The 72089-nt window shown below is 35.0% G+C and overlaps 1 protein-coding gene across 1 annotated transcript; it reads right to left on the minus strand.

Annotated features, from left to right (window-relative positions):
• Positions 1–20563: 20563 nt before the first annotated feature.
• LOC127073707 (MADS-box protein EJ2) lies at positions 20564–30732 on the minus strand. Its single transcript, XM_051014896.1, has 8 exons — positions 30301–30732; positions 29211–29289; positions 28877–28935; positions 28638–28737; positions 22001–22042; positions 21882–21923; positions 21639–21739; positions 20564–20922 (listed from the first exon to the last, which is right to left on the minus strand). Exons 1-8 carry the CDS (start codon positions 30483–30485, stop codon positions 20835–20837), a joined length of 696 nt encoding a protein of 231 aa, XP_050870853.1. The 5' UTR covers positions 30486–30732; the 3' UTR covers positions 20564–20834.
• Positions 30733–72089: the final 41357 nt, after the last annotated feature.

A 72089-nucleotide genomic window follows, 5' to 3' on the forward strand; every position in this document is an offset into this window, starting at 1 on the left:
CATCCAAGTCATCAACATATTAAGGGCTAGCCCTACTATGAAGATACGTTTGGGGGGTTTATTCTGAGTGTAGCTTCCATGTATCATTGAGATGTGGAACCTCATAGAAAACATTTCAGTTCTACGTCTTAACTTAGGTTTTTCTCAAGGCGGGGTTTTAGCTTCTCACATAGTAACATCCCCATCCAATGACATGACAATATATATAATAATAATAATGAAGGCATAAAAAATCAAATAAATAATAGAGAAGAAAGTAAATAAATATATAAAGAAAATAGAGAAAGTAAACACATAAACCTTATAACTAGAGGTTAGGATAGACTCTTTTTCGGGAAGAACGTCCCCAGCAAAGTCGCCAGCTGTCGCGGCTGGAAAAATCACAGTGTCGCCACCATATTTTATTTTTTCTTAATGAACAGGGAAATAATGATAAAAATTATAGATAAAGGGAGAGACTAGGTTCATGAGTCGGTTAAGCAAGGAGAATGTATTAGGAATCTCTCACTTCCATTGTACTCAATGGGATCCTCCTAAGGTTAGTGTGTTTCTAAGGAAATATTTGCCTATATTTATCATATATTTATTTATTAAGAATGTGCTATTATTTATAAGAAATGAATTAATTAATGGAGTTAAACATAGAAAAGGTTTTTTGATTATCGTACTCGCTAGAGTGTTAAGACTATATGCATATGTACCTCCATATTAGGTGAATGATCAGAGCACCGTGGTTCTTCTAAAAAATGTTTGTTTGTTTTGTGTTTTTTTATATTTTTGAAATTTCTCAACGCATCGGGGGTAGAGAGACGTTTGATTTGGAAAATGCCTCAACGCACAAGGACAGGTGGATTATAATTTGATTGTGTGGCATTGTTTTGGATTAATTGATTAGTTTGCAAAATATTATAATTAATTTATTTAGAAATTAAATCAAATGATATAATTATATACATAATTGAATTTTTATTTGAAATTTTAAACATAATTAGATAAGTTATAGGAAAACTTACTACGATCTCGATTAAACGCAAATTATCCTCAGTAATATCCCAAAAGTTAGCCCTAAAACATATTTTTGGTAATTTAAAATTAAATTAAATTAACCCTTCATTAAGAAAATTAATTATTTTAATTAAATTAACTAATTATCAATTAGATTCTAAAAATAAAATATTAATTATAAAAATTTTAATTAGGAAAATAAGTTAATTAATTAAAATTAAAGAGGGGGTGTGTATTAAGTTGGATTAGCAATTGGGCTTATGAAAGGGGTGTGAAGAGTAGCTGGAGAGAGGCCCATTGGTGTCTAAACCCAAGGCGCCACTAAGACCCACCCAGAAGACTCCAGGGTTGACTCTCAACTGGGAGCGTCGGATCTATCGACTAGGGAGTTAACATGATTGAATGATATGTGTTGGATGAGAGGGCCTGGAAAGGTATGCAAAATAGAGGGATAAGATCCAGAGTCAACTAAGGGACCATGGTATGCCTAACCTTGTTAGATGAGTCAAGGTCAACTCATTTAAAGGGCATACATAAGGCCACGTGTGGCAGACTGAGGGGGGTTGCGGGGAAGTACTTAAACGTCCCCTCCTTCAGAAGCCACTTATTTCACGCTCTCCTTTCTCTATCTAACCTCTCTTGTTATCTAACTCTTCATCATTCTCCCCCTTCTCTCTAAAATGACCATCAGATGGAACTCACTTCTGACGGTGCCTCCACCCCCATCTCGTCCATAGAACCCAAGCTCTGATGAATGTTCTTAATGAATATTCATCATACTCTTAGAACCCTAATAATCCCTACCCAAATCTTATGAACCCTAACCCCTAACCCTGAACCCAAGAACCCTAACTTGGGCGATAAACCCTAAATGGGTTCATGTGAACCCTAACTTACAATTGAAGAACCCTAACCCTAATTTTTTCCTTCCAAAAACCCTCTAAACCTACCCAAATCGACACCCTATTAACCCTAAATCACCGATCTAACCCTAATAACATTAACCCAAACGCAGACAATCAAACAACATCCACCAAATATCCAAAATACAAAGTATGAAAGTTATTCAAGTATGCTCAACCAATGAAAAATGTAGGAAACAACCTATGGGGATGAGAGATTCTCCGGTCAAAAGGTAAAACTTTCTTTGAATCTTCTCCTGCTGATCTACTTCTTTCTGATTCTTCCTAACTCCCTCTAACTTCTTCCTTATTTTTTGTGTGAGGTACTCGTCAATCTATGATGTGAGGCTTAGCTCGAGTAGATTAAGGTTTTGATGTGAAACCCCAAAACACTTGTTCTTAGGAGCTTTGAGTATGAGATTCAGATTTAGAGCAACAAACATTAGAGTTTTATTATTGTTTTCCGTCCTCAAGTCAAAATTAGCATTAGGTTTATATAGATTAGGAGTTAGGGTTTAGGATTTAATTTTGATTGTATTTTTGGAAAACTTGTAATTTTATTATGATTGTAATTGATTTGATTTGATTTCTAGGAATTGAATTGGGGAATGAACCTGAGTCATAGACTTGACCTGATGAGGTGGTGGATTTTGGTCAATACTGACCCAATTAACTTAGACTTGGGTGGTCCACTTGACCAACCGATGTGAGCTTGGGCTAGCTCGGTCATCCCCTTGACCAACCCTCAATCATAATAATAAAACAAAAAGAAATCAGCAACAAAAAACTTATTAATTAATCTAATTAAATTAACCAATCCTAATTAACTTAATTAATCTTAATTGAGAATGATTTAATTAACCAAAAACTCAATTCAATTAATTCTATTAATAAAATATAATTAATCTAAATTAATCAAAAACCTAATTAACACACTACTAATGGACTATAATTAATTAAAAAACTAAGTCTTAGAAGTTTTAATGATTAATGACTAACAACTAGTTATGTTAAACTAAAACCCGGACTTAAATAGTAGTTAATCAAGATGGATCAGAGACTTAAAAAGTTAAAATGGTTTCCCGTTTAGTTTTTAGGTCATTGGGTTTGATCAGATGCCTTACATGAACTCTGGACATGTTAGTGACCTAGACCTTAGGTTAGAAGAAAGATGGTCAAAATTTGGGGTACGACACATATCATAGGATTTTGGCTATTAAGTACTTTTATAAGGAAGGAATATAAACTGGTAACATTTGAATTCTTATAATATATGGTTACCCCTGTCTGTTTTGGGGCGATTGAGACTCAATTAAGAGAACTAGTCGGGTTTTGGATCTACTCAATAAAGTGAAAAACACAGAAAATCGTAGGCAGCCATTGAAATGGGTTGACCAACTTATTTCATGCATAACTTGAATTTCGTAAGTCGGTTTGAGATGTTATCAGTTGTGTTGAAAAACGCAATAATCTTTCTTTTGAAGTAGATAATTTGGGTTTAGGGACGCTACAATAGTGTTAGTTCACTGGTTTTTATATCAGAGGTGACCTTTCGTTACCTTTTTGATGAGTTTAAGGGTCCTATTTTATTAGGTTAGAGTTATTATAAAGTTGTTAGAGTTACTTTTGAGTTGTTCATAGTTGGAGATCAGAATATAGGATACACTTGAGTTGAGATTGTAGCACTGTTGACATTATAAGGTTACCTTTCAAGTAATTTTGAGGAAAATTGCTTGCTATGTACTTAGTAAAGTTATCACTCGTGAATCTTCCCCTTAGAGTAATTGGATGCTTTAGAGTATCCTTTCTATACTCGAAGGTTATTTTGAGCATTATGAGTTTTGAGACATTTTGAGTTCCCTGAGTATTTTGAGGAGTGAGAACTTTAGGTAATAAGATAACTTTACCCTTTGATGCGTAAATGATTAAAGTTATTTTAATTTTTTTTATTATGGTAATCCAAAGGGATTATACTGACGACCTTTATTGGCGATATATGGTTCATACTCGGGACCCATTTTTTGTGGATAATTATTTAAATAACTTTGGGTGATTTATACTTGTTTGGGTGAATTGTATTATTTGACTAGTAGCATTCTCATGCATACATATATATTGGAGTTAGGTGTGACTTTGGTCTATTCGGTGCCCTCAGATCTATTTTATGGAATCGTTGATCTAGTTGAGAGACCAGAGGCGGGTCTCAGATCCATTTGGTGGGGATCATTAGTTCAGGTGAAGGATCAGAGACTGTGGAAGAAATTAGTAACATACCTCTGATATCCATAAAAATATGGTATCACATGCATATAGGTGAAGGAGTTGGTGCATAATAACATTACATGTGTTAAGAATGATATATGTGCTTGCATCTGTGTATGTGTTTGTGTACTAGTATTATTGTTATATTAGTTTATCATCTTGTTGCTAAATTTCACCGTTATTACTAGTAAGTGTATTCTCACTCATGCTTGTTGTTGTGGTGTCTGTACTCTTCGGGAGTACAGACAATCAGGTACAGGAGTAACCGCTTGAGTTAGAGGATGGTGTCAATTCCTCTTTAGCTTTTATTATTGGGTCTTAGAGGAATCACACTATTATGTAGCACTGGGGATGAGATGTCATTCGTTATTTGTGTTATGCTTTATTTATGTTGGAGTTTTGGTTGTTAAGACTTTTATGTCACACTTGTTTATTTTCACTGCTTACTTTACATGACTATTTAGTATTTGATGTTTTTATGTTATGGTGAAGCATGTGTTACACTCTAATTGTGGATTTTTATTTGGATTATTTTATTAAATGTCAATCCGGGGATTAAGGTGTTACAATCTTCAAATGGACATCTATATTCACCACCATTATTAGCTTTGACACATTCTAGCATTTTTCTTTCTCTTTTAATACATGCATGAAAGTGCTTGAAAACATCGAGTATGATATTTAGATTTCAAAATAAAATACCACAATATTCTAGAGTGGTCATCAATAAAAGTAAAAAAATATGATGCACCACCTAAAGATTTACCATCCATCATTCAAACATCTGTGTGGACTAAATATAAAATATTTGGCCTCCTACGAGGATCTTTACTATTAAAGGAAACTCTATGTTGCTTACCAAAAAAATAATAAGGGCATGTTTTTAGAGGATTAACTTTCATGTGAAAAAAGTTTTATTGTAAGAATTTTGATTCCTTTCTCACGCAAAGTGACCAAGGTGTGTATGCCATAAATCATTAGACGTGTCTTCAAATTCATTCACTTCATCATTGTGTAGCTTTACAGACACTCTGTAAAACGTTATGGGACTTTGCTCATTTGTTACTGTCATACACCAATTTTGTCCATGCATTTTAAATTTCCAAACAACCAGCTGTATTTTATTGTCCAGAATAAAGTTTCAGTTTTACACATAGACTGATTAAATCAATACCTTAACCGTGTGTAAAGTTAGTGAACAATGTTTTTCAGGTTTGGGCCTACAACTATCTTGTTAATTGATCTATATTTCTTGTAGTTTAATCTGATTTGCTCATTTTATTTTTTTTGATTATGTGCACGTTTGCATTTTGATCATTGTGAGCCTTTTCATCCAGATATTTTTAATTGCAAGTTTTGATTCACGACTGTCTATTTTACTGAACTATATTTCACATAGAATATTTTAGTGCATCCATTTGTTTTTTTCACATGTTCGCACGTCATCTTTTTATTCATTTTAATTCCTTTTATTTTGTTTTTTATTCAAAATGATTGAGAAAAATAAATAAGAATAAATTAATTAATTGAGTTTGATTGATTTTTTTTATTAAAAAACTATGTGAATTTTATTTCATTAGTTTTGAACTCATTTTATCACACAAAAATATCTAGGGATAGTTTTTAAATTAAATTAAATTTGTAACTCTAAATCAAGTATATTAAATTAAAATTAATCTTAACAATCTAATCATATTCCAGAGTTGATTAGAGTTAAAATTAATCTTAACAGTCTAATTTGCAACACAAAAGTTTTGATTTTAAATTTGCAACTCTAAATCAAGTATATTAAATTAAATATCTAGGGGTAGTTTTTAAATTAAATTAAATTTGCAACTCTAAATCAAGTATATTAAATTTAAATTAATCTTAACAATCTAATCATATTCTAAATTTAATGTCAAGAGTTATGATTTGAATGAAGAACACATTTATGTACAAGAAAAACCTACAAAAATTATCAGACATGAATTGAGGCTACAAGAGTAAGATTTCAACTACGCGTATTTGTTTATTCATATATCATATATAAATCAAGTATATTAAATTAAAATTAATCTTAACATTCTAATCATAATTTATTCATAGGAATAAAAAATTTAAGGTCACGTTATGGAAAAATATTACTATTGAATTTGAAAATTTGATGACAACTCAACAAAAAAAACCACTATTGTTGCAACCACAATTACAACGGTGAAGATGTTTAGAGGTAACTATATATTTAACTGTTATAGATATTTTTTTCATTCAAATGATCGCCATTTTCACAGATAAATTATCATTTGTATTCCACAAATGAATACTCGATCAATTCAACTTCAGCTACCCGGATTTACATCAATCTAGAAAATCCATAATTCCACCGCCTAGAAAAATAATGTACCCATCGAATATACTTTATCCGTTAAATGCTAACATTTTTTAATTATCATTTTAAATAACTAAAATTTAAAGTTAGTCCTTCACTATCTCTTTTTATTTTGTATAAATTATACATTCCATCAAATGACCAACTAGAAATAAAGGAGATTTTAATCACTTAGTTTTCAAATATGTCACCTCAAATGAGGATGACCCAAAATAGAACTACACTATAAAATATAATGGCAATGACATGGGAGTCAGATACACAAGTACACTATAAATTTTATTTAAATACTCTTTTGTAAATAAAATTCTAAAGTTGTTTTACTTATCAATTTTTCTAAACTTTTAAATATAGGAGGTTTTCTTCATAGTTTGAGCAACTATAAATGAAATTGACGATACATTTGGATGTCATTACACTGAATGTGAAAAATATATGAAGAAACTTAAACAAGAAGGCCATGAATTGAAATGTCCTTCGTGTGAAACACCTTCAAAGTGTCCAAAACCAAGGTTAGACATTTTCAATCATAAATCATCTTATCAAAAATATTATTAGTAATATAATATAAAAACATGTAATCACAGGTTCAAGATAATGTTAAAAGTGTTCAATGAAACCACTAAAGTGACTTTAACATTGTTTGATCAAGAGGCATAAAAGCTACTCAATACAACGATTCAAATGCTCTTGCAACAACAAGCTAACATGTCTACACCATCAATACTACAGAATCTCTGTCATCGTACTCTTATTTTTGAAATAAAGTTGTCTGTAAAAAACTTAAAAGAAGTCGCAAATCTACACAGTATCACGAACTTTTGTACCAACTGATATTCTACGAGAACCAATTCTAAAAATACCTATTAAACATGTAATTAAATTTGTACTATAATCATACAAATATATTCTAACTTTATGAATACTAACAATATACTTATTACATATAGGAGTCTATATCACCACCAATGATTCAAATTAAATAAGATCATCAAGAAGATGAAAAAGAAGAAAAATAAGAAGAAGAAGAATGTGGAAGAGGAAATGATGGTGATAATATCAATGGTAAACCATACAAGAAAAGAAAAATAAAAACTCACAGTGCTAAACGAAGACTAATCATAACATCATCAGATGATGAAACACAATCAAAGGGAATTCAAAAAATAATAGTAGCAACAATAAACTTCAGATATTATTCTCTGACGACGAGTCACTTCTCATATACAGATTAAAGACTCAAAAATCCATTAAAATAAAACAAAGGAACAACAAAAGCTCATCTAAGAAAAAAATAACCAAAAACCATAAAAATTGATTCTAATTTTGAAGTCTTCTTTCATGTTTTAACATTTATTTTGATGTCTCACTTTCATTTCCATATTTATAAATATATTACTTTTTAATTAAAATTAGACTATTTTCTTGTGTTATGCTAATCTTATTATCCATATTAGAATTTTTATAGTAAATAATATCTACCATAAATAAAAATTTATTTTATTTCAACAACCTCTATTTACTATCTGTACGATCTTCTTTACCACCCGCGCGACGTGGGTCCTAATATAATTATTTTTTTAATAAAAATAAAATACCTTTAAACTAGATTTGATGATACAAAGAGATGGAAATCAAATGAGACCCGTGTAGTGTATACATAAATTGGAAAAGAGGAAACAATCAGAAAAGCTCAAACGCCCTCTTGAAAATCCAAAAGATATATTACATTTTGAATAAGGATGCTCATTATTATTCTAATGATATGAATCTAAGGCGCAATGTTTTATTTTTTAAAATATAAAAACCACATATTACATCGGTTTGTTCATATAACCGAGGGAAAAAAACATATATTACCAACAATTCAGGAACCTTTCTTTTTATTATATTTTTTATTTATAAATATTCTTTGTAATCAATGAAATGTAAAAAAAAACAAAGGTTATTTACCTGGGTTTTCTATTAAGACGGGGGTTAAAGTATTTTACCTAAACATAAAAAAAAATATTAGTGATTCTGTTGATCAAATATTTGTCGTTCATTCTGTGACTATAAACGCTCAAGAAACTACCATTAGTGATCCGCGTGAAACATAAAAAACTTCCATTGTAAAAGCATATTTTTGAATCAAGTGAAACATCATGAAGCGCTTGAAACTATCTGCATCCACCTCTTTAAGGTTTACAAGATTATTTTTCATGAAAATATCACTAAGATAGATGCAAGAGCAGAAAATTATTTGGGCTTAAGGTTTGCGTTCTTAAATATTTATTTGAGAAAAAATCATTTATTTATCTAACCATTTTTTATCAACCCTTTTTTTATTTTATATCAAAAACAAATCCATGCGACGTAAAGTCATCGAGAATATAATTGAACTCAACATTTGATCTTGCCCAAATATTAAGGATTCAAAGATCTAACATATGATCTTCAAGGACTAATTAATTTTTATTTTAATATTTTGTGTAAATAATGTAATATTATGGGTAAACATTGTAGTTTGTAAACAAATTATTTTATTAATATTATGTGTAAACAATGTAACAAGTTTTAATTAAAAAAATAATCTATCTTACCCCTAGGTTTTATGGATAAATCGAGAGGTATGAAGCGTTGTTTTTGTAAATAATAAAAATGCAGATGTTGGGGTTCAAACCCATTATCAGATAATCTTACCCTTGGCTTTTCATTAACCGGGGTCTTAAGTAGCATCTTTTCATGTCACCCTTCGGTAACCGATGTTACATCTTTTTCACGTAAGACGTTAAAAGCGTTATTTGTAGAAGTGTTTAGTATTAATTAACATGGCGTGAAAGGAAGCTCCGACTGCTTGTGCTCTCCTGGCTAGCTTATTTTCTTTGCTTTGCAAGATGGAGTCAGCAAGGTGCCTTATTTTTCCCTGTCTTTTGTCTGTCTTCGGAAGGGAGAGCTTCTGGCCTCGCTCAGCAAGTCTTCTACTATCAATGCATAATTTTGTGTTTTCCTTGTGTATTTTAATCTGTACTCATGAATTTCACAGTTAAAATATTCACACATGTGTTTTATCTTACTTTTATGATAGATTGGGGAGTTTTCATGTGATTTCTTGTGTTTTAAGTTAATAAGTGATGATGATAATTAAGTAAATTTAACACTTATCATCCTTATCTATATTGGTCCATTATAAGGGCCCTTCAATATGTCACGCTAACAAGACCAAATTTAACTTTCTATGTCAACAAAGCTTGCTAACTTATGGCTACTTCTCTTGAAATCCATTGGTTAGTTGTTAAGCTTATCTTGAGGTTTTTGAGTGTCATTGCTTCACATGTTCGTCTACTCATACCAACTCTTGTTGATAACTTTCACACTGCATGCCTATAATGACTAAGATTGTGCAAGTTATCCGAGTGACAGACTTTCTACTTCAGACTCATCACTACAAGAAAAAATAGCTTCGATGATACAATATTACAATGGTCATTTCTCCAACGTCGTTATATAACAATTTTGTACGCGTCTGTTTCTTTTATTTTATTAAGAAACTTTTCATTATGGTTCCTTTAAAAAAATCATGGTCATAGAGTTTGAATGAAAAGCTTTGAGTCCCAGCGTAAACATTTTTCCTTTTTTTCAATAAAAATTAGCGGGTGTCCATTTTCATTTATTATTATTTAAAAATTGAAAGTATAACAACCATGGTTGTTTAGTTCAACTGTGGTTATATGTTCCATATTTCACAACGGTTGAAGCTTGCAACCATTGTGAAAAAGTTTCCCACAAAATTAAAACATTACAGGTACTTCATTTCGTTCATAACACACATGGGTGCCCTAGCGAACGAGAAGACAATGATAGCAAAACCTACACCATCTTCATTCATTTCTGGAAACGAATATCATTTCTAGAAAGAAAATCATCATCCTCTTTGAATTACGGTACGTTACAAATCTGTCTCTCTGACGCTTTTGAATGTTTATGTTCTTTGTAAGGGTTATTTACCATTGTCTTTCTATAAAGCTTCTGAATGTTAATATTCTTCATTAGGATGTTGTGTGTATTGACATTGTCGTGTGTATTGTTCATATTGCCAAGTTCATGTTTTATTCAGATTTTATGAATATGCTTTAGGTTTTGTGTTGGATATGTTGATGTTTTGTTGAGACATTATGACGCTTCTGAATATGTTTATGTTCTGGTGTTTCCATGTTCATGTTTTATTTAGACAATTTCATATGCATATAATCATATTAGGTTCGGTGTTTTGGTTTTTGATGTTGTGTGTGTAGTATTAGGTTGTCATTCACATTTTTATTTTTATATAAATTTCAGAATTTATTATGGATCGTAGTTGGATGAAAGTTGATAGATTAGGTCCGTTGTATGAGAAAGGAGTTCTTGAATTCCTTGAATTTGCCAAAAAAAAAGTTCCCGACAATAATTGTATCTTTTATTGTCCTTGTGTTGTTTGCGGGAATATTAGAAAATGGTCAAAGAAAGAAATGTTGTATCACCTATGTTGTTATGGTATATGTCAAAATTATATAACATGGACGTGGCATGGAGAAGTGGATAATAATCAAAATGCGATGTCAAAAATGGATGGAGATGGTGCTGATATGGATGATCGACTAGAAGACATGATTCATGATGTTGGAGAATCGTCTTATATGAAAGCACATATTTATGATATGTTATGTATCGACAAAGATGTGCCTTTATATAAGGGGTGAACCAATTTTACACGATTGTTTGTGTTGTTAAAATTGTTTAATCTGAAAGTAAAAGGTGAGTGGTCGGATAAAAGTTTCACACATTTGCTTAATTTGTTGAAACAAATGCTACCAAAAGATAATAATTTGTCGGATCGATGTTATGAGGCCAAGAAGATGTTGTGCTCAATGGGTTTGGAGTATGTCAAAATACATGCATGCCCTAATAATTGCATATTATACAAGAAAGAGTATAAAAATTTGGATCGATGTCCACAATATGGTAAGTCTACAAGTTGATGAACAATAATGGTGATGACAATGACAATGTTAGTAAGAAGCCTCCTCCTGCAAAAGTGTTATGATACTTGCCAATAATTTCAAGGTTAAAGAGAATTTTCGCCAATGTGAATGACGCAAAGAATATTAGATGGCATGCAGATGAAAGAAAATACGATGAAAACATTCTCCATGTAGTTGATTCTTTACAATGGAAGAAAATTGATTCATTGTTTTCGGATTTTGGCCTTGATCCAAGCAACCTTACGCTTGGGCTTGTCACTGATGGAATTGACCCCTTTGGTAATATGAGCACTAACCATTCTTCGTGGCCTGTTCTTCTCACGATTTACAACTTATCTCCTTGGTTGTGCATGAAGCGCAAGTATGTGATGTTAAGTATGATGATTTATGGATCAAGATAACCTGAAAATGACATAGATGTTTATCTAAGTCCATTAATTGAGGATTTAAAACTTTTGTGGGATAAAGGTGTTGACGTTGATGATGCATATTCCAGTGAAAAGTTTAAGATGTGTGCAATGTTATTTTTCACAATTAACGACTTTCCTACATATCGTAATTTGGCTAGATATAGTGTCAAAGAACATAAAGTGTGTCCTATATGTGAATATGATACCTGTTTTCACTAGCTTGAGTTTGGAAAAATATTGTTTACCTTGGGCATCGGAAATTTCTAAAACTTAATCATCCTTATCGTAGATCGCGAAAGGCTTTTAACGGGGAGAAGGAGTTTGAAAGCGCTCTTAAACCTTTAATTGGCGATTAAATTTATCAACGAAAAAAACACCTTAATGTTATCTTTGGAAATAAAAAGAACGATCCCGTTGAGAGAAGTATTGGGAAAAAGAGATCGGTGTTCTTTGATCTTCCATATTGGTCTAGAATAGATGTAAGACATTGTCTTGATGTGATGCATGTGGAGAAAAATGTATATGACAGTTTAATAGGAACATTTTTAAACATTCCAGGAAAGATTAAAGATAATAAGAATTCTCGTTTAGATATGGTAGAGATGGGTATACGACAACATTTGGCTCCAGAAGATAGAAGGAAAAGATCTTATTTGCCTCCGGCATGTCACACTCTATCTAAAAAGGAAAAGAAAAGTTTTTTCGAGTGTTTGCATGATAACAAAGTTCCCCAAGGTTACTCTTCAAACATCAAGAAACTTGTATCAATGAAAGATCTCAAGTTATTTGGCTTTAAATCTCATAATTGTCATGTCTTAATGCAACACTTTCTACCAGTGGCTATCTGTGGCATCCTTCCAAATAATGTAAGAGTAATTATAACCAGATTATGCTTAGTTTTGAATACTATATGTAATAAATTTCTTGATTTTAAAAAATTAGATGAATTAGAAGATGAGGCTGTAATAATATTGTGTTAATTGGAGATGAATTTTCCTTCATCATTTTTTGACATTATGGTTCACTTATTTGTTCATCTAGTCAAAGAAATCAGATACTATGGTCTAGTTTATTTAAGGTGGATGTATTCTATAAAGCGATACATGAAGATATTTAAAGGATATACGAACAATCATCACCGATCGGAAGCTTCTATCATTGAAAAGTACATCACAGAAGAAGCTCTTAAGTTTTGTTCAAACTATTTGTCGGAAACATAGTCTATTTGAATTCCAAAGTCTCGTCCTACTGAAATATTTGAAAGTATAGGTACTCAAGATTTAAATGTTAAGTAAATAGGTCGGGTTGTAGTACTTCAAGGACATTTTTATATTTTGAATAATCTTAGTGTAGTTAAACCTTACATAGTTGCTCACAAAAAAATTATAAAGAAAAAATATCCTGAATGAATGACAAGGTTGTTGTTGACCCGACATAACAAGGAATTTATAAGTTCGTTAAATATGAAGATTTCTAATGATGATTGTATATCCCAGACAATTAAATGGTTATAGTACATACCAAAATTTATTGTGATAATTTGGATGACATATGACATTTCTAATTATTCGTTTTATACAAAAGCAAAAGATTATCATAGTACAATGCAAAATAGTGGGGTTATGGTTGAGGCTAAATCCATGTATTTCTCTAGTTCGAAATATAAGAATCCAATTTTGGCAACTTTCGCATTCTATGGTTTCATTGAGGAGATTTTGGAGATTGATTATGTTACTTTCAAAGTGCCTTTATTTAAATACAAATGGGTTCCCAATAAAAATGGTGTACAAATTGATGGGTTAAGATTCACACGGGTTGACCTTGGTAAGACAACTTATAACATTGAACCATACATCTGAAGGAGAATTGCGACCCAAAGCGCAGCGGAAATTAAAATTTTCTCCTTTAGAGATCCTTACGAATGGTCATGATCAGTGATAGAGTATTTACCTCTTGTGACGGTTGAAACCTTTGGTGCAGATCTCTTGTGACGATCAAAACCCTTTGATGTAGATCCACAAAACGATCACGAACGTTGAACGATGACAACGTCTCTACTCAGTCCACACGAACGGCTTCCTTCAATCTCAGTGCTAGCTGGTACGAATGAAGGCTTTGAGTGAGAGAGAGAGTGATAGAAAACGAAAATAATGCAACCGCAAAATTTTTGCTTCTGCACAAGGGTTCTATTTATAGAACCACTTGTGTGGGCTTCAAGCTAAAAGCCCACTTAAGTGTATTTTGGCCCATATCTTATAATATGCCCAAAATCACTTAAGCCCATGGTACCTTACCATATTTCGTATTCTACTCAAGTACACCATACCTTACGATGTTCTATAATTCACTTAAGGGCACCGTACCTTACGGTATTCCTTAGTTACTCTATCTCTCATCAATCCGTCCTTTGTGTGTGACCCTGTAGGTTTTCGTGACGTTGGCAATTATATTAAATCACGCATTTAATATAATAAACAGTGAGCGGTATCTAGCAACACATCACTGCTACCCAAGACACGAAAATGTCATGTGATCTGACAAAACCATCTGTGATAATAATTATGTGTATAATTACCCTTTTGCCCTTATGTCTATATTGAACACAAGGCATAGACCGTGTCATCCTTGTCCAGTTCAATATTTGGGCCCATAGACATTTATCCTGTTATGCAGGATGGGCAAATTCCATCTAGGTCACTCATGTCCCTCAGCATGCTTTGTGGAGTACCCATCAACTGCCTTTATGGTTATCCAGTTACGGACAACGTTGGATCAGCAATAAAGCACTCGACTCTACATCTAGGATCCATAGTGGTTTCAGGTCGAAGAGTGGAATACACTATTATCACCATGAGAATAACTTATGAAACTTTGCATAACTTTCTATATAGTATTCTCATAGCGGGTCAATCCGGTATAAATATTACTCCTAATATTCATACCTATGTTTAAGACTTGATAACTCTTTATCCATGATCCATGAGATGTGATCATCAGTCTACAAACATAATAGTCTTAATGCTTTAATGTTATCCCACTTTACACTAAAGCTCGACTACGGATACTTTAGGAATAGTGTCCTTATGTTTAATGTGTTCTCATGATTAAGTCACACTTAATACATTAAACGGACTATCTATTCCAGGGACTTTATTAATCAACCATAATAAAGAGAATGCCTTTTATTATTCGATACAAGTACCAAAATGTATTGGCCTCTAGGGCTTACACCAACAACATCATAGTTACTCAAGAAAAACAAGTTTTTTATGTGACAGACTCTACTGACTTTTCAAGGAGATGGTCAATTATTCTCAAAGGAAAACACATTCCTCCTAGTGATGATGAAAATTTTGATATTCCTTCAACTCATTCTTATGTAACACAATTGTCCAATTCATATGAAAAAGTTGATAGAGATGATGTACATGCTATTTTTAACGATCATCAAGAAGGCATATTGGAAAATTAAAAATGTAAGTATTTTATATTCCTCATTCATAATTTATTGTATGTTATAATTACTAATGATGTTATTTTCTAACAACTATTATTATTTAAAATTATAAGTGCTTAAAGTCAAGAAAGCAATAGACAATACACCAAGACAATAAGATAGTATTATTTGTTGTAATGATGTATAAAGTGTAGGTTATTTTGTGTCATTTTGATTTTGATGTAATATACAATTTTTGGTTCCTAATGGAAGTGTGTTATTGATGTAATACAATTTTTGGTCTAATCCAATTCAAAAATGGTTGTATTGTTGTTTCTAGTCATATATGATTCCGAAATATTCATGTTCAAAATTTAGGAATACTGTAAAATTAAAATATATATATTATATATATATATTATATATATTATATAATATATATAATATATATTATATATATATATATATATATATATATATATATAAACAATTTATATCACAACGATTTTTAGCTTAACCGTTGTTATAAGTATAGCGCGTTATCCAAAATAATAAAAGGCATGAATGACGTTGTTGAGATTTGAATCCAAGACCTATAAATTATTTCACAATGGTTGATTGAATAAATTGTTGCTATAGGTAGCACGCTACCTAACTTATAACCACTGTCTATCGCATATTGTGGAAACCACCATACATACAACCACACGCTACCTAATAACGGACGTGCAACCGTTATTATGTGTTTCACAATCGTCATTATATGTGTCTTTTGTAGTAGTGCATCTGTCTATTTTGACTCAAATTTGGTTGCTTTAAAGAATATGTATCGACAAAGATGTGCCTTTATATAATGCGTGCACCAATTTTACACGATTGTCTATGTTGTTAAAATTGTTTAATCTGAAGGCAAAAGGTGGATGGTCGGATAAAAATTTCACAAATTTGCTTGATTTGTTGAAACAAATGCTACCAAAAGATAATAATTTATCGGATCGATGTTATGAGGTCGAGAAGTTATGCTCAATGGGTTTGGAGTATGTCAAAATACATGCATGTCCTAATGATTGCGTATTATACAGGAAAGAGTATGAAAATTTGGATCAATGTCCACAATATGATGAGTCTACAAGTTGATGAACAATAATGGTGATGACAATAACAATGTTAGTAAGAAGCGTCCTCCTGTAAAAGTGTTATGGTACTTGCCAATAATTTTGAGGTTAAAGAGAATTTTTGCCAATGTGAATGACGCAAAAAATATTAGATGGCATACAGATGAAAGAAAATATGATGGAAACATTCTCCATGTAGCTGATTCTTTGCAATGGAAGAAAATTGATTCATTATTTTCGGATTTCGTCCTTGATCCAAGAAACCTTACGCTTGGGCTTTCCACATATGGAATTGACCCCTTTGGTAATATGAGCACTAACCATTCTTCGTAGCCTAATCTTCTCACGATTTACAACTATGTGATGTTAAGTATGATGATTTATGGATCAAGACAACCTGGAAATAACATAGATGTTTATCTAAGTCCATTAATTGAGGATTTAAAACTTTTTTGGGATAAAGGTGTTGACGTTGATGATGCATATTCTAGTGAAAAGTCTAAGATGCGAGCAATGTTATTTTGCACAATTAACGATTTTCCTACATATCGTAATTAAGCTAGATATAGTGTCAAAGGACATAAAGTGTGTCCTATATGTGAATATGATACCTGTTTTCACCAGCTTGAGTTTGGAAAAAGATTGTTTACCTTGGGCATCAAAAATTTCTAAAACCTAATCATCCTTATTGTAGATCGCGGAAGGCTTTTAACGGAGAGAAGGAGTTTGAAAGCGCTCTTAAACCTTTAATTGGCGATGAAATTTATCAATGACAATAACACCTTAATATTGTCTTTAGAAAGGAAAAGAACGATCTCGTTGAGAGAAGTATTGGGAAAAAGAGATTGGTGTTCTTTGATCTTCCATGTTAGTCTAGACTTGATGTAAGACATTGTCTTGATGTGATGCATGTGGGGAAAAATGTGTGTGACAGTTTAATAGGAACATTTTTAAACATTCCAGGAAAGACTAAAGATAATAAGAATTCCCGTTTAGATATGGTAGAGATGGATATACAACAACAGTTGGCTCCAAAAGATAGAGGAAAAAAATCTTATTTTCCTCTGGCATGTCACACTCTATCTAAAGAGGAAAAGAAAAAAAAATTCGAGTGTTTGCATGATATCAAAGTACCCCAAGGTTACTCTTCAAACATCAAGAAACTTGTATCAATGAAAGATCTCAAGTTATTCGGCTTAAAATCTCATGATTGTCATGTCTTAATGCAACAACTTCTACCAATGGCTATCAGTGGCATCCTTCCAAAAAAATGTAAGAGTAATTATAAACAGATTGTGCTTATTTTTCAATACTATATATAATAAAGTTCATGATTTCAAAAAATTATATGAATTAGAAGACGGGGCTATAATAATATTGTGTTAATTGGAGATGAATCTTCCTCCATCATTTTTTGACATTATGGTTCACTTACTTGTTGATCTAGTAGGAGAAATCAGATATTATGATCCAGTTTATTTAAGGTGGATGTATTCTATATAGCGATACATGAAGATATTTAAAGGATATACGAAGAATCATCACCGACTGGAAGCTTCTATCATTGAAAAGTACATCACATAAGAAGCTCTTGAGTTTTGTTCAAACTATATGTCGGAAACATAGTCTATTTGAATTCCAAAGTCTCGTCATGCTGAAATATTTGAAAGTATAGGTACTCAAAATTTAAATGTTAAGTCAATAGGTTTGGTTGTAGTATTTCAAGCACATTTTTATATTTTGAATAATCTTAGTGTAGTTAAACCTTACATAGTTGCTCACAAAAAAGTTATAAAGAAAAAGCACCCTGAATGAATGACAAGTTGTTGTTGACTCGGCATAACAAGGAATTCATAAGTTGGTTAAATATGAAGATTTCTAATGATGATTGTGCATCCCAAACAATTAAATGGTTATAGTACATACCAAAATTTATTGTGATAACTTGGACGACATACGACATTTCTAATTATTCTTTTTATACAAAAGCAAAAGATTATCGTAGTACAATGCAAAATAGTGGGGTTATGGTTGAGGCTAAATCCATGTATTTCTCTAGTTCGAAATATAGGAATCCAATTTTGGCAACTTTCACATTTTATGGTTTTATTGAGGAGATTTTGGAGATTGATATGTTACTTTCAAAGTGCATTTATTTAAATACAAATGGGTTCCCAATAATAATGGTGTACAAATTGATGAGTTAAGATTCATACGGATTGACCTTGGTAAGACAACTTATAACATTGAACCATACATCATGGCTACTCAAGAAAAATAAGTTTTTTATGTGACAGACCCTATAGACTTTTCGAGGAGATGATCAATTGTTCTCAAAGGAAAACACATTCCTCCTAGTGATGATGAAAATTTTGACATTCCTTCCACTTCTTCTTATGCAACACAAAATGCCCAATTCATATAAAAAAGTTGATAGAGATGATGTACATGTTATTTGTAACGTTCATCAAGAAGGCATATGGGAAAATTAAAAAAGTAAGTATTTTATATTCCTCATTCATAATTTATTGTATGTTATAATTACTAATGATGTTATTTTCTAACAACTATTATTATTTAAAATTATAGGTGCTTAAAGTCAAGAAAGCAAGAGACAATACACCAAGACAACAAGATATTTGTTGTAATGATGTATAAATTGTAGGTTGTTTTGTGTCATTTTAGTTTTGATGTAATCTATAATTTTTGGTTTCTAATGGAATTGTGTCATTGATGTAATACAATTTTTGGTCTAATTCACTTTAAAAATGGTTGTATTGTTGTTTCTAGTCTGATATGATTCAGAAATATTCATGTTTAAATTTTAGGAATACCGTAAAATTAAAAAATTTATATAAAAAAACAAATTATATCATAATGGTTTTTAATTTAACCGTTGTTATAAGTAGAACGCGCTATCTAGAATAAAGGCATGAATGACGTTGCTGAGATTTGAACACATGACCTATAAATTATTTCACAACGGTTGATTGAATAAACTATTGTTATAGGTAGCAGCACTCTATCTAACTTATAATCACGGTCTATCACATGTTGTGGAAACCACCATACATACAACCATACGCTACCTAACAACGGACGTGCAGCCGTTATTATGTATTTCACAACCATCATTATATGTGTTTTCCGTAGTAGTACGTGTGTCTATTTTGACTCAAATTTGATTGCTTAAAGCTCAAAGAAATAACCTCCAATGGCACAGTCAAGTGCTAAGACAAAATATTGTGGCCTGACACACACTACCTCTAAACTATCTCTATCTTGGATGGAGTCTCAACTCGCTGAACTCCGTGTTCCCTTTCTTTCTCCCACTATTATCACATAATTCTGTTATTCATATATGAACAAAAACATGTTTATTTAGATATCCACTTTATTAGAAAACAAGTATTTTCCAATAAAATGCTTGTCAAACTGTTCCTGCTCTCGCACAAGTTGCATACACACTTACAAAGCCACTAAGCACATTTGCGTTTAAAAATCTGCGTACCAAGCTTAAATCTACCTTGTGGGTGAATAAGAAAAATATAAAATAAGTAGGTTATTATAAGTTTCTGATGTAGTTACAACTGTAGTATGATCTATAACTAACTCAATAGTGTAACCACTCACTCTATAATACAATACGTGAGTTAGCACTTGTACAATTGATAAAGAAAATGAAATGATACACACTCAATTTTTTTGTTTGTCTAAAAGATGTTTTAAGAACAAGAGATAAAAGACACTTTTTCAAGATTCTTAGTCCTAAGTTTGTTCACATAATAAGAAACCAAAACCGGTTCGTCCAACCCAGAATATATATGTCACACCAAATAGAGGTGAATTTTGGAGACGGTATCTTTATTAAAAAGAAAAAATAATTATACACATTTATTCATTTGATCACAAAAATAATTTGGAAAAATAAAGTAGGTAGATAACAATATGGAAAAAGGTGAACATAATAAACTTTATTGTTAGTTGATAAAAGGTGAATATAGCATTTGAACCTTATATATTAGCATATATTCTTATCTCATGAATAAAAAAGCTTACAAGTTTGGAATCATTGAATCAATATAAATATCAATATGCAACGTTGTTGGTTCACAAATTTTCACGACAATACTAGTCGCCATTTTTTATTTACATAAGCATCGATTAATAATGATTAAACAAAGCATTTTTCTTTTTGTTTTTTCTTCTGTTGTTGACATAATCAATCATTTTCTTTCTCTTTATGTAAACACTGATGAATAATGCTAGAAATATTCGTTACCATATCCTTTTAATTAATCTTTACTTTATGGTACGATAATTCAATGTGTCATCAAAGCATCCAGCCAGTGGAGAATCCATTCATACTTAAGGATGAAGCTCCAACGTTTACATCAGAAGAAGAACCCATCATATTGTATCTGCATATTAAATCAATAAAACATTTACTATAAACCATATTACTAAAATAAATAAATATAAGAAAAATTATATATTATGAAAAATAACATGGTAAAATATATTTTTATATTCTTTACAAAATTTTCATATTTTAACTTTATGTAGCCAGCACTTTTAGTGTTACAGAATTATTTTATACAACTTTTCGGTCACTATTAGAAGAAAAAGAAATAGATTCATCAAATATATAATATATTTTATTTTTGTTATATATCAAATATATTAATTATTAAATGAATCTAAAATAAATTGTTAATTATAATAATAATCAGAGAGTGTAATTAATATTTATTATTAAATTAATGTATATTTTAAAATAATTATGTATATATTCATTTAAAATATTAAAAAACATTATTCATGGAAAAAAGTTTTAAATTCAATTTCTATTTCAATATTTTTGTTACTTTTACCATAAACTTTTGAGATTTAAAATAATTTATATTTAATTTATTTTGTGTAATAAAATCAATATTAATTTAAAAATTATTTATAATTTTCTAAATATATCTACAAATAAATAAAAATAATTCCAAAATATATGTTAATTTAAAAGCTGAAATTAAAACTGCTTACAAAATAATTTAGTAAGAAATAAAAACTGAAATTTTTATAAGAAATTAAAACATAGCTCATAATTATATTATTAGGTACATTTATGAATATTTGAGCTTACCCAATTTGCAAGTTGGAATTCACTCCCACAGGGTGAAAAAATCCCTCTGATTGAGGATGAAAGCGTGTGTGATGGATACTAGATTCATTATTTTCTTCCAACTGTTTCAAAATAGAATTTTCATTATAAACAACTTCACAGCCTAATATTTAAGCATATAGCTTTGATTTTTTTAGAATTTGTTGATTGTCAATTTAAAGATAAAAACAAAAGATCTGAATTTGGTTTGGAAATAACTGTTACCTTACTTCTTAATGCATGATTTGTTTCAACAAGCACTGTTTCCTGCATTGAATAAGCCAATGTTACATTAAAAAACAACGGTTGTAAAGATCAGAATTAAAAATAAATAAAAAACATACCCGGTTGTGAAGATCAGCTAGTTGATCAAGCATGAATTGAGTCTGAAAATTTTCAACATTCAAGAATTTATCAAATAATTGAAGAAAAAAAAGTTATAGAAGCTCATGTAAAAGGAATTTCTAATTAAGATCCAACTCTCAACCAATCATTTTCTTACTATCTTCAATAGAATGATTGGTTAAACAAATAATGCAATTGTTGATGGTTCTATTGAAGAACATTGCCACTATTCTACATTCAAGAAGATCAAAAGATTTCAACTTTAAAATCACAAGCTAAACTCACCAACAATTTGTACATTCTTGATCTTATAATTATATTATGGATTTTAGTAAGTTTGTTCATAAAATTCCTTGTAGTTCGGTTGTTTCCATTAATTTTACACTTGGACACCATAGATTAGGTCACTTTCTAATTATATATGAAATATTTTGTTTAGTATATATTTGTCTAGTATATTCGCTTATGTAATAAATCATTTAGTGTCACTTTTAAACTACCTTTTTAAAGCTCAGTTCTATTAAAACAACTTGTGCATTTAATCTATCACACATGATCATTTGAGGCCAATTATAACTTCATTTGTACATAGCGATATTTATTTTGTAATTATTATAGAGGATTAGATTAAGCACATTTATATTAATCTAACACATTTATATTTTTTAAATATGTTGAAAATTCACCAAAATCTATGGACAATTCTGTTGTAATCTTGATGAACAAGATTCAATCACACCGATCGAATTCCTCTTATTCTTCACTCTTCACTCGAGTGAATCAACCAATCTTGGTTGTAAGATTATTCTCGCTGCACAATTATTAATGAAAGAAGAAAGAAAATATGAAATTGGAGAAGAAATTTGGGTTTAGGCAAAATAAAAAAAGAAGAAAAACTTAAGATATTCTTCAGAGTTTCTCTCTGCTCTCAAACTGAGATTTATTCTTTGCAACTGCAAGTTATTCAAAATATGTTTGTAATCTTGCATCTCAAATCTCTTGAGTATTTTGTCTGCATATCTTTTTTGGTGCATCATTGATCCTCTACTACTCTTGTAGAATTCGATACCAAGGAAGTATGAGATGTTTCCCAAGTCTGACATTTCAAACTCCTCACTTAGGTCATGTTTGATGTCTTGCAACTTCCTGTTATCAACAGGTCATCGACATAGAGACATAGTATAAGCAACTCACTATTGCTTCTTCTTACATATACTTCATGCTCAGTTGTGCACTTCACAAATTCCTTCTCCCTTAGGAAGCTATCTATCTTCTTACTCCAAGCTCTTAGTGCTTGCTTAAGTTCATACAGGGTTTTATGCAGCCTGTATACCTTGCTTTCTTCGCCATGTTTCACAAATCCAGCTGATTGTGCAACATAAACTTCTTCATCTAAGTGACCATTCAGGAATGCACATTTCACATCCATTTGACATACGTGACCGTTGTTCATGTTTGCTAGAGTAACAATCAACCTGGTTGTTTTTATTCTAGCAACAGGTGCAAAAACTTCGTCGAAGTCGATTCCTTCTTTCTAAAGAAATCATTTCGCCACAAGTCTTGCCTTGCGTCGAGTTACTTCACCTTTGGGATTCAACTTCACCTTGTATACTCATTTCACATCGATTGCCTTCTTGCCTTGACGCAATTCAACAAGTGACCAAGGGTTGTTGACTTCGATGGACGTCAGCTCCTCATTTATTGCTTTCACCCACTTCGAATCCTTCAATGCTTCAGTTGCATTGATTGGTTGGACATCTGCATAGAAATCATAGTGTATCAACTCACCTTCATCATCGACCATATCATCTGATGTAATCACACATTTCTGCAACGTTGCAGGCATGTGTCTTGTCCTTTGAGGTCTGCTTGTGCTTGCTTGACCTCTGACTTCTTCTTGTCGAACTTCTCTTTCGACTTCACTGGCTGGTTCTTCACATAAGATTCTCACCGAATCTTTATTTAAATTTTTAGTCCAATCTCATTCCTTAAACTCATCTATGATCACGTCCCTGCTGATCACTACTTACTTATTCACTGGGTCGAACATCTTGGAACCTTCAGTTGAATGATATCCTATTAGGATCATGTGACTCGACTTATCATGAAGTTTTCTTCTCAACTGATCAGGCACATGTCTATGTGCTATAGATCCAAATACTTTCAGATGACTCAAGCTAGGATTTACACCAGATCAACATTCCTTTGGCGTGATTCCTTTTAGCCTTTTCATCGAACATCTGTTCAAAATATATGTTATTATCGACACAACTTCTCCCTATAATTCTTTGGATAGATACTTGTCTTTCAACATACTTATCATCATATTCATGATGGTTATATTCTTCATTTCTGCAATTTCATTTTGCTGTGAAGTGTAGGGTGGCACCACCTCATGTACAATTCCTTCTTTCTCACATAACATGTCGAAGTCTTTCGACACATATTCTCCACCACCATCAGTCCTCAAAATCTTGAGTTTTCGACCACTTTGTCTTTCGACCATAGATTTAAACTTGGAAAATACCTCGATAGCTTCACTTTTCTTCTTGATCAGGTAAGTCCACAATTTTCGACTGAAATCCTCTATGAATGTGACAAAGTATATGTTACCTCCAATTGAATCCATCTGGATACGACCACATACATCAGAGTATATGACTTCAAGAATTGTCTTCGACTTGCTTTCTGCATCCTTGCTAAAGTTATTCTTGTGTTGCTTCGCCTTCACACATTCCTCACACACTTCATTTGGAATGTCGATTTCTGGTAACCCTAAAACCATATTTCTTCTTTTCAGATCTCTAAATGTATTTAAAATTGAGATGGCCAAGTCTATAATGCCATATACATTCATCCCTGTTAGTTATAGTTTCAAGACACTTGGCTCCATCACATTAAGTTCAATCCTGAAGGTTATATTCTGAGACATAGGTGCCTTCAAGATTAACCTTCCTCCTGAGTCAAGAACTCTCATCATCTTGTCTTTGATTGAAACTTTATAGTTCTTTTCAACCAACTACCTTATGTTGAGCAAATTACTTTGCAGGCTTGGTGTGTACAATACATTGGAAATTACTGACCTTTTTCCATCTTTTCTTATAATCAGAATATCACCAATACCTTCAGCTGCTAGAGTATTGTCATTTGCAAATTTTACCATGTTCTTCATTGAGGGTTTTATGAAAACAAACCAATATTTCCTACCAGTCATGTGTGATGAGCATCCTGAGTCCAAGTACCATTGGGCATAGAATCTTTCTTCATCTCTTGTTGTGACCATCAACAACATCTCTTTTTCTTCATGCTTTGTAAACTCTGCATCATTTTCTTGATTCTTTTGTTTTTCATGACAATCACTAGAGTAGTAACCATACTTGTGATAATTGAAACATTTAATGTGACTTTTGTCAGATTTTCGACCACCACCTCTTTCTCTACCTACAACACCACCTCTTTGGTTACTTTGGTACGAGGGCTTTCTTTGAGTCTTTAGCTTCCTTCTTGCTGATTTCGACCATTCAAATGTTGTAGCCTCCTCTACCTTTGTTGTCGAGCCACTTCCCTTTACATTCATTTTCTCTTGTTGATTGCGCCTACAAAGCCACGTGACTTTTTGACTTGTCTGCGACTTTTTCAATCATTCTTTGTTCATGAGATTCAAGTGTCTCTTGAAGCTCTTCCTTTGTCAATGTTGACAAATCTTTCGACTTCGAATCTTCTATGACTACTACCACATGATCTAACTTTGGAGCCAATGACCTCAAGATCTTTGTGACAGCCGATCTTGATGTCAACGCCTCTCTACATACTTTTATTTGATTCATTAGTTTAGTAACCCTAGTGAAAAAATCAGTTACGCTTTCATTGTCTTCCATCTAAAGAAATTCATACGTCCTTCTATAAGTTTGTAACCTCACTTCTTTGACCTTTTATGCACCTCCAAATGATTTTTCAAGAATTTCTCATGCTTCTTTCGTTGATTAAACATCACTAACCTTTTCAAAATTGTTTGCATCAACGCATTGATGGATCATAAAGAGAGCTTTATAAACTTTCTTCTTCAATTCTTTGTGTGCAGCCTTTTCTTCATATGTCACGTTCGCTGCAAGCGGCGTCACTCCCTCCTTCATAAGATCCCAAAGATCTTGATAGAAAAATACAACATTTATCTGCTTGCACCGATTCTCGTAATTTTGATTCTTCAGAATTGGGAGACTCACCGAAAATGCCTGTTCGGATGATTCCTCACCATCATGTTTTGTTTCCCACAAATCGCTCAACCAGTGCTTTAGATACCAGATGTTGGAAATTACCCCATAAGGATTTTGGCAAATTCTTATGCTTCAGCATGCATCTCGCCGTGTCCAATATAGTTGTGTTTCTTCTTTATGCTATTCCATTATGTTGAGGAGTGTAAGAAGCAGTTACCTCATGATCAATACCATGTTCTGCACATAATTCTTCAAACATCTTTGATGTATATTCGCCACCTCCATATATTCGCAGAATCTTTATCTTCTTTTCACTCTGGTTTTCAACAAGTATTTTGAATCTCTTAAAGATTTTGAATACTTCGTCCTTTCGCTTGATCATATAGATCCACAGCTTTCGACTAAACTCATCGACAAACGAAACAAAATATATGTTTCCACCAATGGTTTGCTCCTCAAAAGGGTCACATACATCTGAATGTACAAGTTCGAGTATGCAGGAGGATCTCATTGGCATAGTCGAAACGAAAGACTTTCTGGATTGCTTTCCGACTAAGCAACCTTCATTGAGTTTGTCGGGCATCTCAAGACTTGGTATACCAATTACCGTATCTTGAGTAATCAGTTGATTGAGTGATCGAAAGTTTAAATTTCCAAACCTCAAATGCCACAACCAACTATGCTTGCGGTCAACAACAATTTTTAGACATTGTACTTCACTCGAACTGTTCATGGTCTTGAATGTCCTATTCTTCGACAAAGGGGATTTCAAGACCAAATTATTCTAAGCGTGGAATAGTTCAAAGGCTCCATCTTTTATAATCACTGAGAAACCTTTTTTCGACCAATTGTCCAACACTTAGAAGATTGCACTTCATTCCAGGTACATAGAGTGCATCTTTGATCATAGTTTTTTCTCCATTGCTCATTTGAATAAATATGTCGTCAGTGCCTTCTACTTGCAATGAGTTATTATTAGCAAGTTTGACCTTGCTCTTTTTCGATGAGTTGAAATCTTCCAACCACACTTTTCGACCAATCGTGTGATCGAGCAGCCAGAATCGAGGAACCAGATCTTGGAGTCGACATGGTCATCTGCAACTGCATCCATAACCACCATAGCTTCAGGATCATCTTAATCTTGGTGTGCAAGGTTCACTCCATTGTCTTTATTGTACCAACAATTTTTGGCTAAGTGACCCCAATTTTCACAGTTGTAACACTACACACCTTTTTTCTCTTTGTCTTTCTGATAGGAGTTTCCTTATCCTCCTTTCGAGGATTCAGAAACCCTATCATCGACCTTATGCTTTTGAGAGTTCGACAAATACTTCTTGCTCTGAGTCTTGTCTCCTTTGACTTTGAACTTATCGGAACCACCATGCTTCTTCGAAGCCTGAGCCTGCAGTGCTTGTATCAAAACTTGAACCCCTTTCCTTTCGAAAATCCTAATTTCACGTGTCTCCAACTAACCAACCAAATCTTCTAATTTCAGGGTTTCAAGATTGTTGAATTCTTGAATAGCTACCATAACGTGATCAAAGTGAGAGGTCAACGTATGCATTACCTTCTCAACTATCATCTTATCAATTAGGACTTCATCACAACCCTTCATGAAATGGATGGGATTATGCACCTTCGACACATAGACTACAATCTTTTCATCTTCTCTCATCTACAACAATTCATACTACCGTCGCAAATACTACAATTTGACGACTTTGACTTCCTCGCCTCCTTCATAGTACTTGACAAGAATATCACATGCCTCCTTCGTCAATTCAATATGAGAGATTTAGTCAAAAATTATTGAATTTACCGTTGATTGAATGCAACACGCGGCCTTGCATTCTTTCCTCTTCACGAAAAATTTACTATACACGTTGCAGCAAATATAGTTATTCACGGATATACCAAGCACATAGAAATATGTTATCATATTGTTTGGGAGAAATTTCCAAGTTGAATTGTTTCATCTCTTGCTTGTCCATTCCTCAGTTATATGACTTGCTCACAATGGCCTTGGACCCTACACCATTATAGATAGTTTCCATGCTTGACATTCAAGCAATTCACACTCCACCTCAAAGGATGGTATTAGAGTTCGTTAACAAGTCATAGTGTTGACTTTGTCTAAATATTATAGTTGTTTATAGTTAATTATAACTAACTTTCAATTATTTCATTTTCATTTATTCTAACCCTTATATATTTATATTTTTTATTAATTTATTTATAAGACAGACTTTCTTTTCATTCAACAATTACAAATCTCTTAAAATGTCTGAATAAATAAACTCAAAAAGTTGAAATTACTTGTACACCATATATACCATATATAAACATGTCACATTTGTGGAAATTAGCAATGACAAATTAAATCAGAAAATTGATAGTTGAAATTGAAGTTGAGCAATGTTACCTTTGTAGATCTTATATTCTTAAGTGCTGCCTCTAATTGATTCTCAATCTGCTGGAGTTCACTTGTATTCATTTGTGCAATATCTTCTCCAAGAAGGTTCCTACACCATTTAGAAACATTAACTCACTCAAAATATTTATCAAAACACTCAACATATATGTATAAGCTCAAAATAATAAAGTATACTATAGGTAGAATATTCAAGTGCAGTTTATATTGAGTCTAATTAATTTAATTACCTTTGTGAACGTTGTAAGATTTCTACATTTGCTTTTAATCTCACATATTCCTGGTAATTCTGCAAGTGACATATTTGTTATTACATTATCCATATAGTATTAATAAATAATAATATTATATGTAGAAAAGTGAAAAGTTTCTATGAAAAACAAAAAATAAATTATATATATATATATATATATATATATATATATATATATATATATATATATATATATATATATATTATATATATATATATATATATATATATATATATATATATATATATATATATATATAATATATATATATTATATATATATATATAACTGTAACTAAAGATATACATACCTGAGCATCATTGACTGGTTGATTGGTCTCTAGTGCATTGTAGCTGTACTTGTGGTATTTCTCCAATGTTTTCATCATGCTATAACACAAGAAAATAAAACTCCAATAATGCTATATTATAATATTTTGGTCCAATAATTTTTTATTTAAAATTTATTAACCTATAGTTATTTCAGTTTCAATAAAAGATTAAAAAAAAATCACCACGATCCAATCTACTAATTGAACTAATATTAGTTCTGATATCAAATGATTCAAATCTCATAACAAAAAAAGTATCTGCTGCAGATAGAATTTAATGTTTTATTTTTTGGGTATATGTTATAGATCAAACAGTTATTCCCCAACGGTTTTAAGGATAGAAGCTGATTTACTTATTTACAGCTTTTAGAAGCAAAAGATACCATTTTTCACTTTCTCTCTCTGAACAATCCTTAAACTGCAATGCAAATCCAAAGTAAAAAAATAACAGGTTTGCTTTGCAAATCAAACATCCCATCATCACTGACACCATATCACAACAGTGTAAGAAAATCTTAACAATAAGTATATTCTTAATCACACCAAATATTTAATTAGCAAATAATAAATACAGAATTACTAATATATCTGATGATTATTAGGGCTAGCTCATGGTTTAATCCTCATCAACATTAAAAAAAAAAAATTAATTAATAACTCTTACACTCTTTTACATTCTAGAAATATGAAGTTGCCCTAGTTAATAACCTATCTAGAAATAAAACCATCAAAGCTTTTTCAAAATAAATATCTAAAAGATTCCTTTCCTCTTTTGCACTGCTTCAGATCTTCACATGATCATAAGGGTTGAAACTTTGATACAGGAAATAGAGAGAAAATTAAAGATCTGAAAAATAATTTTTTTATATATATAGATATTTGGAGAGAAAATAGATCCTAATTTTTGTTCTCTTTCTTCGGAACTATTTTATGTTAAACTTTTGAAAACTCATGCTTAGAATATAATTATAAATATGTACTTTGCACCAATCAAGAAATAGTTGTTTATGAAAATAAGCTCTTAAATCACAGATCTTGCACATGAAAAAGTGATTAAGGGAGAAGTTACCAGGAGGTGCTGCTGAATTCATAGAGTTTGCCACGGTTGGAGAAGATGATGAGAGCAACTTCAGCATCACAAAGGATTGAAAGCTCATAAGCTTTTTTGAGTACACCATTTCTTCTCTTTGCAAAAGTGACTTGTCTGTTAATTTTGTTCTCTATCCTCTTTAGTTCAACTCTCCCTCTTCCCATTTTTGTTCTCTCTTGCTCTCTTTCCTGTATTGGTTAAGAGATGAGAATGCTTTCTTAAATGGTTTATTTGTTTAGGTTACAAAAAGGATAAAACAATAGTGCAAATGGAAGAAGAAATAAGAGTAGAAAGTTATATGGAAAAAAAGTTGACTTATGTGTTTGTTGTGTAGTCACAGATATAATTGCTTAATCAGCATAATGAAAGATATCTAGGTCTATAACACCTGAAACTAAGCCAACTATAACACCTGAATTTGTAATATAAGTGCTTGAGTTTTTTTACTTTTTCATTGAATTTCAGTTAGGCTTGAATAGGAAATAATGTAGAGTTACTAGCTAGGTTATGTCCTTTGTTGTCAGCATCAACTTTAATATTGGTCCACATCAACAAGACAAAAGAGATATTAGCTGGCCATTCTTTACAATTAGAGAAGTGGAGATCTAACTATTGAAGCTTTCTATTATTTTATTGGTTGAATGAAAGATGATTTTTATAATATTTTTTTAAATCCGTTAGTCGATAGATATGCAAAGATATTAAATATAAAGGTGTGGATTTGAATTCGGTATATTTTAGTTGTTCAAGAGTAAATTTTAACTTTTAGACTATTTGATAAAAAAAAGTTGATTTAGATAATTAATATTAAAAAAATAAAATATCTATCTCAAAAATATTTTTTAAAATTTTTTATTTATAAATATCAACTATTTATTTACAATAATATATTATAAAAAATATAAAAATTTATATCCATTTAATTCAAGCTAGTTGAGATACTTTTATCCATTTAATTCAAATGAGTTGAGCTACTTCTCTCATTTTATATTTTTTAATTAAAAAATATTAAATAAAAAATAAATAGGATGGACATAAAACCTAATTCATCAAAATGTTAACAAATGATAGATGGACATGCTTAACTTATATCTTTAAAAACTTTCTAAAACACAAATAGGAACTAAATTTCACCAAATGTCATAATCAACAAAATTTTGACATTGGCTAATTTATCTGCATATGCATTTCTCTCTCTGAAAATGTGAGATATCTTAAATCTAAATGAATATATAGTACGTAAAGTATTCTTCCATTTAATTAAAAGATGGAAAGAGGAAATATTCAGATTATAAAATATATGAATGACCAACATTGAGTCAATTTCAAGGCAAAATTTTCTCTAATTCTTCCTGTTAGTAACTTCGATAACAAGCATGCTCTAAAAATGTTCCTGAAGTATTCCTAAATCTGTCACCACAAGTTGATATTTCAGGATTTTCTCTTGAAGCTCCATATATGTTGCACGTCATCCAATTATTACTAGGAAAATACCAATTAACTTGTTTAATTCTATGTGTGGAAGGAAGTTGATATTTAATGTCAAAACACTTAATAATTGTAAACTCGTGAACTAAAGAGAACATGTACCTCTTGAAAGAAGTATATTCCATATAGGTCAATTGCTTAACATGAAAAATGCATCTATCAAAGCCAATTCTATCATTTTAAAACATGATATCACTTCTTGTATGTCAAGTTTTCCAAAGAATTATAATGAAGAGAGTCATTATCAAATTCTAAATTTGAGAGCTCCAACTTCTATCGAAAAATTTGAATAAATTTTCATAACTAATTCTATTAATGTTTTGGCCAGACAATCGCTTAATCCAATACTAGAAAAGTAAAGTGTACTTGCATCTAAGAAATAAGTGGTTTGTATTTTCCACATCATGATTGCAGAGAGAGCAACTCAAAACCATGGGCATTCATTTTCGAATCAGGTTATATTTTGTTACAATTAGATTATGCATTAGCCTCCAATTTACTAATGACTTGGCATGTAGTTTGTAGGGATCAAGAAGGCTCAATATGATCCCTCATTATACAATCGTAGGCATTTTTAAAAGATAGATCAACATTTGCAGAACTTCTCTAAATGAGTTTATCAACAATAGTATTACCAAATGACAAGTTAAAATTCAAAATATCTTTAGCAATTTGAGGAGTCAAAATGGATAAGCCATGAGGAATGTTCCAATTGATGTTTTGGATAATTGAGCTGACCTTAGCAATTTGTATAAATTGAATACCCATTGAAAATATTAGGTGTAAATCTTTAATTTTGTATCCCAATCAATTGTCAATCTATAAATCAATGTTGTTTCCATTACCAACTTGCAATATACTATGTTCATGCAGAAAGGAAAAGGAATGCTTAATTCCAGGCCATATATTGAAGACGAAATATGATCCATGGTTGGTTTTTCTTGCCTGAAGTATGTACTAATTGTGGACCTGCGCGATTGCATGTAATGCAACTGATGATGTGATTCATTGATGGAACATGATGGTTTTGTTGATGACTCTGATGTTCAGTGGAATCATGTTGTTTGATCATCTGCTTGATCATCGTGGTCCTAGATGTTATCTTTCCAGCTTCCCTTGATGATGTTGCTCATCATGAATTTATCTTAAGTTTCATAAGGGAGAAGATTCAAGATTCCAATGAAGTGTTAATGTCAAATATAATGTTAGCACAGAATTTAAAGTTTCAAAATTGTGAAAGAGAGGAAGTGTAAAAATTCGTTTGGCCGGTCATGTGCTTAGTGTATGTCTGAGTGACCAAAGTATTGTAAAATGGTGAAGTAACTCATCCGCTGCTAAAGCAATTCTCACACACTCACAAAATATTTTTAAGGACTCATTCTTTTTTATAAATCACCTAAAAATGTTATTCGCATATAGCTAATTGATTACAAACTCAAAAGATCCCTTATGAGTGAAAAGTACACTAAATAATCTATTATATATTAGATCTAGTTGATTATCTCAATCGTAACGCCTCATGTTCGATTATTAGGATCGATAGCCTTTAGTAACTGTGTAATTTGAAAACAGTCCATTTTATACTAAATAATTGATTATACCCCTAACTAAATCGATTATAAGTATTAAAAAACTCATAAATCATTTTTATTTTTTAAAAAATGGAATAAAATATGGTGTGTGTTTTTCTTCAATAAATTCGTTTATTTATAATATATTAAAAAAATATAAAGAAATGCTGCCAAATGATTGAACACTGGCATTGGCTAATGACAAAGCTAATGTAAATGAGTTTCAGTCCAGCTAGTGCGAGGTATTTAATCCAGCAAAAAGCTTTTGATTAAAGAAAATGTGACTATTAGCAAAAAGCTCTCGAATCGTATTTTTCTTTTCATAGTCCACTATAAAACTTTAGAAAACAAATTACTGTAAAAATTATCATTATTTACAGTAATTGACATAATTTATGTTTTAAAACTTATTTTATAATACCTCACACACTTTGGTATACATATACTTTTATGAAAAACTTAAGTAATTGTTTTTGTACACTTCATTTGTATATTTTTTACTTATACTTCTTTTATAAAAAATGATTTATTTTATTTATTAGAGAAATATATACTAATCAAACTCAAAATTGTGCATAGATTATAAATTGTCCCCATCACTGATTATTGATACTATTCCACCAATTAATATATAAAACATAATATTTATAAATATAACTTTAAAAACAAATAAAATAATTGATTAATGAAAGCATGCATAGGATGCAATATTTTTCTTTTTTTACGCATGGAGTGTTTATAATAAATTAACTATAATTTCTTTACTCTTCAAAAAATTGTTGAAATATATAATTCATATATAAGACAAATATTAGTCACTGGTTAATTAACAAATTACTGTTTTTTAATATCGGTTAATTATAATTTTCACATTTTTGTTCATGTTATATTTTTTTATCGTTGAAATATACATTTCACACGTAAGATTATTTATTTGTCATTAATTAATGAATTAAATTTATGCATAATTTGATATTTTATTTTATTTTATGTTAATCAAAATCAGACATGAAACATTGGAATATTTTATAAAATATGTTATATTTTCTACTTAAAAATTTGTTGAAATATACTTTCATAATAAAATAATTTATTTTCTATTAATTAATTAATCTAATTTATGTTTTTTTTATACTTTTAAATAAATATAAGCATAGCATATAATTTAATTTTAATCAAAATCACAGATAACATTCGTATATTTTCTTAAGAATAGTTGTAATTATATAATATAAAAAATGAGACAAATATTTGTTTTAATACAAAATATAGGACAAATACACATAATATTGATACATAAAAAATTGTTGGATAAATATCCATAATTGATTAATATAAAAAATAAATAAATAGTTATCATGCATACATATAAAAAAAAATACGAGTAAAATATTTGAATAAAAAAGTTAAACCCGCTTAAAATTTCTAAAAACTAATCATAACAATTTGATGCATTTAATAAAAATCAAATGTTGTCGATCTTAATCATTTGATTCAATTATTTTAAAAATATCTAAATAATCATTGAAAAAGACATCTTTATGAAAGACACACCACATACTTATCCAAAATGTTAAGGTAATAGGTGTGTGGATCTCCTACTTATACATGCTCAAGTCTCTGTTGGGGGTCCGGGAGAGTCGGGAGCATCAATGAGACTAATGCTCCATGACCACAAGAGAGGGAGTTATCACATCTCAACCCAAAACTTTAAGGTGTTAGGTAAATGGATTATCTAATCCCCCACATCCTATAATAGGATCCAACATCGGATCCAACTTCCGCTACCCCACAAAGTCGAACCAGACTCTGATACCACTGTTAGGAAATCCGTAAACACCAATGAGATTAATGCTTCATGACCACAAGAGAGGGAGACACCACATCTCAACCCAAAACCTTAAGGTGTTAGGTAAATGGGATTTTAACCACTCACACTTGCACCTAACATATGTTAAGGCTAATTCAGAGGGTCAACGTGAGAGATCATTTTTACTTTGGGACTTTTCTTTAAGAGAAACACACATTTGTGAGAGACGCACCACATACTCACTCAAAACATTAATGTAATAGGTGTGTGGATTCTCTCACTTATAAATGCTTAAGTCTCCACATACCTAACCAATATGAGACTTCCCCACACTACTGACACTTTTCAACGGGTCACCTCCTACCCAATAGGGAATTTCAATAAAGTAAGTTGGTCCCTTTACTCGAATCAAAGGCTCATGATATCACTATTGAGGATAATTCGGGGGGATCAACACGAGGGTCGATTTTTACTTTGGGGATTTTCTTTAAGAGCAACACATCATTGTGAGAGACACACCACATACTCACCCAAAACCTTAAGGTAATAGGTGTGTGGATGTAACAAGTTAGTTATATATAAATATACATATTTTATAATTCAATTTCTACAATCATAATTCAATAATATCAATCCTTATTCTTCATTCTCTCTCTCTCTCTCTCTCTCTCTCTCTCTCTCTCTCTCTATATATATAATATATATAATATATAATATATATATATATATATATATATATATATATATATATATATATATATCCCTTTTTCTCCTCACTAAAAGTGCCTCACGCACTAACAAATTGGTATCTAGAGCTTTTGTTATATTCTTGATCGTGTTTTTAAGAATCATGTCAGTGATCGCGTTTCCGGGATCGTGAGTTGTTAATCAATCACTACAAAGATGAATGGTACTAATGGCATTCTGAACTTTCTTCCAATTCTTGATGGCAAATATTGAAACTGATGGAGAAAGTTGATGAAGTCCTTGTTCGGCTTTTATGAAACCCTAGAAGTGGTTACTAATGGTGTTCCTGAGCTAGGTGAGAATGAAATCAATGCTCAGAGAGTCACAAACAAGGAGGAGAAGAAGAAAGACTGCAAAGTCACGTATTGCATTCAATCGGCGGTACACTCGGAGAATTTCGATAAGATCTCTAATTCTAAATAGGCAAAGGAGGCATAGAATATTCTTATCAAGTACTATGAAGGAGGTGAGAAAGTCAAAGTCTTCAAATTGCAGACTTTACGACAGCAGTATGAATTATTTCAGATGGGAGAAGATGAAAACATTACAGACTATGTGTCGAAGATGCAGAATCTCGTCCATATCATGAATGGTTGTGGTGAAACCCTAACTGATAAGATGATAGTTGATAAGGTAATGTGTACGTTGACCTTTCACTTTGATCACGTTATTGTAGCTATTCAAGAATCTAACAATCTTGAAACCCTGAAACTGGAATATTTGGTTGGTTCGTTGGAGGCACGTAGATTAGGATTGTCGAAAGGAAAGGGGTTCAAGATTCAATACAAGCACTGCAGGATCAGGCTTGGAAGAAGCATGGTGGTTCTGACTAGTTAAAAGGAAAAGGAGACAAGACTCTGAGCAAGAAGTCTTGGTCGAACCCTCAAAAGTATAAGGTCGATGATAGGGCTTCTGAATCTTCGAAAAAAGGAGAAGGAAACTCATATCAGAAAGACAAAGGTAAAAGAAGGTATGCAGTGCTATAACTGTGAAAAATGGGGTCACGTGGCCAAGATTTGTTGGTATAATAAAGACAAGGGAGCGACAAAAAGCAATGAGGAAGGAGTGAACCTTGCATGCCAATATTCGGATGATTCCGATTTGGGAGTTATGGCTGCATTTGCATATGACCATGTCAACTCCAAGATCTGGTTCCTCGACTCGGGCCACTTGAATCACATGACTGGTCGAAAAGTGTGGCTAGCATATTTTGACTCGTTAAAGAAGATTAAGATTAAACTTGTTGATAATAGCTTGTTGTAAGCAGAAGGTTCTTGTGACATGGTTATTCAAAGGAGCAATGTAGGAAAAGTTATGATTAAAGATGTATTATATGTACCTGGAATGAAGTGTAATCTTCTAAGTGTTGGACAATTGGTCAAAAAAGGTTTCTCATTGATTATGAAAGAAAGAGCCTTGGAACTGTTTGACACTAAGAATAATTTGGTCTTGAAATCTCCTTTGTCGAAGAACAGGACATTCTAGACCATGATCAGTTCGACTGAAGTGCAATGTCTAAAAATTGTTGTGAACACAAGCATAGTTGGATGTGGCATTTGAGGTTTGGAAATTTGAACTTCCGATCACTCAATGAACTTATTACTCAAGATATGGTAATTAGTACACCAAGTCTTGAGATGCCCGACAAACTTTGTGAAAGTTGGTTAGTCGGAAAATAATCCAGAAAGTCTTTTGTTTCAACTATGCCAATGAGATCCTCTTGCATACTAGAAGTAGTACATTCAAATGTATGTGGCCCGTTTGAGGATCATACCATTGGTGGAAACAAGTATTTTGTCTCATTTGTCGATGATTAAAGTCAAAAAATTGATCTATGCGATCAAGCGAAAGGATGAAGTATTTGTAATCTTTAAGAGATTTAAAATACATGTCGAAAACCAAAGTGAAAAGAAGATCAAGGTTCTGCAAACAGATGAAGGTGGCAAATATACATCAAAGATGTTTGAAGAATTCTATGCAGAACATGGTATTAATCATGAGGTAACTTCTCATTACACGCCTCAATATTATGGAATAGCAGAAAGAAGAAATAAGACCATATCGGACATGGAGAGATGAATGCTAAAGTAGAAGAATTTTCCAAAATCCTTATGGGGTGAAGTTGTTTCCACTGTTGTTTATATTCTGAACAGGTTCCCTACCAATAAGTTGAAGAACAAGGTTCCTAAAAAAGTTTGGAGTGGAAAACGACCATTAGTGAGTCATCTGAAGGTGTTTGGCTCTATTTTCTACAAGTATGTTTGTGATGCAAGAATAAGGAAGTTTGATGATAAAATTGAACTTATGATTTTGGTAGGATATCATAAGACTAGAGCATACATGATATTCAATCCAATGAACAATAATATCGTGATGAGTCGAGACATTATGATTGATGAGAACTCTGCTTGGGATTGGAATTCAAGTGATACAACTCACAAGTCATTAAAGAATTCTAAAATTATAATAGAGTCGAAGTCGAAGCAAATAATTTAGAGGGTGTGGCTAGCACAAGCCATAGACCTCAAAGAACCAGAGTTCTCACAGCAAGGCTTCAAGATTATGAAATAGTTGGTGATGATGAAGTCACGCCAGATGGAGATTTGGTCATTTCTCTTTACTTGTATGTGTTGAACCAATCAATTATATTAAGTCTTTAAAGAATAAACAATGGAAGTCAGCTATGTTTGAAGAGTTACACACGATCGACATAAATAATACATGGGAGCTAGTCAAATTGCCAACACACATAAAATCTATCAAAGTGGAATGGGTGTTCAAGCTGAAGCATAATCCTGATGGGTCGGTTGCAAGACACAAGGAAAGATTAGTAACTCGAGGATTTATTCAGAGAGCAGGACTCAACTACTCTGAAGTATATGCATCAGTACCAATATTGGAGACAGGGGTGTTCGCGGTGCGGTTTGGGCGGTTTTGACGATAAAAATCATCCGAACCGCAAGAGAAAAAAGCATGTGGTTCGGTTCGGTTCGATTGATTTTTAGAAATAAAACCAAACCAAACCAATGCGGTTTAGATTGGTTCGGTTGGTTCGGTTTTTTACAATATTTTTATTGAGTCATACATACACCGATAGAGAACAACGTAACTTTGTATTTAGTCATTCATACATTACTAAATAACATAAAAACTTATCATATTTAGACAAAAACTTCGCATTCAATATACACAAAATTATATTAGACAAAAATGGAATAAAACACACACACACACACACACACACACACACACACACACACACAATATATATATATATATATATATAATATATATATTATATATATATATATATATATATATATATATATATATAATAGTAGAATAAAATAATATCAAAGACATTATACTAAAACATAAAAAACATATGAGATGAGAGATTAGAGAAGATGAAAAAAAGAACATATGAGATGCGGGATTGAGAAGAAATGTCCGATAAAAATGTAATTGGAAGAGAAAATAGTAACATAAAAGATAAAAAAGAAAGAACATAAGAGATGAAATGTTAGAGTAGAAAAAGTGAAACGTACATGGTAAAGAAGATGAGAAGAATGTGCGATACTACTGGGAGAGATTTAAGAAGGTTGAAATTGATATCCTAAGTGTGAGTAAGAGAAAATCGTTTTTAATTGTAAGGTTAAGGCATACTAAGTTTGAGTTTCGGATTGGATGTGGGATAATTGAAGTTTGAGTTGTAACATAATGCGGTTTGGTTTGGTTTAGTTCGGTTTGAAAAATACAAACCGCAAACCAAACCAAACCGTGCGGTTTTGTTAGAGAATGACCCAAACGGATCCGAACCAAATGCGGTTTTTTGCGGTTTTGGTTTGGTTTGGTTTGGTTTGCAGTTTTCTATTGGGTTGGTTTGGTTTTGAACACCCCTAGGAGACTGTTCGATAGGTGGTAGCCTTAGCATGTAAGCAAGGTTGGTCGACATTTTAGTTAGATGTGAAATCAACATTTTTGAATGGTCCCTTAGATGAAGAAGTCTATTTCACACAACCTCATGGGTTTGTGATACAGGGGTGTAAGACCCCAATTTTGACCCTAAGATCCCTCATGTTATTCTCATCATATGCATTGTCATTGAGATCACACCTTGGCATCCTCCTGACTCTTCATTCACTGGGTTTGCATTGGGAGAGATCACCAAGCACCATTTGATTGTATCATAATTCATTTATCTTTATTTCACTAACCCAAATACCAAAAATATGTCATTGTATAGTTTAACTCTTTTGTAGGTAGTGCACATGTTCACCTATGCTCTATCAAGCTCACATTTAGGGTTTAAAACCCTCATTGCAAGGAGCTCAATCAAGAAGTGGTTTACTATGGCTCTAAGTATCATATATAAATCTCCATGATATTCACATGTTATTTTGATCAAGAAATCATCAAGAGTTTGGAGTTGGTTTGCCTTGGAAACCCTAATTCATTTGGGTATCTTATGTAACTTCTTCAACAAGCCTCTTCACCAATTGACCAAATATTTCAAGGTATGCTTCATATTTCATTATCTTATGCATATATGATCCTCCACGAGTCCCAAAAGACAAGATACTGTTAATCTAGCAAGTTGGTTCATGGTGGTTGACCAGAGGAATTCAACTGATCCAAACTGGGGTTCCCTAGACCATATCTCATACAATTTTTATCATATGAAAAAGGTTTCAAGATCAAAGTTACTCTAAATGGCATTCCAAACAACTTTCATGTTTAAGTCAAGAGCTATTTTATGGTGACATATTATAGGTCATTTTGTCTAAACCCTAATTTGGAGGTCAACTTCCCAAGACCATAACTTGCTCAATTTTTATGAGATGAAAGCTATTCAAGTTTCATAATCAATTTCAGGATGTCTACTTCAACTTTTATGTTTGGAGTAATAACAAATTCAACTTTTAAATGCGTGTGATATGAGGAGACATTATAGGTCATTTTGGGTCAATACCATGAACAAGTGATTTTCCTCAACTTCTAAAATGCATAACTCCTTCATGATAAACCCAAATGATGTCAAATTTGTGACCAAATTGAAGGACTTTGAGAGAGATACAACTTTGATGAAGGAACGTTTCTCATTTGAAGCCCATAGAAAAAGTTACTCAAGGTGGAAGAAGTGAACATATGGCTTGTACTTAGAAATGTTTTTGATATGTTTGATTTTCCAAACTTCCACCTCAAAATTCATCATTATCCAAGCTTCAAATGGAAAAGTGTCCAACATGAAATTTTTTCCTTTTGATCTAACCTTTCCAAAAATGTCCAAATTCATCCCATTTGAACAAAGTATGAGTGACTTGCGTATGGCTTAAAGTTGGATGACCATTTGGCATATTTGAACTTCCACTTTCCACACACGAATGCATTGCTTGTTAACATGACTTCAGCATTGCTTGCACATGATTTTGGACCTGAATGCATCATTACATGGGCCTATCACACGCCTATGCATCCATGCAAGGCATTTTGCTATTTTTGAAAGGTTGAAAGAAGTGTGCAAATATCAAAGGCTTTGGCTATAAATAGAAGTGTCTATGATCAGAATTGAAGACCCTTGCGCGCCAGCTTTGAAGCTACAACCCTAAACCTCCATATTCAAAGGATAACCTTGAGAATTTTCATTGAAAATCGAGTTTGAATCTCCCACTGTTTTGGGATTCAAAACTCCAAGAGTCCTTATTTCTTGATCCATTTCCACTCCATCAAGCATCCAGAGCAAGGCCAAGCATAATTGAGAGCAAGATCGTGTCCATCTGAACCTGCAGTGAAGGTGAATTTCTGAATTTTTCATCTCTTCGATTCTCACTCAATTCTCCACTATTCTTGATAATTTTTGGTTGTCTGAAGTCCTACCAATATAGGCAACAAGATTGAGTTTCTTTGAGGTCAAATCGAAGCAACTCAGATCATGATCCTCAAAATTCAACTCCCTGTATCTTTCAATATACTTGGAGTTAGGTGAAATTTAGGCCAGATTCGAGCTCCTGAGCATTTTTACTTTAAATTCATGTCCTACTTTTTCATTTTGGTGATGGTTGAGGGTGGACCAGTCCGGTGAGGTCCACCGGAGAAGAAGACCGGAGCTCTGGCTCTAGCGATGCGTTGGCATGCCTCCAGACCACATGATCCTTCTATTTTGTTTTAATCTTGAGCGTCCAAATTGATTACCACGCGTGTGGTACATTGACTAAGGAACATCATGGAACGCGCACTCTGATCCACTTGATCTGCCACCTAAATTAATGAGGGAGATCAAGCGGTCCACATATTTTTTCATTTTCTGATTTTCATTTTAATTGACTTATTTTCATTAATTCATATTAATTTTAATATTGATCCAAAAAATATGGGACTTTCACCAAAAATTCTCAAATATTTTTCTCTTTCATTTTCTGAATTAAAATTATTTTTTGGATCAATATTAATATTTTTCATGATTTAAATGTTTTTGTATATATTTTTAATTGTTTAAAAATACTTTTAAGTTTCCAAAAATAATAAAAAAAATTCTCCAAGGTCCTTTGACCTGTGATAAATCTCTTGGCCATTTATTTGGTGTTTTGAAGAGGATTTAGGATTTTGACCAACCATAATTTAATTTAATGTATTTTTTAATTGTTTAGTTGCAAATAAATTATGTTGAGCTACTTTTATTGACTTGTTGAGTTTGACTATTGTTGTTGAGCCTTGGTCAAGGTTGATTTGACTTTGTTGGATTAAAATCATTTGATTTAGGGGATTGATGAAATATACATTTTATCTCCCAAAATGAATGAATGATTTTAATTTGATAAAAGTCTTCCTTTGACCAATTTGTGTTGATCTCATTCCCCCTCCCTCTTCATCTCAATCCCATTCTATCCCTATCCATTTCATTAATCTATGATATCTCTATATCCTAAGGCTAGTTGATTGCAAAATCAACATAAGTATGGATGAGATTAGGTCCACCCCTTTTGTCATTTTCTTTTAAGTGTGGTATGTTTTAGGAGTATGGTTCATAATACCATGTCTCTAACATGAATTAACACTAAAATTTCTATTGCCCGGCCTCAAATAGTTGTGACTTCTACATAAGTCCTATTACGATTGCTTAACATAGCGTTAAATTTTGACCCAAAAAGCATAGCATCCTAGTAAGTGAGATTGTAAGTCTCCCCCCTTTCATGGTATTTGTAGCAGGGTATTCGTCGCTATATGATTTATTGATTAAACCATAAGCAAAGTATACAATGAAATCGAGTCGCCACCGCACTTTTATTTATCCTAAGGAATGGCTAAAAAGCGAACAAAAGCCTAAGAAGTTTTACACATAGAAAACTAATAAAAAGATCAGAGAGTCTGGGTAAGGGGTAAATTACGCAATGGGAAGGTGTTAGGCACCCATCACGTCCTAGGTACTCCTAGGGAGCCCTTTTCACACTTGTTGTATAAAAATGTTTATTTGTTTTTGACATATTGTGCAAACATGAATGGGATGATGAGAAAAGAATGTACAAGTTATTATTTTTGTGTTTGAACGGATGAACCCGTTGCCTACGTACCTTCCATCAAAGGTAAGGATCAAAACGCCGTAGTTCGGCTAAAAGATTTCCAAAAATCAGTGGGTTCATTTTAAAACACAAGCATTAAGGCTTTTCATTACCAATGGGAGAAAACTCAACCTGAATCAACAATCCACCATGCGAGGACGGCTTCAACATACTAGTGAGGGGTTAACCCTATAATAAGTATGGAAGACTTACAATCAACTCACTAAGGACAAGGTAAGATTTGCATCAACCACTATGGTAATGGAAACCTATGGCTAATGTGTGAAAACATATTAACAATGGACAAAGCCACAAAACAATTGAATGGGTGAAGTTAATTGATTATGAGTATTCACAAAACATGGTCAAAGTATGATTAAGATTGATTCAAAGAAGTGTCATGAAATGGAGTTTGAAAAGTCAAGGACTTAGGGTCCAGGTTTCTAATTTGAAAAGACATGAAGATGTTTGCACAATAAGTCAAAAGTTTTTTGAAAGCAAAGTGTGAAAAGGTTTAGGACAAATAGGGTATGGATGAAGGAGTGTAAAACTTCTCAGAAAGGTTCACCTCTTGAGATCATATAGAAGATGATTCAAGTGCGTCCTTAGGAATAGGCAACAAAACAAGCAAATAAAAGCAAGGTGATACCGGATGCCATCAATGGACTTATACCAATCTCACAAACAAAAGCGGATACCGGATACCAATAAATGGATTTACACCAATCTCCTAAAACAAAACAATGATACCGGATGCCAATAAATGGACTTACTCCAATCTCACAAACAAAGGCGGATACCGGATACCAATAAATGGATTTACACCAATCTCCTAAAATAAAACAAAACATGGATGTCAGATGCCAATCTATCTGGACTTATACCAACCTCCAAAGGATGATCATGGGAGTACAAATGCCAACAACATGGTCTTACAATTGCATCCTCACAAAGCAAACACAAGCAAAAAGATGGATGTCAGATGCCAATCTATCTGGGCTTACTCTAATCTCCAACAAATGGACATAGGAGTACAAATGCCAACAACATGGTATTACAATTGCATCCTCACATACCACAAACAAACAAGCACTAAGCAATGGACATAAGTGGCCAAATGAAATGGTCTTACACTCTATCCCTTCCAAATCATAGGAACAATAGCCAATTAATGGACTTACTGTTGTCCTCAATGGGTAAACCAAAGATGGTCACAAAGATATGAAATGATGATCATGCAATAATGAACAATTAGTGATGATAAGTGCACAAAGGCATGCAAGCAAACATGTGCAGATGCAACAAGCAATCAATCAAACAAAGTCATTTAGCACACACTATAACCAAGCAATTAGGCTCAATCAAAGGGTTAGACTTTAAAGTCAACTGGAATAGGGTAAATGGTGCTCTTAACCTTGACATTGAGAGCCAAGGTGAAGCAGGTGAAAGGGTATGAGGGGGTGTGCCTCATTGCCCTTATCCCTGGTCAAGGAGAGCTTTGAATATCAAAAGGTGTGGGAGTTCAGAACGTTGGAACTCTCTCCACAAGTTAATGACTCGATAGATCTTGGGCTTTTACTCACTATGCATCAACACATGTGGTGTGAGCAAGGTGAGTGACACACAGAATAGTAGGAGATAGGCTACATATCTCTTCTATCTACCAATTGCCTCATATGAGGTCTTTTCCTGCTTGGGGACAAAAATAAACAATCACAAACATTGCCTCTTAAAGAGGACTTCAGACAGGTGTCTGGCCAAGTAACAGGCCAGGTCTTCCAGACTACATGGAGACAAGAGATTCTACCTCAATGCTAATGCTATCAAGCAAAGCAATAGCAAGTTCACAATGGAACTATAGCAACTAAGGTACCTGAAATCAATCAAATATAATCAGTACTCAATCACAAAGTCAAAACAGACAGGATAAGAACCAACAGTCAACACAATCAATCACATGTGCAAAGCAACAAACTCAAAATCAAATGAGCTAGCATCCTACAAAACAAACCAAGTTAGTTCATAACAATCAAATAAACCAAACTCAATCAACTTGAATTAATCTCCTTAAAGCAATTGCTTCTTCAACCTGAAAATCAAACTCAAACATGAGAAGTAAACCCTTAGGCCAAAGCCTAGGGTCAAAGGAGGAGAAATAGACCAAAACAGAACATGAAAGTTGATCAAAACCAAGATTAATCAAATAAGAACAAGGTCTAATTGGTCTCACATCAAAACTATGCACCAATTCCATTTCATAAGCAAATCATGTCAAAATGCAAGTTGGAATCACATTGGAGCAAACAGAATGAACACAAGCAAATCAAATCAAACATGGCTCAATAAATTCCAAGAAAAATAATTTTTAAACAGAACACACTGAATTATCAACACACCAAAAATCATGTCAATTGGATAAGTGGAAGCATGTCAATTAAAATCAACAAGTCAAAGCATGTTCAAATAAGCTCATACAAGGCACCAAATCATGCATCAACTTCAAGCAATCATAAAACAGGGACCAAACATGATAAATGAATGAAATCAAAGCCATGGAAAACTTCAATATGTCTATAATACACATGCCAAATTTCAAGTCCATCCAATAAACCCCAAGGATTTCATAAATCATATGATATCATGACTCACAAAATGTTCACAATTGGTCAAACAGAGGGAAAATTCTCAAACAAGTAGAAAATGCATTCAAAAATTCCAGGAAAAATCAAAAGCAAACTTAACATCCATAAGTATCAACATGCAAAAATTCAGAGTAATTGGCATAGCATAAGCATGGAAAATAAAATCAAGAACATGAACAAGAAATGGTGTGACATACATTGTCACACCTCCAAAGATCACATCATATCTCACAATCCAGAAATGCAAAAATAGCAAACTATATACCAAACGATCACTTGAGATTTCTAGATCATGCATTAAAAATTTCAGCTCCATAGGATCAACCATCATTATTTCACAAATGAAATGGCAAGCTATATGCAAGAAATGTCATGTTAGAACAAACCCTAGGCAATGATTTTTTCTAACCGTGCACAAATTTATTAAAAATCATCAAAAAATAAAGGACATGATGAGGAACATGGTGGAAAAAATCTCATGTGATTTGGATTAATATTTTGTGAGTTATGGATTTTTCATGTGGGAGAAAAAATAAAAAAAATGGAAGGAAAGCATGTTAACATGTGATAAGCATATGTGAAAAAATATAAGGCAAGGCAAATGAATTTGATGGAGCGGGGAATCGATCCCCTGGTCAATTCAAAAAGGAGCGCCACTTAAGTGAAACGCTGCGTTTCACTTAAGTGCGTGGCGTGTTGTGATAGGCCACATGGCGCTGAAACACGAAATCCATGCAAAACCAGGGCAAGGCAAGATCTAGCGAAGTTCTGGAAACGAAAATATGAAGTTCATCATCATCTTCATCATGCTCATACTGGTCAAGATCCAATGTTCACAGAAATGCATGAAAATTATATGGATCGAATCCTCTCATCATGTACAGCACTAATATGGCATTGATTTAACCTAATTTTACTCATGGCAAAAGAATCGATCAAAAACAAGTTTCATCCATCAATGTTCAAATCAAGATAACTTCTTCAAATCTTAATGAAATCGCACGATTCAAGTTGCAGAATGCTCTACATGTTAAGATCTACAAAAGCCATATGATAATTGCAAGAATTGAGAGTATCGAGTTCCAACCTTAATGATGATGCAGCAGCTGATTCGCGTGTTTCAAGGCTCCAATTGTCAAAACAGATGATCAATGATGATGCAGAAGATGAATGAAAGCAAGGCTTCAACTCGACAGTGCTTAAACTCGAAGAAATCTTAAAATGCCATGAACATGCTCAAGCTTCAACAGTTGCAATCTTCAAGAATTTTCCACGATTCTTCTTCAAAAGATCTCCAATAGCACCTGTAGATGATGATCAACACAAGCACAAGCAAAAAGAATGGTGAAATTTGATGAACAAAGTGAAAAAAAGTTTGAGAGAATTTGAGAGATTTGAGAGAATTTCGAGTTTGGATCTGAGATTGTGATGTGTTGATTATGAATTCTGTTAGAATTAAGACTTTATACCACCTGTTAATCTACCTTGTTAAACATGATTAGCAAAATGAAATGAATTAGTGAATTAAGCATGTTATGCAATTTGGCAAAAATGCCCTTTTTCAAATGTAACCAATGGAACAGTAATTTTCCACTTGCAGCAAGTCACAAATTCCATTTTGAAGCAATGGCAATTGGTTTGGCATGAAAATTATGTGTACTTTTCAAAATCACCTTTTTTCCCACCAAAATTCAAATTGGTTCACTTGAAAAATGGACTTTTTATGTGATGATTTTTGATGAAACGTGATGATGTATTATGATAGCTCATGTCAAATGGGATTTTCTCAAAAAAGAATCACGTGAATTGGCCTTTTGGTTCAAGAGTTATGCCTCCTTGAAGTTCAAGATTTCTTGCCAATGATTTGATCATAACTTGCCAACCATAAATGAGAAATGGATGTTCTTGGACTTTTTGGAAAGGTAAGAGCAAGATATTCAACTTTCATGTTGTACAAAATTTTATTTGAAGCTTTCTTGATGATGTAAAGTTGAGGAGAAGACCTTTCCATTTTTGGCCGTTTGAAATTACAGGTCACTTGCTATTTTGGGAAACTTTTTGTCTGACCTCCAATTCTTCAATGATGATGTTTGACCTGTTATATAAGGCTTGTATGGACATGAATGAGACCTCTCAAACCATCTCACACCTTCACATCCTTGATTAAATGCACACTTGACCACAGTTGACTTTGCTAGGGTTTTGGTTGACTGAGCCATGCTTTGGTGAATTTCAAGCCTCTACCACTTGAGATCTTGATTCATAACTCATATGAACTCTTGATGAATGATCATGGTGCCCAAATTCTTCAAGAATGGCCACCATATATGGCTCAATGAATTGTTTTGACTGTCTTGACCTAATTGCTTCATCTGCAAGTAACAAGGTTAGATGACAATATTTTTGTACTTTTGGGTTAGTAAACAAATGAAAAGCAATGATATACAAATGCTATACATGCTTGGTGATCAAGAACCACACTCAAGATAACCCACCCACAAAGAGGGAGGCAAGGTGCACAATGATCCTTGAGGCAATGATATGATATGATATAATGCCATGAGGGATCTTAGGGCAAAAATTGGGGTCTTACAGATGCCCCTATTTAAGGTCATTCTACCCGGAGAAGTGAAGTTTAGAAATCTTCATCTCGACGCGGTAGAATGGGCTTAAATAACAATAATGAGACAAATTTTAGTCCCTAAGAGACCTCATGATGCAGATGTATGCATGCAAAAGACACAAACTCTGTGGGGATATGGTTCACATAGAAGAAAAGACGATCCATCAGAGTAATACACTCACCAGGAACAGAGACTCTAACAGGACTCTTATTGGGGATAAAAGGAAAAGAAATGCGTGAGCAGGACACGACTCTGATTTAGGGGAAACAGAGAACAAACTGGAAACTTTACTGGGGGAAGTAAAGGACTCACACCGGGGATCAGACGAATTTCCAAAGGAAGACACATCCATTGGAAAGACACAAGCTGACTCAGATTACCCCCAAAGGGATACTTCGGATAAAAATTCGGACTCGGACCAGGAAAAGATTCACAAAGAACCTCCCTGCCGGGGAAAATTGCATATATTGGGGAAAACGCCAATACAGCAAAGGGTAAAAATCACAACAGGAAATCCACTGGAGAAGGTCTAACAAAGAGACTCTCACGGGGAAAAGCAACAAGGAAATGAGGTGTTACCGGTATAAGGGTAACAAACTCAGGAAGAATGAATATCTAAGACCGGTATAAGGGTGAGAGATATCAATCGACCAAACATCTGAGAAAGACCTGAAAAAGGTACATAAACTCAGGAAAATCTGACTCCACAGGGGACCAAGGTCATAATAGGGAGCAGAAAGGAAGGAACACCAGGGATACCGAGGTATATAATAGGTGACCGACCAAAGCGTGAATTGGTATATATGCCAAAACACTCATCATCCGAAAGGAGGGCTTGAAAAAGCAAATCGACTTACAGGATGGACATTCGAATCCACAACGGGAAACGAATCTTACTCAACTGGGGACACAAACCCAAAGAGTGCATGAGATATAATATCCATTACCGTCAGAACGTGGATAGAATACTCGCATGAGATATATTATCTATTACCGTCAGAACGTAGATAATACACTCGCATGGTAAGAAACACCAGAGATACCGAGGTATATAATAGGCGATCTACCGAAAACGTGGATTGGTATATATGCCAAAACACTCATCATCCGAAACACAAACTGGTTAAAGGATGGATATTCGATTCTACAAAGAATACGAATCTTACTCTATTGGGGAAGATCAACAAAGGATTCCAACCAAAGAGTGAAAGAGATATATCATTCATTACCGGCAGACCGTGAATGATATACTCGGAAAGGAAAAGACACCAGAGATACCGAAGTATATAATAGGTGACTAACCAAAAAGAGAGACAATCGATACCAAGCATTCGGGTAAACGAAAGACAACTCAAAAGGGATAAACTGCAAGCATCCGACAATTATCTAAGAGAACGACAAATATTCGATTCCGCAAAGGGAAATAACGAATCTTACTCGACTAGGGAAACACAAAAGGTTTCAACTGAAGAGTGCATGAGATATATTATCCATTACCGTCAGAACGTGGATAACATACTCGCATGGAAGATTATCCACAACCGGTTACTGGGTTAACAAAGGATAAATCGACCGAAAAGAAAGGCATCGGGATACCAAAACTAGGTATATAATGATGACCCATCAAAGGGAGCAACAATCATTACCAAGCAAACGGGTAAATGAAAGGCGATCTGCTGAGGATGCATTGGTACAAAAATCAATGATCCGGGGATGAATTGCATAAACAGCAATTATCCACAAAGACTAGCTGGGGATATATTGAGAATCAATCAATAATCCGGGGAACAAATCACTAGCAAACGGTGAAAGGACCCACTGGCGACTTCAAAGGATAAATTTGCAAATATACGGCAATTATCCAGAAGACAACTTGCTGGGGATACAATTGCTAGCAACCGGCAATTGTCCACAAGCAAAAGGAGGAATATCAACATCAAATATCGAATGAAGATAACCACAACGAGTAACCGTCATCGGTTAGGATGAACAACAAGGTTAACTCTGCAAAGGGAGAAATTAGGGTTTACGACTACCGAATACGGGGTAGAATACCACAAATCTGGCTGAGGAAACGAGAGGTTTAACATTACCAACTACCGGGTAGAAAACCAAAAACTCAGCTGGGGATGACATTGCTAGCAACCGGCAATTACCCACCTGTACCACAAGGCACAAACTCCATTGAGGAGAAAAAACATAACATGGGATTTATAACTACCGAATACGGGGTAGAAGACCACAAACTCCACTGGGATAAAATTGCAAGCATCCGACAATTATCCAACTGTACCACAAGGCACAAACTCCACTGAGGAGAAAAACCAAAACATGGGATTTACAACTACCGAATACGGGGTAGAAGACCACAGACTCCACTGGGGACAGAGTGAATGAAGGCCAAATACTGAGCACTTATTCAACTTATACCACAAGGAGACACCAACTCTGTTGGGGATAAAACCACAACAGCACAAAATCCACCATCAACTAGAACAAACCACAAAGGTTACCTCTGCTAGGGGAAAAGAGATAGGACTTACAACTACCGAATACGGGGTAGTAGCCATACTCTGGTGGGAATAAACACGAATTAGGGTTTACATCTACCGAATACTGGGTAGAAAACCAACAACTCCACGTGGGGAAAAGGAAAAAAACACAAATCCGCACGGGAAACAATAATAGGGTTTATAACAAACCACAAACTGCTGGAGAGCAGGCAAATAGGATTTACGACTACCGACTACTGGGTAGACAACCAACGACTCTTGCTGAGGAATAAAAGGTATATAACCACAAATTCCAACAAGAGGAAGGAACATAGGACTTACAACTACCGGTTACTGGGTAGAGGCCCAAAAAGATTCCGCTGGGGGATAAAAAGAATTATTTCCAGTTATTGGGCAATTCATTCATTTATTCCACAGGGAAGCGCAAGAAACAGCTGGCAAAACGCCAATTCGGGATTGATCCGAAAAGATAGACAGAATCAAAACTCGTCCTCTGAGGATATAACTCAATAGGAACATCCATCCCAATATATGTGTTGGGAGGAAACGGAAGAAACCGTCATCCACGAGGATAATCTCGGTGGGGAACTGCAGAAGGAAAGACAGACGCTTTCTGCTTATGGGTTGACTCTATATGGAGAGATTAAACACCCGACATCTGCTTAAGGAGATCTATAAAGAGATCTATATCACCCATAGCAGGAGAACAACAAACAAAAGATATATGGCAAACAATGCAACACGAATATCTGAATGTTTTATGAATATGCATGAATATGCGTAATTTATGTTTGATGAATGCTGACAAAACAGACATATCTAACACAAACAGGCCCAGGAATCACACGCCCGGTACTATACTTCCAGGGGAAAACCAAACTGGAAAGCCAATCTGCGGAGATCCACATGCTAAAAAGCAAATATCTGCAGGAAGGCAAAACAAGAGATATCACAGAATCCCTGAGTGATGGATCCATAACCAACCCAACCAGGGTACAGAAAGTCACAACAGGCAAACAGCCACCAAGACCAATCTGTAGGGGAACGAGAGAATCTCGAGATTCTGCAGGGGATCCCAGCATCAACTGAGAAACAAAAGTTCACGGCACGAACCAGAACTGCGGCAAAAGCAACTCCAAACAACTCCGGGGAACAACCCACTGCAAGAGAATCATCCGAGTAGAATCTAACTGCACAAGCAACTCTACTGGGGAAAGCTGTCAGCTATCCTTCTAGATAACAAACCACTGAAGGAGAAAGCACCACACAAGTAGATCTTGCAACACGCCACTCTACTCGGGGAGAACATACATCCGACGGATCGCACAAGTAGAATTTGTAATAAGCCACTCTATTGGGATCACAAGCAAATCAGGAAACCACTCCAATCTTTGGGATGCTAGAGCCACCAACCGACCCTACTGGGGATTGAGAGAGTTTTCAACAGGCAAAAACTGCCACAACAACCATTCTGCAGACTAAGCTGGAAGAAATGGAAAGCAACCATGTTGAGGAGAGAAACAACAACTCCGTTGGCGACTGCACTGGGGAGAGACTACTGCTGGAGAAGAAAACGAAGTCTTCAACAACATCTCTGCTAGCGACTATACTGGGGAACAACCCCACCAACAAATTCTGCTTGGGGAATACCCCAACAACACAGCGGGAGAAAGAGGATACAACCAAGCCAGGCATATGAACAAATGTCTTACCTGTTGGAAATCATGCCACCCTCGGGAGAGCACTGAGACATTCTTGAGTATCCTTTCATCATTGTGAATATCCACTTTGTTTAAAACAAAAATTTTGAAAAATTCTTTGTTTAAAACAATGACATTTTATCAATTAAAACATGCAAAACATTTGTTAAATTGAAACAAATAAGAATGCAAATAATTGGATAAAAAGCTCAAATTGATTTGATGGAATGGTAGCCTGCAAATGGCAAGACTCCATAGATCTGTACAAATTTGAAATCAGTATTATATATTGGAAGAGGGCTACATTGAACATAATGATCCTTTCTCTACCAATTTGAATCTCGATGTATTTGAAGCTTCAGTTGACGACGAATCGAGAATCTCTCTGACGAAAAGACAGCTGCAGAACAGAAAGTCTCGTCAGGATGCAGTTACTTGCCGAATCCCTAATTTTTGCTTAGATTGCCTCAGGGTGAGGTACTCAATCTAGCGGGATGCAAATATCTCTTCTTTTTTTCAAGTCTCTAACTTTTGCCTGGATCACCCTTGCGGGTTCTCCACCGAGACGCTCATTTTTGCCTAAGCCACCCTTTCGGGTTTTCAACTTAGCGAGCTATTCTGTTTTTTCATTTGCATATACTTTTTTTTTTAGGCAAAGTATTTCTTGACTGCATCTGAATTCACAGGACGAGTGAAATCCTCCCCATCCATTGTTGTAAGCATCAAAGCACCGCCTGAAAAGGCTCTCTTGACAACATATGGACCTTCATAGTTTGGAGTCCACTTGCCCCTGGAATCGGGCGCGAAAGACAAAACTTTCTTGAGCACGAGGTCACCCTCTCGGAACACACGAGGCTTGACCTTCTTATCGAATGCTTTCTTCATTCTCTGCTGATACAACTGACCATGGCACATGGCAGTCAATCTCTTCTCTTCGATCAAATTCAGTTGGTCATAACGACTCTGAATCCATTCAGCATCAGTCAACTTGGCTTCCATCAAGACTCTCATTGATGGGATCTCCACCTCTACTGGGAGAACAGCCTCCATGTCGTAAACAAGAGAGAAAGAGGTTTCCCCTGTTGAAGTGTGTACAGATGTACGGTATCCATGCAAAGCAAATGGCAGCATTTCATGCCAATCTTTGTACGTAACGGTCATCTTCTGGATAATCTTCTTGATATTCTTATTAGCAGCTTCAACAGCCCCATTCATCTTGGGTCTGTAGGGAGAGGAATTATGGTGTGCAATCTTGAACTCAGCGCACAACTCATCCATCATCTTATTATTCAGATTAGATCCATTATCAGTAATGATCTTATCTGGCACACCATAACGGCAAATCAGCTGGTTCTTGATAAACTTCACAACCACCTGTCTGGTCACGTTCGCATACGAAGCGGCCTCAACCCATTTGGTGAAGTAATCAATTGCTACGAGAATAAACATGTGTCCATTGGACGCCTTCGGTTCAATCATGCCGATCAAGTCAATTCCCCACATAGAGAAAGGCCATGGTGATGAAATCACATTCAGAAGTGTCGGAGGAATATGAATCTTATCCGCATAGATCTGACACTTGTGGCATTTCTTCACATATCTGCAGCAGTCAGACTCCATTATCAGCCAATAGTAGCCTGCTCTCAACATCTTTCTAGCCATGGCATGTCCATTGGAATGAGTACCAAATGAACCCTCATGGACCTCAGTCATCAACAGGTTTGCTTCGTGTCTATCCACGCATCTGAGCAAAACCAAATCAAAATTTCTCTTGTACAGCACTTCACCACTGAGGTAGAAACTGCCTGACAACCTTCTCAAAGTTTTCCTATCTTTCACAGATGCCCCAGGTGGGTAGACCTGGTTCTGGAGGAAATTTTTGATGTCAAAATACCAAGGCTTGTCATCATTCACTTCTTTCACTGCAAATACGTGAGCTGGTCTATCCAAGCGCATCACGGCAATATTGGGAACCTCATTCCAATACTTCACAACAATCATTGAGGCGAACGTAGCAAGAGCATCTGCCATCCGATTATCCTCTTGAGGAATATGATGAAAGTCAACTTTTGTAAAGAATGTTGCAATCCTTCTTGCGTAATCTTTGTATGGAATGAGACTTGGCTGATTCGTCTCCCATTCACCCTTGATCTGATTGACAACTAGGGCCGAATCACCATACACATCAAGATGCTTGATTCTCAAATCAATGCACTCTTTAAGTCCCATAATACAGGCCTCATACTCTGCCATATTATTCGTGCATTTGAAAGTTAGCCTTGCTGTAAGCGGAATATGCGTGCCATGAGGAGTAATGATCACTGCCCCAATACCATTTCCGTACTGATTTACAGCGCCATCAAACACCATCGTCCACCTGGAACCAGGTTCTGGACCTTCATCAAGTGTAGGCTCATCACAATCTTTCATTTTCAAATACAGAATCTCCTCATCAGGGAAGTCGTACTGAACAGACTGGTGATCTTCAATCGGCTGGTGTGCTAAATGGTCAGCCAAGATACTACCTTTGATAGCTTTCTGAGCTCGATACTCAATATCATACTCAGACAATAACATCTGCCAACGGGCAATCCTCCCAGTTAAAGCAGGCTTCTCGAAAATATACTTTATTGGATCCATTCTGGATATCAACCAAGTTGTATGATTTATCATGTACTGGCGCAAACGCTTAGCGGCCCAAGCCAAAGCACAACACGTCTTCTCAAGCATTGAGTACCGAGACTCACAATCAGTAAACTTCTTACTGAGGTAGTAGATAGCAGATTCCTTCTTCCCTGATTCATCTTGCTGACCCAGGACACAACCCATCGAGTCTTCAAGCACAGTCAAATACATAATCAGAGGTCTTCCTTCCACAGGTGGAGACAAGATCGGAGGTTCAAACAGATATTCCTTTATACTGTCGAAAGCTTTCTGGCAATCCTCGGTCCAATCATGAGACTGATCTTTCCGAAGGAGCTTGAATATCGGCGCACATGTGGCAGTCATGTGGGATATAAATCTGGAAATGTAGTTCAAGCGGCCAAGAAAACCTCGGACTTGCTTCTCAGTTTTGGGTGCAGGCATCTCTTGTATTGCTTTGACCTTTGCAGGATCAACCTCAATACCTCTCTCGCTTACCACAAAACCCAACAATTTGCCGGAACGGACTCCAAATGTACATTTGTTCGGATTCAAGCGAAGTCTGAACTTCCTCAGACGCTGAAAAAGCTTCAACAAATGCTCAATATGTTCAACTTCCTTTCGGGACTTAGCAATCATATCATCAACATAGACCTCTATCTCCTTGTGCATCATATCATGAAACAAGGTAGTCATAGCACGTTGATACGTGGCTCCGGCGTTCTTCAAACCGAAGGGCATCACTCGATAACAGAATGTTCCCCAAGGTGTGATGAATGTTATCTTCTCCATATCTTCGGGTGCCATTTTGATTTGATTATATCCGGAAAATCCGTCCATGAAGGAAAAGACTTTGAATTTAGCTGTATTGTCTACCAACATATCAATGTGTGGTAGAGGGAAATCATCTTTGGGACTAGCTTTATTCAAATCTCTGTAATCAACGCACATACGGACTTTTCCGTCCTTCTTAGGAACAGGCACAATATTGGCCACCCATTGAGGATATGTAGAAGTCACCAGAAACCCCGCATCAATTTGCTTCTGAACTTCCTCTTTGATCTTCACTGCCATATCTGGATGAGTTCTTCTGAGCTTCTGCTTCACAGGCACGCACTCAGGCTTCAAAGGCAGGAAATGTTGCACAATATCTGTATCTAGACCCGGCATGTCTTCATATGACCAAGCAAAGATATCTGAATATTCTCGTAGCAAGCTGATCAACCCCTTCTTGACAGATTCTTCAAGAAGTGCCCCAATCTTCACCATACGAACACAATCCTCAGACCCCAAGTTGACTGTTTCCAGATCTTCAAGGTGCGGCTGAATGACCTTCTTCTCGTGCTCAAGGAGACGGGTAATCTCATCAGGAATCTCTGCCTCGAATACAGGGAATTCAAAATTGGGAGATGGCGTTGGATCATTATGTTCAATGGGTTTTAGAGTCAACCTGCATAATGATTTTGGTTAATGAAAAACTTTAGAATTTAAACAAGCAAACCATTATGCAGATGAAAAATGTTTGCTTTTATTCTTGTTTTTATGGGTTTTTTGTGATCACTGATTTCATGCAAAAAGCAAAAAGTGAAAACAAATGGAAAAACAAATGTTTGACAATGCATTAATTGAATGAAATATCATTGTATTAAATGCTGCCAACAATGTCATCACTTCTCCTTTTGGCATGGGAGAAGGGTTTTGAACAAAGTGAACAATTACTCTGATCTATGGATGACTGTAGGAACATCTACAACGACCCAATTGTGGCAGACACCACCAGGAATGATGAAATTATTCAGATCTTCTGCATCCTCTTCCAAGATAGCAGCAGCTTCCTCAGGTTGATCAGCATGGATGAATCCTCCACTTTTGAACAGACCTTGCTCATTAAATGCCCCAGAACAGTAGCCAATGTCAGCCCGGGATCTATTGTCTTCAAGCTCGATCACCTTCCCTAAACCAGCAACTGCACCACATTCAATGGCCAGTTTCGCATCTTTGTAGGAAGCAAATGAACGAGACTTCTTCTCGATTGGTTCATCAATAGATAAAGCTTGGAACGGAGTTCCAACTTCATCCTCGGCATCAATATACGAGAAAGAAGACAGGTGGCTAACCAGGAGATCCTTTTCTCCCCCTACTACAACCAGTTTCTTGTTCTTGACAAATTTCAGCTTCTGGTGTAGGGTGGATGTCACGGCGCCAGCCTCGTGAATCCATGGTCTGCCAAGGAGACAGCTATATGATGGGTGGATATCCATTACCTGGAAGGTAACTTGGAAATCACTAGGTCCAATTTTGATTGGGAGATCAACTTCCCCAATCACGGTCTTGCGTGACCCATCAAATGCCTTCACAACAACACCACTCTGCCTCATAGGAGGACCTTGATATGACAATCTGGAGAGTGTGGTCTTTGGCAATACATTCAGAGATGATCCAGTGTCCACCAGCACGTTGGACATGGCATCAGATTTGCAGTTCATAGAGATGTGTAAAGCCATGTTGTGGTCTCTTCCCTCCTCAGGGAGATCAGCGTCACTAAAACTCAAAGTGTTGCAAGTAGTAATGTTTGCAACTATACTATCAAACTGTTCAATGGTGACGTCGTGATCAACATACGCCAGATCCAAAACCTTCTACAGAGCCTCCCTATGGGGTTCTGAATTCAGCAGCAGAGCTAAAACGGAAATCTTGGATGGCGTTTGTAGAAGCTGATCTACAACGTTGTACTCACTCTTTTTGATGAGCCTCAGCATCTCATCAGATTCTTCATTCACAATGCCACTAGGGCCAACTGAAGAAGCAGGAGTCTTTTGTACAGAGGAAGGTTTGGCAACAGGTGCCGGATTCTGAATATTCACAGCAGTCCCAACCTGACGCTCATCAGTATCAGAAGCAACAGGGGCCTTGGGAGGTGCAGAAAACACGCGACCACTACGGGTCAGCCCGCTCACATCGGCAATATTTGTCACGGACGTTGAAGGCAGAGGCACTTCTACCCCATCTTCTACAGCAACGGGGTTGTATCTGAATGGCACAGCTCTGTCTGAAGAATAAGGCACAGGGCCTGCAGGCTTGATTGTTAGGGCGGGAGAGACCTTCGTCTTGCTGCTATCATAGCGAATAACAACAGGCTCGGGTAACTTGAACACCGGTGAAATGACATTCACCTCCGGCTCATCCTCATCAACATTGCGATTCTGAAGGATCTCAATGGTACCCTCATCTAGCAACTCTTGAAGTTCTCTGCGTACCTGGTTACAACCCAAACGATTAACCGAACAGATGCGGCACTTGTCGTGTCATGCTCCATGTGGCTGTATTGACACAACAACCGATGTAATTCGACCAGCGACTGTCTAATATGGCTTACATATTTGACCTTGTACTTCCCAGGGCATCCTTGGACCATATTCACAGATTTCCCATGCGCGGGCAATGGGTTCTTGGTAACATTCGGGCCTGAATCTTCAAAGCTCAGAATCCCACATCTCATAAGGTCTTGAACCTTAGTCTTCAGTGGGTAGCAATTTTCTATGTTATGACCCGGAGCACCGGAATGATAAACGCAGTGTTGGTCTGGTTTATACCACCATTGCGGATTTGCAGGAATAGCAGGAGGATCCCTGGGAGAAACCAACTTCCTTTCCAACAAGGAAGGATATAGCTCTGCATATGACATAGGAATGGGATCGAAGCTGATCTTCTTCCTATCATAATTCAAATTAGCTTGGTTGGTTGTACTGCCACGAGGCTGGTAAGCCTGTTGCTGTGGACGCTGCTGTTGCTGATACTGAGGCTGTTGATATTGCTGAGAATTGTCTTTAAAGACGGGTGCTATATGAGCCACCTGGTGCTGATTGCTATTGCGCCGTGCAGGCTTCCTCTGAACAGAGGGTCTTCTAGATTTAGCATGGGATTGCACATCATGTGCCTCTCCATCCTTCTTCTTAAACGCCCCATACCGTTTAGAAGAAGAGCTCTCATCCTTTGCTAAACGTCCTTCACGGACACCTTCCTCGAGACGCATCCCCATGTTCACCATCTCGGTGAAATCAGAGGGAGCGCTTGCAACCATCCGCTCATAATAAAAAGAACTAAGAGTCTTTAAGAAGATCTTAGTCATCTCTTTCTCCTCTAGCGGGGGAGTGATTTGAGCAGCCAACTCTCGCCACCTCTGGGCGTACTCCTTAAATGTCTCCTTGTCCTTCTGGGACATGGCCCTGAGTTGATCACGGTCAGGAGCCATATCAATGTTGTACTTGTATTGCTTGACGAAGGCTTCGCCAAGATCATTGAAGGATCAGATATTAGCACTGTCCAAACTCATGTACCATCTGAGTGCAACACCGGACAGACTGTCTTGAAAATAATGGATCAGAAGCTGATCATTATCAGTTTGAGTAGACATCTTCCTGGCGTACATGACCAGATGAGCAAGAGGGCAGGTGTTCCCCTTATATTTTTCAAAGTCAGGCACTTTGAACTTGATCGGTATCTTGACACCGGGAACTAAACACAACTCGGCAGCAGACTTGCCGAACAAATCCTTCCCTCTGAGGGTCTTCAACTCCTTTCTCAGCTCGAGGAATTGATCATTCATAGCTTCCATCTTCTCATTAACATCCGGGCCCTCAGACGGCTCGGAATGATAGATGGTGTCGTCTACCCTAGGCATGGTATGCACGACAGGAGGAGCAGCAACAGGGACCGGGCTAGATGCCGGCATATGAGCAAAAGTTGGAGCAGGGATATTAGGCATGAAACCCGGAGGCATACCCCAAGGAAACCCGGCTGGCATGGCATGAGACGCGAAATGAGCACTGACGGCTGGCACAGTCGGAACAGCGACCTCTGAAATAACAGTCCTCTGGACAGGAGTTGCAGGCGGTTGAGCAGGTTGATTCTGGGCAGCAAGAAGTTGCTCCATCAAAGCGCCAAGTCTGGCGACCTCTTCTTTCAGTTCACGGTTCTCTTGTTCTAGCTTATCCATTACTCTTGCAGAATTAGCTCTGGTATAGTACCGGTGAGTCAGCTTGTCTTCAAAATAAATGAAGAGCACAGAGTTAGGACAAGAAGACCAGAAACAAGGTACCTGCTTATGCAAAATGATGCATGAAATGCTAGTGCATGTGCTTTATTTTATTTTCAAGGAACCCTTAGGGTATTATTTGCAAATTTGAATTTTTAAGCATTTATTATCATTATGGACAATATCTCATTCAATATAATCGAGACAAAGAAGTACAGCATTTTTGATCATATTACAAAGAGAAAAGGAAGATAACATCCTATGGATCCCTAAGAGCTCGGGATGCTGGAAGACGAGAAACACACAGCTTCTTGATCTCTCTCTCATAGGCAGCTTCCATATCCGCTTTCTCCTTTGCAAGCTGATCATACTTCCTCTTCCAGAATTTGGAAGACTGAGGAAGCAGAGAAGTCCAAGTATCATTGGGATCATCGATCACCCGATGCTCGAGAAACTCAATCAGAGCGTCCTTCTCCTTAAGCTGCTGCAGCAATTCCTCTCTTTCACGGATCCAAGCACGTGAAAGATCTTCTTCTCTCAACTCCTCTACACGTTGGGTAGGGAGGGTTGAAGGCCCAGCCACATCCAAAGGTGTGGGTCTTGGATGGTCGTATGGCATAAGGTATACAGAAGCTCTCTGTCTGACCCACGAGGTGTATGGCTCCAAAGCAATGCAGTTCTTCGGACCCAATTCATTCCTACTCTTCTTGCAGATCTTGCGCCAAGCACGGACAAATATGGCTTTCAGGCCTTGGGGATCTTTACCCTCCTGAAAGAACACACCTTCTAACAGAATGTTATGAGGTTTATCTTTTAGGGGGAACCCAAGCTGACAACGTGCTAAGATGGGATTGTAGCTGATCCCACCACATGTACCAAGAAGAGGCACATTAGGGAATTCACCACAATAATCAATAATCTGAACGGTATCATACACGCGATCATACCAAGAGATATCGTCATTAGTGAGAGACATGAGTCTCTGAGACCACCGTAGACATCCCTTGTTCTCCTTGAAAGCAACAGTCTGTGGCAAGTGCGAAATAAACCACTTGTACAGCAAAGGCAGACAACAGACGATAACTCCTCCACCCTTTGCATTCCTCAGGTGCAAAGAGACATAGGCATCACCCAACAAAGTCGGAACGGGATTAAGAACTGAGAAGATCCTAATGGCGTTCATGTCCACAAATTTGTCGAAGTTGGGAAATAACACCAATCCATAGATGAGCAACACAAATAAAGCCTCAAAGGCATCCTCACTCATGGCCTTCCCATAAATGGTAGCTTGAGCGATGAGGAAATCAGAAGGAAGACCCTGAATTCCACCTTTGGTAGTCAGGTTAGCTTTAATCAAAGCTTCATCTATGTGCAACAAATCTGCAATCTCTCGAGCGGTCGGAATACTCTCTAAGCCATTGAACGACACTTGATCCAGAATCGGAATCCCAATAAGGTGAGAATACTCCTCCAAGGTAGGCAGCAACTGGAAGTCCGGAAAAGAGAAGCAGTGATACAGAGGATCATAAAACTGTGCCAGGGTACTCATCAATCCCTCATCAACCTGAGTAGTCAACAGAGGCAGAAGCTTCCCATAGCGAGCTTTGAAACCCAAGGGATCTAGTACATAGGATGTCAGATTCCTTAACTCTTTCACATCGGGCTGTCTAAAGCTGTACTTCTTTGTATGCCTTTTCGGTCTTTCCATGTCTGAAAATTTTGCAAATAAACCCTTTAAGTTCCTTGAAAATTTTCTTTTTTTCTGATGACATGAAGTGCAGATGAATGCATGAATGCATGAATGCAACAATCACACTCAAGGATCAAGCAAATCACACCAAACAAAGGTCATGGGAAAGCTCAATGCATCCCTAATATCAATCATCCATTTTGGTGGATTTAGGTTTTCACCTTATCAACACCCAAGTTCCATTGATATTAACGATAAATGAACCGGCTCGAACATCCTTAATATCAACCATCCATTTTGGCGGATTATGGTTTACACCTTATCGATGCCCAAGTTCCATTGATATTAACAATGTTTGAACGACTCAACCATGAATCACGGGTTTGCTGAGAGTCACGAGCATGGAGTCTCGGTTAAGAACCAACCGAAGGGAGTGTACTAGGGTTTAAGCCTGCCAGATATGTTCTACCAGAGGTTCCCATAATCATCGTCCCATCTCTCGGATATTATCGGAGGAACGAATACTCGTATTCCAAAAATATTCTCAAGAGAGACTCTTATGAGTGTAGTATCGCGTAACAATCGCATCAGAACTTACATCTAAACGACCTCCGCACTACGTCCTAAAAATAGGCCAAGATGGGCTTGGTAAACTACGGTCCTTGGCTTCTAAGGCACATGATTGAAAGAATAATGCCTAACCACAAATAACTTGTGTGACATTATTAATCCAACATGACCTCCACCAAGTGACTGGACTCGCAAGTCAACTGGCTAAGGAATACTCCACACCAGTCAACAAGACTACGCCATTCTCCTATCCTAGAGTGCACTCGAGTTCGGGTATAGAACTCATCTCACAGAGATCACCAAAGCAAACAGCAATTGTATATCAAGCAATTCAAACATTACAATCAATACAGTTATCCCAAATTGTACAAAAATATGTCAAATAACACATAAACAAATATCATATAACAAGGGTGAAAAGTAGGCAATACCACCAGGGAAGGTCTAATGTTATCCCCAGCAAAGTCGCCACTTTTCTGTAGCGGGGTATTCGTCGCTATATGATTTATTGATTAAACCATAAGCAAAGTATACAATGAAATCGAGTCGCCACCGCACTTTTATTTATCCTAAGGAATGGCTAAAAAGCGAACAAAAGCCTAAGAAGTTTTACACATAGAAAACTAATAAAAAGATCAGAGAGTCTGGGTAAGGGGTAAATTACGCAATGGGAAGGTGTTAGGCACCCATCACGTCCTAGGTACTCCTAGGGAGCCCTTTTCACACTTGTTGTATAAAAATGTTTATTTGTTTTTGACATATTGTGCAAACATGAATGAGATGATGAGAAAAGAATGTACAAGTTATTATTTTTGTGTTTGAACGGATGAACCCGTTGCCTACGTACCTTCCATCAAAGGTAAGGATCAAAACGCCGTAGTTCGGCTAAAAGATTTCCAAAAATCAGTGGGTTCATTTTAAAACACAAGCATTAAGGCTTTTCATTACCAATGGGAGAAAACTCAACCTGAATCAACAATCCACCATGCGAGGACGGCTTCAACATACTAGTGAGGGGTTAACCCTATAATAAGTATGGAAGACTTACAATCAACTCACTAAGGACAAGGTAAGATTTGCATCAACCACTATGGTAATGGAAACCTATGGCTAATGTGTGAAAACATATTAACAATGGACAAAGCCACAAAACAATTGAATGGGTGAAGTTAATTGATTATGAGTATTCACAAAACATGGTCAAAGTATGATTAAGATTGATTCAAAGAAGTGTCATGAAATGGAGTTTGAAAAGTCAAGGACTTAGGGTCCAGGTTTCTAATTTGAAAAGACATGAAGATGTTTGCACAATAAGTCAAAAGTTTTTTGAAAGCAAAGTGTGAAAAGGTTTAGGACAAATAGGGTATGGATGAAGGAGTGTAAAACTTCTCAGAAAGGTTCACCTCTTGAGATCATATAGAAGATGATTCAAGTGCGTCCTTAGGAATAGGCAACAAAACAAGCAAATAAAAGCAAGGTGATACCGGATGCCATCAATGGACTTATACCAATCTCACAAACAAAAGCGGATACCGGATACCAATAAATGGATTTACACCAATCTCCTAAAACAAAACAATGATACCGGATGCCAATAAATGGACTTACTCCAATCTCACAAACAAAGGCGGATACCGGATACCAATAAATGGATTTACACCAATCTCCTAAAATAAAACAAAACATGGATGTCAGATGCCAATCTATCTGGACTTATACCAACCTCCAAAGGATGATCATGGGAGTACAAATGCCAACAACATGGTCTTACAATTGCATCCTCACAAAGCAAACACAAGCAAAAAGATGGATGTCAAATGCCAATCTATCTGGGCTTACTCTAATCTCCAACAGATGGACATAGGAGTACAAATGCCAACAACATGGTCTTACAATTGCATCCTCACATACCACAAACAAACAAGCACTAAGCAATGGACATAAGTGGCCAAATGAAATGGTCTTACACTCTATCCCTTCCAAATCATAGGAACAATAGCCAATTAATGGACTTACTGTTGTCCTCAATGGGTAAACCAAAGATGGTCACAAAGATATGAAATGATGATCATGCAATAATGAACAATTAGTGATGATAAGTGCACAAAGGCATGCAAGCAAACATGTGCAGATGCAACAAGCAATCAATCAAACAAAGTCATTTAGCACACACTATAACCAAGCAATTAGGCTCAATCAAAGGGTTAGACTTTAAAGTCAACTGGAATAGGGTAAATGGTGCTCTTAACCTTGACATTGAGAGCCAAGGTGAAGCAGGTGAAAGGGTATGAGGGGGTGTGCCTCATTGCTCTTATCCCTGGTCAGGGAGAGCTTTGAATATCAGAAGGTGTGGGAGTTCAGAAAGTTGGAACTCTCTCCACAAGTTAATGACTCGATAGATCTTGGGCTTTTACTCACTATGCATCAACACATGTGGTGTGAGCAAGGTGAGTGACACACAGAATAGTAAGAGATAGGCTACATATCTCTTCTATCTACCAATTTCCTCATATGAGGTCTTTTCCTGCTTGGGGACAAAAATAAACAATCACAAACATTGCCTCTTAAGGAGGACTTCAGACAGGTGTCTGGCCAAGTAACAGGCCAGGTCTTCCAGACTACATGGAGACAAGAGATTCTACCTCAATGCTAATGCTATCAAGCAAAGCAATAGCAAGTTCACAATGGAACTATAGCAACTAAGGTACCTGAAATCAATCAAATATAATCAGTACTCAATCACAAAGTCAAAACAGACAGGATAAGAACCAACAGTCAACACAATCAATCACATGTGCAAAGCAACAAACTCAAAATCAAATGAGCTAGCATCCTACAAAACAAACCAAGTTAGTTCATAACAATCAAATAAACCAAACTCAATCAACTTGAATTAATCTCCTTAAAGCAATTGCTTCTTCAACCTGAAAATCAAACTCAAACATGAGAAGTAAACCCTTAGGCCAAAGCCTAGGGTCAAAGGAGGAGAAATAGACCAAAACAGAACATGAAAGTTGATCAAAACCAAGATTAATCAAATAAGAACAAGGTCTAATTGGTCTCACATCAAAACTATGCACCAATTCCATTTCATAAGCAAATCATGTCAAAATGCAAGTTGGAATCACATTGGAGCAAACAGAATGAACACAAGCAAATCAAATCAAACATGGCTCAATAAATTCCAAGAAAAATAATGTCTAAACAGAACACACTGAATTAGCAACACACCAAAAATCATGTCAATTGGATAAGTGGAAGCATGTCAATTAAAATCAACAAGTCAAAGCATGTTCAAATAAGCTCATACAAGGCACCAAATCATGCATCAACTTCAAGCAATCATAAAACAGGGACCAAACATGATAAATGAATGAAATCAAAGCCATGGAAAACTTCAATATGTCTATAATACACATGCCAAATTTCAAGTCCATCCAATAAACCCCAAGGATTTCACAAATCATATGATATCATGACTCACAAAATGTTCACAATTGGTCAAACAGAGGGAAAATTCTCAAACAAATAGAAAATGCATTCAAAAATTCCAGGAAAAATCAAAAGCAAACTTAACATCCATAAGTATCAACATGCAAAAATTCAGAGTAATTGGCATAGCATAAGCATGGAAAATAAAATCAAGAACATGAACAAGAAATGGTGTGACATACATTGTCACACCTCCAAAGATCACATCATATCTCACAATCCAGAAATGCAAAAATAGCAAACTATATACCAAACGATCACTTGAGATGTCTAGATCATGCATATAAAATTTCAGCTCCATAGGATCAACCATCATTATTTCACAAATGAAATTGCAAGCTATATGCAAGAAATGTCATGTTAGAACAAACCCTAGGCAATTATTTTTTCTAACCGTGCACAAATTTATTAAAAATCATCAAAAAATAAAGGATATGATGAGGAACATGGTGGAAAAAATCTCATGTGATTTGGATTAATATTTTGTGAGTTATGGATTTTTCATGTGGGAGAAAAAATAAAAAAAAATGGAAGGAAAGCATGTTAACATGTGATAAGCATATGTGAAAAAATATAAGGCAAGGCAAATGAATTTGATGGAGCGGGGAATCGATCCCCTGGTCAATTCAAAAAGGAGCGCTACTTAAGTGAAACGCTGCGTTTCACTTAAGTGCGTGGCGTGTTGTGATAGGCCACATGGCGCTGAAACACGAAATCCATGCAAAACCAGGGCAAGGCAAGATCTAGCGAAGTTCTGGAAACGAAAATATGAAGTTCATCATCATCTTCATCATGTTCATACTGGTCAAGATCCAATGTTCACAGAAATGCATGAAAATTATATGGATCGAATCCTCTCATCATGTACAACACTAATATGGCATTGATTTAACCTAATTTTACTCATGGCAAAAGAATCGATCAAAAACAAGTTTCATCCATCAATGTTCAAATCAAGATAACTTCTTCAAATCTTAATGAAATCGCACGATTCAAGTTGCAGAATGCTCTACATGTTAAGATCTATAAAAGCCATATGATAATTGCAAGAATTGAGAGTATCGAGTTCCAACCTTAATGATGATGCAGCAGCTGATTCGCGTGTTTCAAGGCTCCAATTGTCAAAACAGATGATCAATGATGATGCAGAAGATGAATGAAAGCAAGGCTTCAGCTCGACAGTGCTTAAACTCGAAGAAATCTCAAAATGCCATGAACATGCTCAAGCTTCAACAGTTGCAATCTTCAAGAATTTTCCACGATTCTTCTTCAACAGATCTCCAATAGCACCTGTAGATGATGATCAACACAAGCACAAGCAAAAAGAATGGTGAAATTTGATGAACAAAGTGAAAAAAAGTTTGAGAGAATTTGAGAGATTTGAGAGAATTTCGAGTTTGGATCTGAGATTGTGATGTGTTGATTATGAATTCTATTAGAATTAAGACTTTATACCACCTGTTAATCTACCTTGTTAAACATGATTAGCAAAATGAAATGAATTAGTGAATTAAGCATGTTATGCAATTTGGCAAAAATGCCCTTTTTCAAATGTAACCAATGGAACAGTAATTTTCCACTTGCAGCAAGTCACAAATTCCATTTTGAAGCAATGGCAATTGGTTTGGCATGAAAATTAGGTGTACTTTTCAAAATCACCTTTTTTCCCACCAAAATTCAAATTGGTTCACTTGAAAAATGGACTTTTTATGTGATGATTTTTGATGAAATGTGATGATGGATTATGATAGCTCATGTAAAATGGGATTTGCTCAAAAAAGAATCACGTGAATTGGCCTTTTGGTTCAAGAGTTATGCCTCCTTGAAGTTCAAGATTTCTTGCCAATGATTTGATCATAACTTGCCAACCATAAATGAGAAATGGATGTTCTTGGACTTTTTGGAAAGGTAAGAGCAAGATCTTCAACTTTCATGTTGGACAAAAGTTGATTTGAAGCTTTCTTGATGATGTAAAGTTGAGGAGAAGACCTTTCTATTTTTGGCAGTTTGAAATTACAGGTCACTTGCTATTTTGGGAAACTTTTTGTCTGACCTCCAATTCTTCAATGATGATGTTTGACCTGTTATATAAGGCTTATATGGACATGAATGAGACCTCTCAAACCATCTCACACCTTCAAATCCTTGATTAAATGCACAGTTGACCATAGTTGACTTTGCTAGGGTTTTGGTTGACTGAGTCATGCTTTGGTGAATTTCAAGCCTCTACCACTTGAGATCTTGATTCATAACTCATATGAACTCTTGATGAATGATCATGGTGCCCAAATTCTTCAAGAATGGCCACCATATATGGCTCAATGAATTGTTTTGACTGTCTTGACCTAATTGCTTCATCTGCAAGTAACAAGGTTAGATGACAATATTTTTGTACTTTTGGGTTAGTAAACAAATGAAAAGCAATGATATACAAATGCTATACATGCTTGGTGATCAAGAACCACACTCAAGATAACCCACCCACAAAGAGGGAGGCAAGGTGCACAATGATCCTTGAGGCAATGATATGATATGATATAATGCCATGAGGGATCTTAGGGCAAAAATTGGGGTCTTACAGTATTATGTGGAAACTTTGCCTTTTTTCCTTCCTTTGGAAGATGTCTTGGTTCATGGATCTAAACTTGTGAATAGAGGGTTGATTGCTCTCCAAAGAATGACTTGAACAATTGAAAAGCAAAAGCAATACTAACTTCTAATCAACTAACACTTGACTAACTTTTAATTTCAAGTCATTTACCTTTTGCACTTTAAATTCAAGTCTTTATTCATTTGCCATTATTCATACCATCTAACTTGTTTACTTTAATGTCATTTTCACTTTGCTCACTTGAGCCATATCTTGTGATTATATTGTGATTGTATATACTTGTTTGTGTATTTTGTTTGTGTTTATGGTCTTTTGACCTTAATGTACATAATAACAACAAAAACTCTAAAAAATATTTGTGTGGACTGTTGGATTTAATCTGAGACATTGGACTTAGAATTAGGCAACATTCCCTATGCAAAAGGACTTAGCCAATGCCAACTTTTCTAAAACCAAGTGCTTGTGAAGAAAACTTTCATCTGATGCAAGTATTGAGACCCCTTTTGAGTTCATCTTCTACATGGTCTTGATGAAGTTATTACTTTGAACCTGTGTCTAATGCCTATCTCTGAGCCATTCAAGGAGGATGTCATCTGATACATGGGAGATTATGAAGAAGATCATGGAGTTGCTAAGCTTGGATATGGCTATCTTTATTTGATGCCTTGCTCGTCACCTTGATATTGTGTGTATTAATATTGCTTGATTCTAAAGTCCAAGGGAAATTGGGTTTCTATATGACATTCTTGTCTATTGGATTGCAACCCATTGGTCAGATATTTTCAACTCTTAACTTTTAATTTTTGCTTAGGATTAGTCTCTTCATCTCCTCCCACCTTCTTTAACTTTAAATCTCTTCCCCCCTTTTTAAAATCTTCTTTGCTTGTGTTTTCTAAACTTATACTCTATTGCAAATTAGAAACTTTGGCCTTATGCCATTGAACTTTCAAACTCTTTTCTTAATCAAATTTGTAAATGAACTTAACTATACTTGACTTAAAATTTCAAAAGACAAAAAGAACTAACACTCATTCAAACCTTTTTAGGCCTTTTGTGCCTTTGTTGAACTTAAACTTTTGTTAAAAGCAACTCATTCACTTTGAAATTGTTACCACGAACTACGAGGTTTTGATCCCTCATTTTATGTTGGTACGTAGGCACAAGTCTGAAGATCTTGTCAAACACAAAAATATAATTAATGAATTCTTTTCTCATCCCCACATTCTATTTATTGCAAACATCATTTTGTACCAAAACACATGTACACACAAAAAAGGGCTCCCTAGGACACTTTGGGTGTAACACCTTCCCTTTGTGTAACCAACCCCCTTACCTGCAATCTCTGGCATTTTATTAGTTTTGATTTGAAAACTTATTATCTTTGGGTTTTGTTCATACTTTTCCTTTTTCCCTTGGAAACAATAAAAACGCGATGGCGACTCTGGTTTAATTGACGTTAAGTTTATCCATAGCTTAATGGTCATGAATTGACCGCTACAAGGGGGAAGCAAGGAAAGTGTATAAGTTACACAAAGCGCTCTATGGCCTCACACACGCACCTATGGCATGGAACAAGAAGATCAACTCATACTTAATTAAATTGTGATTCGTCAAATATAAGTATGAGTATGGTGTATATGCATAGGTTGTTGCACAAGGTACAACAATCACCTACTTATATGTCGATGACTTACGGGTAACTGGAAATAGCTTGAAGAACTTGTCAAAGTTCAAAGAGGTAATGATGACGGAATTTGAAATGTCATATCTAAATAAAATAAAGTATGTCAAAGAGATACTCAAGATATTCAGGATGGATGATTCGACTCTTGAATCTTTGTCTGTCGAACCAAATTTGAAGTTGGAGAAGCATGGAGAGAAAGACAAATTCGATACAACTTTGTTCAAACAAATTGTTGGATCTTTGAGATATGTGTGCAATAATCGACCTGATATAGGTTTCTCAGTCGGATTAGTGAGCAAATACATTAGTGAACCAAGGGTTTCATACATGAAGGATGGAAGAAGAATCTTGAGATACTTAAAAGGATTGATAAACTATGGAATTCTATTTCTAAGAGACTCTAAAAGCAAAGAAGGTATGGTTACTTGCTATTTAGATGTTGATTGGTGTGGAGATAAGGAAGATCAAAGAAGAAGAACTAGTTATTCCTTTCAAGTATTTGGTTCCCCAATCTCATGGTGCTCGAGAAAGCAACTAGTGGTGGCATTTCCATCGTATGAGGCTGAATATATAATGGGATCTTATAATGTGTGTCAAGCAATCTGGGTCTGATATGTGTTGGAAGAGATTAAGGTCGAAGTGAAGAAACCTCTGGTGTTGCAGATTGATAACAAGTCAGTCATAAATCTTGCAAAGAATCCAGTTTTACATGGAAGGAATAACCTTGTGATTTTTATCGATATAGGAATCAATAAAAGAACTCTACACAAATCCCTATGAGTCAGATATGCGATTGACTCATATCCCTTATACCCATACATGAATACAATTATGAGAATGAAAGCAGAAGCGTACCTAAGTTTGCCATTGGAAATAGTTGAAGGTTATTGGATATGTGATCTTCTAATTGTAGAGTTCCTTATGGCTCATTGAATCTCATCTGATGGGGATGAAAACTGAATTTTTTTGATGAGCCGTATTTTTCATTCGCTCTACAAATGAGGACAATAACTCCTATAAATAACCTTAGGGTTATTTATTAGTTTTCAATATTCTAATTTGGCCCATCATCAAATTAGATATTGACTTGTGGTATCTACACAATAATCTCATATTTCATGAGATTTATGCTTTTAGCCACATACTTAATATTAATTATACCACTGTAGTTTTGACTAATTAAATAATGGCTATAACACATTCAATATTACATTTGTGATCCAAATTTTTTAATAATCTCCAACTAGTCACATATGTAACTTTACACATATGTTAGACTTTATGAGCTCAAAATTTACCATTACATTCTTTAAGCATATCCAAAATATCTTGTCCATTAGTCATGTCAGTATACATAATTAAAATGATTTTCATTATATCAATCCTAACTAA

The sequence above is a fragment of the Lathyrus oleraceus genome, chromosome 4 (genome assembly GCF_024323335.1).
Source record: "Lathyrus oleraceus cultivar Zhongwan6 chromosome 4, CAAS_Psat_ZW6_1.0, whole genome shotgun sequence".
Classification (NCBI taxonomy): domain Eukaryota; kingdom Viridiplantae; phylum Streptophyta; class Magnoliopsida; order Fabales; family Fabaceae; genus Lathyrus; species Lathyrus oleraceus.

Coding starts and splice junctions, on each gene's coding strand:
- LOC127073707 (XM_051014896.1), bottom strand. CDS start 30,485: ATGGGAAGAGGGAGAGTTGAACTAAAGAGGATAGAGAACAAAATTAAC. Junction 28,936..29,210: donor AACCAGTCAATGATGCTCAG/GTATGTATATCT, acceptor TGTCACTTGCAG/AATTACCAGGAATATGTGAG. Junction 22,043..28,637: donor AGAATATAAGATCTACAAAG/GTAACATTGCTC, acceptor GAAAATTTTCAG/ACTCAATTCATGCTTGATCA.